At 46.3% G+C, this 72,089-nt stretch overlaps 2 protein-coding genes across 2 annotated transcripts; both read left to right on the forward strand.

Moving 5' to 3' along the window:
- The first annotated feature begins 34,593 nt into the window (after nucleotides 1–34,593).
- On the forward strand, nucleotides 34,594–38,931 carry LOC119329714 (zinc finger protein-like 1 homolog). The gene is made up of 9 exons (XM_037602791.1): nucleotides 34,594–34,745; nucleotides 35,030–35,110; nucleotides 36,139–36,256; nucleotides 36,357–36,451; nucleotides 36,541–36,612; nucleotides 36,809–37,138; nucleotides 37,234–37,342; nucleotides 37,752–37,926; nucleotides 38,596–38,931. Exons 1-9 carry the CDS (start codon nucleotides 34,722–34,724, stop codon nucleotides 38,681–38,683), a joined length of 1,092 nt encoding a protein of 363 aa, XP_037458688.1. The 5' UTR covers nucleotides 34,594–34,721; the 3' UTR covers nucleotides 38,684–38,931.
- An 8,597-nt stretch (nucleotides 38,932–47,528) lies between these two features.
- Nucleotides 47,529–49,464, forward strand: LOC119329723 (40S ribosomal protein S7). The gene is made up of 5 exons (XM_037602800.1): nucleotides 47,529–47,651; nucleotides 47,741–47,814; nucleotides 47,920–48,043; nucleotides 48,712–48,894; nucleotides 49,071–49,464. Exons 1-5 carry the CDS (start codon nucleotides 47,577–47,579, stop codon nucleotides 49,191–49,193), a joined length of 579 nt encoding a protein of 192 aa, XP_037458697.1. The 5' UTR covers nucleotides 47,529–47,576; the 3' UTR covers nucleotides 49,194–49,464.
- The last annotated feature ends 22,625 nt before the right edge of the window (nucleotides 49,465–72,089 follow it).

Genomic DNA, 72,089 nt, shown 5'->3' on the forward strand with positions numbered 1-72,089 from the left:
TGCTGAGGGCGGCCTCGGGCGGCGGCGGTGAGGATGAGGTTGCGGGCGTCCACGCCGGCAGGAGACGGCGGTGAAGTGGGGCGACGGCGAATCAGGGAGACGGCAGCAAAGTGGGGCGAGGGATTTGGGGGAGAAGTGGTGGCCGGGTGGGGGGAGGGAAACCGCTAGTTGTTTAAGTGAAACATAACGGTAGCACATTTCTGAAAACACGCTATAGCTAAGTTCGCTATAGCGCGTTTCACAAAATGCGCTACTGCTAAGTCTGTCTCTTTTTTCCCTTTCTCATCTATTTTTCTTTACATTTTATTTTTTTTTTCCTTTCTCTTTTTTTTATTTGTTTCATTTTCATTTACTTTTTCTATTTGTTGTTCGATTTATTTTCTTTTTGTTAGCAGTAGCGCCTTTCTACGTAAACGCGCTGCTACAATAGACATAGCGGTAGGGCGGTTTAAGCAAGAACGCTACTACTATGTGTAGCTTATCGGCTTAGTCGTGAGAATTTTAGTTGTAGCGCGTTTATAGTTAGGCGCGCTACTGCTCGTTTGTATCTGTAGGGCCCTTATCCTGCACGCGCTACTGCTATTTAACACTAGCGCCATTTTTTGACAAGCGCTACTGCTAAAGTTCTGTGTATAAGGTTTTTCCTAGTAGTGTATCTACCCATGGATTAAGTAAGATCCATCAAGTAAGTTGTCATTGTTGCAAGCAATAAAAATTCCTCTTTAAATATGTATGATTTATTAGTGTGGGAGAAAATAAGCTTTATACGATCTTATGATGTGGAAGAAATAAAAGCGACAGACTGCATAATAAAGGTCCATATCACAAGTGGCAATATAAAGTGACGTTCTTTTGCATTAAGATTTTGTGCATCCAACCCTAAAAGCATATGACAACATCTCCTTCCCTCTGTGAATGGTTTATCTTTTATTTTTGTCTTATACCTTCATACAAGGGTCATGGTGATCTTCACCTTTCCTTTTTACATTTTATCCTTTGGCAAGTGCTAATCTAAGCCTGAGCATAAAAACGCTAATCATGCGCTCCGCTTGCTGGAATTAAAGTTGTTACCGGCTGGCACGGACCACTACTCCGCCTCGCCCATGCGTGCTCGTAAAATATTTAATCTTTCTAGTAATCCTGTTACTAGATGCCACCCACCATTCCAGTGGTCCGCCTCGCTCATGTGTGCTCGTAAAATAATTAACCTTTCTAGTAAATAATCAAGTTACTAGATGGCACACACATTCCTCCGTCCTTTAATGCTTATGGTAATCTAAGTTACCATTTACCAGGCAACCACATACAGAATAATTAGTCCAGGATATGTATATAGTAATCCTTACAGGCTAGCACACATAACCCTCATGATTTGATCATTCTAGTAATCTAATTATCAGATTGCCACACACAAGTTAAAAAAAGATAGTCATATACAAAATGATTAATTATATGAGTGTACATATCAGAAATGTTAATCTTGTTACAGTCTACCATGCATCCATCACACAGCATCATAATCTCGCTGCCACACACAAATTATACGAGCGTGTATATATCAGAAATAGTAATTGGATACACAAGTTCTGGTAACCTATTGACCAACAGGCTGCCACACACAAGTATAATCAGTAAAACTAATTTTACTACTAGTGCATGATGCATGTGCTTAGGATCGTACCACTAGTATTTTTCATTACCATCATTACTATGTAGTCTAAGGTCCTTTACGTTCAGCATATGACGATCGGTTGTCTAGTTACTAGAGCAAAGGCGTGGGTAGTAAAACAAATTCTTCTGTTACGATGCTTTAAAAAATTCTAGTAATTAGGTGGAAGGAACCTGCGCTAATTTTACGGGAGTGTTGCGCGCAGCCTGGCCAGCGCGTAGATAAGATGTTATGCGCTCATGCTCAGTTTAGCGAACCTATATATATAGGTAAATTATATATAAGTAAATTATGTGGGACACCTAGGTGCCTGGGCACCTTATTCGGGTCCAACCCGTTAATGCATTAAATAGGAAACAACGTGCATTAGTGTCGATTTGTTTTCTGTTACATTTGCATGCTTGAAGCATTTATAATTTATTTCCAAATTTATTTCCAAATTTATTTGCCTACTCTATTTGGAGGCAACTCCACGCATGCAAAATCCAAATTCATCATACACACACGTACATATTATTAGACCGCGATACTAGTTATTATAATGCACAATTGTATATGATATTAGACTATGACAGTAGTTGTTGGGTAGTATACGTAATAAAAATATATACGTGTTGATGATATGACTAACAAAAATCTACACACATGACGTAGTATACCTAATAAAGACACACACATACCAAGGATATTATACGTAATGTAAATATACATATACTTAGGGTATTATATCTAATGAATATAGACAAACCCGTGATGTTATACCAAATGAAAAAATGCACATACCATAGGTTTTATACCTACTGAAAATTTAGATATATTGTTTATGTCTATTAAAAATATACAAATATTGTTTATCTATATAAATTTTACACGTGCTAGATGTGTTATATTTATTGAAAATATTAACATACCCGAGCTATTATACCAAATTAAAATATACACATACCCGAGTAACATACCTAGTATAGGCATACTTGAGCTAATAAAAATATATATGTATTGATGATATGCCTAACAAAAATACACACACATGCAGTATTATACCTAATAAAGAGACACACACACATACCAAGGGTATTATACGAAATGAAAATATCCATATACTTATGGTATTATATCTAATGAATATACACAAACCCGTGGTGTTATACCTAATGAAAAAATGCACATACAATAGGTTTTATACCTACTGAAAATTTAGATATATCGTTTCTGTCTATTAAAAATATACAGACATTGTTTATCTATATAATTTTTACACGTGCCAGATGTGTTATATTTATTGAAAATATTAACATACCCGAGCTACTATACCAAATTAAAATATACACATACCCGAGTAACATACCTAGTATAGGCATACTCGAGCTAATAAAAAAAATATGTGTTGATGATATGCCTAACAAAAATACACACACACATGCAGTATTATACCTAATAAAGAGACATACACACGTACCAAGGGTATTATATGTAATGAAAATATCCATGTACGTAGGGTATTATATCTAATGAATATACACAAACCCGTGGTGTTATACCTAATAAAAAAATGCACATACAATAGGTTTTATACCTACTGAAAATTTAGATGTATTATTTCTATCTATTAAAATTATACAGATATTGTTTATCTATATAAATTTTACACATGCCAGATGTGTTATATTTATTTGAAAATATTAACATACCCGAGCTATTATACCAATTGAAAATATACACATACCCGAGTATTATACCTAGTTAAATATATACCTAAAGTAAAATATAGGCTAAATATTATCTTGTAGGTACCCAGTCAATGCGTATATACCTAATTAAAATATGCATATCTCAGGTTATTGTATCTAATTGAAATATACACATACTCAAGATATCCAAGTTTATGTTCTGGTACTTCAGTAAAAATACGGCGTGGATCTGGCCCGGGGCCACGGGATCCGGCCCTCCACCTGACTGGCCCTCCACACGAAATCGCATCGGCGCCCCACCTCTCCATCATCCCAATCTCCCATCCCTCCAACCGATGGAGGAGAGCACCCGGCTCTCTTCCTCCTCTCCGGCGAGGCCTGGGCGCCACCCTGCTCCTGTGCGGCCACCCCGGATCCCGACACTGCATGCAGTGCCGGCGACTGTGGCATGCAGTGCAGCTCACCCCCCCTCCCCCGACCCGCCATGCACCAACACCTCTATTCAATGTGCACTTCTCCAGGGATACAATTTCATTTTGGAGCTATTTTTGTTTTAGATTTTGCTAATGCAGTGCGTGCGATTTGTGTCTGAAGGACCTGATCTACTCATGGCCCTCTCCCCTGCTCCTTCTTCTACCCTGCTTTTTTACTTCTTCAACCCCCATGGCCTTCGACGAGAATTGAAGTCTCCTGGCAACGGGTATGCAGTGCACGTCCTGATTGTTTGGAGTTTCGGGATGCCAGTGGGCTCTAGAATCTACTCGACATCCACGAACAGGCAAAAACACACGAGTGACAACGAGGCTGCTAACTTTTTACATTTGGGAGCGAGACGGTCTAGTGCACAACAATTTTTGTTATTTGCAGGAGAGGGGAGAAACAACAGAAAAAAAAAGAAAATGTAAAACTGTTATGCAGTGCACTTTTGTTTTTCACATATGTGTATCTATGTTGTTGTGTAGCTGGCTGGTCTCTAGGAGTCGTCACCGGCGGCCTGATCGGCCTGGCTATGGAGAGCGGCCTCTTCCATGGCAGTGAAGGTCAAACAGCGGTGATGACGCCCGTGTAGTTCAGAAAATGCAGTGCTCCGGTGCACTTTGCGGGTCGCCCGGCTCATCTATGCAGTTCAGAAAAATGCAGTGCTCCGGTGCACTTTGCAGGTCGCCCGGCTCATGTGTGCAGTTCAAAAAATGTTACTTTTTTAAGATTGTTTTGTTCGTGTGTTTCTGTGTTTCAAAACTTGGTCCTGCAGTGCGTTTTGCCCCCTGATGTGGTTCACTTTCGAGAGTGATATTGTTCACTTGCGCCCAATGTGAAGTGCGAAAAAATGTTAGGAAAAGAACAACAAAAGTAATGTGATTCACTTTGATATATGTCGCTGTTCACTTGCCCTAGTCTCTGCGGTCCACTCTCGTCCATAAAAAAAGTTAAAAAAGACAACAAAAACTTGTATGAGAAAAATAACGTCCGACAAAACAAATTATGCAGCTCGCTTGCCCGTCCGATGCAGTGCGGTTTTCATTCAGAAGCAGTGCGGTCGACCGTATGATGTTGTTCATCCTGTAAGTGCAAAAAAAATATTACAGAAGCAAAAAAAGTAATGCGGTTCACTTCTTGATAGTGTTGTGGTTCATTTACACCCGATGTGAAGTGCACTCTACTTTTTCGTTCTTGAAAAAAATTACGTTCGAATAAAAGAAACCATGCAGTTCTCTTACCCGTATGATGCAGTGCGGTTTTTCGTCTGTTGCAATGCGGTTTTCAGTCGGATGAAGTACCCCCGCCGATTTGGGTGTCGCGAAAAACATAGTTTCCGCATTTCAGGAAATTCAAAATTCCTCTTAAACCATAAATAATTAGAGAGAGTGTTCTACATGAAAGAGTTGCGTCTCGTCGATATCTTTCCAACGGCGTATCGTTTGAATCATTCCGACCAGCGGTTTGCAAAAATTTTGCGAAAAACGACCGCTGCCACTCGTCATCCGCTGCACGGTTTTCAAAATTAACTCAAAACCGTAAGGAATCTCAAAAATATTTCAACATATGAAAGTTGCGCCTAGTTCGTAGCTTTCCAACGGCATATCACACGCCTCGTTTTGACAAACGGTTCAAAAACTGGAGAGAAAATAGTACCAAAAATTTGAAAAAAATTGAAAAACACAATTCCGCGATTTAGTAAATTTAAAACTGCTCTTAAACCGTAACGAATTAGAGAAAAAATTATATATGAAAAAGATGCGTCTCGACGATATCTATCCAACGGCGTATAATTTGCTTCATCCCGCCAAGTGGTTTAGAAAAAAACACAAAAAACGCTCGCTGCCACTCGTCATCCGCCGCACCATTTTCAAAACTGCTCTTAAACCATGTGGAATCTCGAAAAGTGTTCAACATGTCAAAGTTGCGCCTAATCCATAGCTTTTCAACGATATATTACACGCCTCGTTCCGATAAACGGTTAAAAAACTAAAGTGAAAACAGTATCGAAAAAACAACGTGTGTAGTTTTTTCTGACGGGAAGTTCACTCGTGTAAGTACTGCAGCACACTTGGTTCAAAGAATGACGTGCACTTGCGTTGAGCGTGCAGTGCGGAAGTGTTATCAGAATAGTTATTCTGCTAATATTAGCAGAATAGACCGTCTATGTGTGTGTGTGTCTATATATATATATATATATATATATATATATATATATATATATATATATATATATATATATATAGACACACACACATCTGGGCTATTCTGTTACCTTTTTTGAACTGACGATTTCAGGTGGTTGTACTGATGTTTTCGAAGCGGTTGAACTAATGATTTCAGTTGTGTTTAACACATCGTCTTCTTTAGTTCAAAAACTTTTTGTAATTTTTTTGTCAGAACGTGGCATGTAATATATCGTTAGAAAGTTCTTGACAACCATATTTCAAGTATATTGCACGTTTTTTCAAAATCATTATGGTTTAAGAGCAGTTTTGAAAAAAATTGTTTTTTTCAAAACCGAAAACGTGAATCGTATTTTGGACTCAATTTTCAAATGGTTTGTCGGAATTGAGCAAATAAGATGGCATTGGAAAGCTGGTGAAAATACGCATCTTCCATATATGTATTGTTTTTTCTAATTTTATATGATTTAAAAGTAATTTGAAAAACGGTGAAATTGTGGCCGAAATGTATTTTCATGATTTTTTGCAAATGGTTTGTCGGATTGACGCAAATGATACGGCGCTGCAAAGCTATGGAAAATGCGCAACTTTTTCATATAGAAATGTTTTTCTAATTCCTTGCGGTTTAAAAACGAATTCAAATACGGTCAAATTTGATTTTGAACGCGATTTTTTTAAAAAGTTTGTTGAAATATGGCAAATAATATACCGTTGGATAGCTATCGAAAATGCGAAACTTAGTCATGTTGAACATTTTCTCTACTTCGCAACCGTTTAAGAGTAATTTTGAATACGGCATGACGAATCGTGCTGTTTTCTCGTCTAAAAAACAGAGTAGTCGTACTGATATATGCGTATGTTTGTACTGAGCTATTTTTTTAGAGTAATTTCGAATGATTCCAAAAAAGGGTACTTGTACTGATGCTTGCGTGGGTTTGTACTAAGCATGTTTTCACTAACTAGACTTTGCTCTATTTTGCTCGTAAGTTTTCAATGATTTATTGTATCGTCGCCCCTGTACTTGCATGGTTTATATCATCGAACAGAATGATATTTTTTTTTAAAAATATATTTTTTTATTCTTTTTTGAACTAAACTTTTTTTTACAATGATGTTCTGGACTTCTCTTATTTTACGACTTGTACTTTTCTCATTTGAATTGCATGGGGTTTCTTTTTTGCTTGAACTTTTACAAGTTGAATTTCTGTCATTTCTTTTATTCCGAACGGACCACCATTTTTAACTTGTACTGATCAATATTTTTAATTCTACCATTTTTCTTTCTAGAACGGATGAATATATGTTGGAGAAAAAGAGTACTTGAACGGATGTATGTATAGTTTTGTACTGAGCGTTTTTTCACATACTGAGCGTGTTTTGTGACGATATTCTAGACTTCTCTCATTTTGAACTCAGCTCCTTAAGCGACCGGCCACAAAACAAGAAGTTGTACTGTTGAGCACAGCTTCTTGAGCGACCGCCCATAAAACAAGAAGTTAAGTTGTACTATTGAGCAGGAGGTCCTCGACCCCGACCGCGTAAGTACTTAGTATGACGATGTATTTGTACTGCCCAAAAACATACACGGAAGCACAAAGTAAACATTTAAGTACATTGGTGCTCACAGGAATAATCACACACACAAAAACTTTTTCTTTGATTTGTTAACGAACTGATGATATAAATACATAGTGAACTGCTACACTTAATGCTCCCCTGATATAAATACTTAGTGAACTGCTACACAACATGCACACCGCGCACCAGTACAACACATGAGTGCATGCAGGCACGCATGCGTAGCCATCATCATCGTCCACGGACGCACGCCATGGCAGGGCTTGACTGCTCCAACTTCTACTGGCAGACCCACCACAGGAGCAATAGCGTCAAAAACCAATTTAACCTGAAACTGAATAAACACTCATGAATCTTGTATATATGCTATAGGAAGAACATGAAAACACAGAGGAAATTGGACTTGCAATCGGCAAGTCGATGAACTAAAATAGAAAATAAATATGCACTGGAAAACTATTAAAATTTTCTCACTCTCGAGTATGAATTTTTTAGATTTTGCTCCGTGAACTTACGACCCCCCTCCCCCAAAAAAACAGAATACATGCCAACAGGATTTGGTAGTCATGCACATATACTTCATGTACCAAATATAACATTGGCAGAGCTACTAGTCTAGCTACCTGCATACAGAGAGCTCTAATTGCTTTTTTTTAACTAGTTTGAACGTTGCTCTTTTTTCTCCAACCTAGGTTGAACATAATCGTACATATATGTTTCATATGCAGGAGTTCAAAATGAGGAAAAACACAGGTTCAGTAATGGTACAACATCAGTACGGCTACAACCAAACAAGTTTATCTGCAGTTCAGTAACAACACAACCTGAGTTAAGCTACAACACATGCTCAAGAAAATACACTGAATTTCTATCTTTTAAGTAGTTTGAACCACTGTTTTTTGTTAAATAGAACTTATTTGCATGACCATGTTCAACAATTAACAGTTATTAAACAAAATGATTTCTCTCACGCTTTTTACAATGTAAAGCAAGAATGTGGAAACAAAATCTGAATCCCTCTCATGCTTTACTACTTGCTATACTCACATTTATCTCATTTTTCACATTACTTCTTCCTCTTTTACTAGTACCTCTTCCTGTGCTTTCTCACCTTTTTTTATCCCTGATAATGTTTGGGCTTCTTGATTCTGCACCCAGGAAGCCCAAGATGTTCGTAAATGAAAGAAAAACTAACAAACACTACACAAAAAGATTTTGCTAATGGTGTTCAAACTTTTCAGTTTTTTTACATAAATATGAAGGATTAGCAAATAGCAATCCTTTTAAAACACACAGGGAGGAAGAAGAGGCTAGGAAACCAGGGTAGTATTCCTGGAGGGATATGTACTTCTCAAACTAAAACATGTGAACGTACAGGAGTATGGTGTAGTTTGGTTCAATTATGATTTTTTTTCAGAAAACCAAACTACTGCAATTCCTTTGCGACACTCTTTGAACTGATTATCAAATAGATACTGGACTGTTAGACCTACGGTAACGCCCTAATGCAATTACATAATCATCAAACTAATGTACTGAGTTGCAACAATTATCAAATGCCAAGCTACTGTGTGTACACTTCTTTTCTAAAATATATTTAAAAAATTCACACAATCTTCTATGGAACAGAGTGGCATTTTTTTTGTAACATGTTATAAATGCTTGCTTAAACATATGTTGCACATCCTCACGTGATTGGATTAGAGATACATTTTGTTATGGGGGTTTGCATATGGATGAACCGACTGACCCATTTTTCTTGTACTGAACCTTCTTTGTACTGACGCTTGTTTCCAGAAATTTAAGACGATGCAAAGATTATCTACAATATGGACATTTTGTATAGTCTGAACTGAACTTTTTGTTACTTTTGCACTGAGGTAATGGCAATGAACCTGTGACGAAGAATAGAACTCAGAAAGAATTGTTTTGGAGGTGGAATGAAACGTCAGAGATCGGGTGGACCGGCTACACCTCATCCTCTGGACTGATTTCTCCAGCGAAGTTGAGCTGATGGAGGCAGAGATCACGAGCGTCGCCGGTGGTTAGACTGATCTCTTTCTCCCATTGCAACATGATTTTGTTTTGTGGAATCTCTAATGTCCTGAATGCATTACATGAAAAGAGAACAGGTGAGGAGTCACCAAACACACACATCCAAAGTGCATGTCTGTCGTTTCATGAGCAGAAGTACAAAAAAATGTGTAGCGAGGCTAGAGCATCGCAATGAAACTTGACAAAACTTCGAATGGAGTTAGCAGTGGAGCATTTACTGAGCAGATCAATGGAGTCGGCCAGAGTATTGATACAAACCTGGACGTACGGGACCAGGGCCTCTATAGTCTGCATACACCAGCCCGCCCATCTCCCGCTGGAACCACGGCAAGGCAGCGAGCTTTCCCTCCCTTCCAACTAACCCACGTGACATGCCTTTCCCAGTAAATCAAGATATTGATGATGCAAGGGCGGCCGTTCAAGTAACACAAAGTGGCTAGCAGCTCGCGTAGTTCAAGCTCATCAGTTCAAGCAGTATGTGATCAGCCAGAAACAGGCTTCAAACGAAGGGGTCGACAACACATTGTACAAAAGATAATGAGGACGGAGACGACCACACGCTGTGGAGGCCACGATTCCCGCATGGGCTCGTCCGAGGAAGGGTTTCCGTGCTGATGGGGCAGCACACACGTGTACGGATGCACACGTACCGATGCACGAACTGATGCAGCAGCACACACAGGGCTTGAAACAAAGAGTGTCATGCGGCAGCACACACGTACTGATGCACGCGGAAACACGAGATGGACATGGAGCTAGGCGAACATGGCGGAGGCTAATGGCAATTCAGAATGGGGAGGATGGTTGTTTTGCCGAACATTATGGCCGGGATTCGACTAGGACGGCGGGCAGCGCTCGATCTGGACTGAGAAGCAGGGTCGCTGCTGGTGGTAGAAAGAAGAGAAGGGGTTCGCCCGGGAAGGATCTCGGCGGTGGTCAGGGGAAGGAGCTGGAACACGAGCGGCGCGTGGCAGTTCAGGGATCGCGTTTGACGGCCCGGCGGCGCTGCTGGGGTGCGGGGAGGACAATCACCGCGTCCGACGGCACTTGTTGGGGCAGGAGCAGCTGAGGCATGGACCACGACGGCCGTGGGAAGTAGGAGGTGGTGGTGGTGGTGGGGCACGCGCCGTGGACTGGGGCGATGGCGGCTGCGAAAGGTGGTGGTGGCGGGGTGCGCGCTTGTGGCGGGGGCCATGCCAGCTTTGAAAGGTGGGAGGTGGTGGTCGTTGTGGGCGCACCAGCGGTGGAGGCTGCGGCGGCTCTGGGAGATGTTGGTGGCGGGACGCGTGCCGGCGGCGAGGGCCACGGCGGCCGTGGGATTGGGGATCGGGGATGGGAGGTGGGGGTTGACCAGGATGTGGGCGAAGGGAACGAGTTTTTTTCTTTTTCCTCGCGGTCGTGTAATCGGGCCATCGAGCCTATATAGGGCGCCGGGGTAACAGAATATTATTCTGTTACCAGTAACAGAATAGTCCACATCCCACCTATATAGGGAAAATGCCTCCTACTACCGGGTGTAGCTACACTCATTTCTCATATACTACCATGTGGTAGTATATACTCTACTTTATTATTTTTAGTATGTTCATATACTACATCTAAGATACTCCAAAGTGAGTTATATGAAAAAATTGCAAGTAAAAAAGTAGTATATATACTACCTAAACATTATTGTATACTACCTAAACATTATTATATATCCAATTGGATGTAAATTAGCATGAACTGTTATTGTTGACATTACCCTTGAGGTAAAAGGTTGGGAGGCAACACTATAAGCCCCTATCTTTCTCTGTGTCCGATTAAAACTTCATAGCCATAAGTATTGCGTGAGTGTTAGCAATTGTGAAAGACTAAATGATAGTTGAATATGTGGACTTGCTGAAAAGCTCTTATATTGACTATTTCGGATGTTATGATAAATTGCAATTGCTTCAATGACCGAGATTATAGTTTGTTAGTTTTCAATGAAGTTTCTGATTCATACTTGACATTGTGAATAGATTGTTACTTTAGTATAAGAAATCATATGACAATATTTATATATGTTGTTATTATAAGAATGATCATGATGACCTCATGTCCGTATTTTATTTTATCGACACCTATATCTCTAAACATGTGGACATATTTTCCGATATTGGCTTCCGCTTGAGGAAAAGCGAGGTCTAAGCTTGGGGGAGTTGATACGTCCATTTTGCATCATGCTTTGATATTGATATTTATTGCATTATGTGCTGTTCTTACTCATTATGTCACAATACTTATACATTTTCTCTCTTATTTTACAAGGTTTACACGAAGAGGGAGAATGCCGGCAGCTGGAATTCTGGGCTGGAAAAGGAGCAAATATTAGAGACCTATTCGGCACAACTCCAAAAGTCCTGAAACTCCACGGAAGTTATTTTTGGAATTAATAAAAAATACTAAGCGAAGAAAATACCAGAGGGGGGCAACCCACCGTCCACGAGGGTGGGAGGCGCACCCTACCCCCCTGGGCGCGCCCCCGGCCTCGTGGGCCACCTGGTAGGCCTCCGGTGCCCATCTTTGGCTGTATGAAGTCTTTCGCCCTGGAAAAAATAAGGAAGAAGTTTTCGGGACAAAACACCGCCGCCACGAGGCGGAACCTTGGCTGAACCAATCTAGGGCTCCGGCGGAGCTGTTCTATCGGGGAAACATCCCTCCGGGAGGGGGAAATCGTCACCATCGTCATCACTATTGATCCTCTCATCAGGAGGGGGTCAATCTCCATCAACATCTTCACCAGCACCATCTCCTCTCAAACCCTAGCTCATCTCTTGTATCCAATCTTTGTCTCAAAGCCTCAGATTGGTACCTGTGGGTTGCTAGTAGTGTTGATTACTCCTTGTAGTTGATGCTAGTTGGTTTATTCGGTGGAAGATTATATGTTCAGATCCTTAATGCATATTGATACCCCTATGCTTATGAACATGAATATGATTTATGAGTAGTTACGTTTGTTCCTGAGGACATGGGAGAAGTCTTGCTATAAGTAGTCATGTGAATTTGGTATTCGTTCGATATTTTGATGAGATGTATGTTGTCTTTCCTCTAGTGGTGTTATGTGAACGTCGAATACATGACACTTCACCATTGTTTGGGCCTAGAGGAAGGCATTGGGAAGTAATAAGTAGATGATGGGTTGCTAGAGTGACGGAAGCTTAAACCCTAGTTTATGTGTTGCTTCGTAAGGGGCTGATTTGGATCCATATGTTTCATGCTATGGTTAGGTTTACCTTAATTCTTCTTTCGTAGTTGCGGATGCTTGCGAGAGTAGTTAATCATAAGTGGGATGCTTGTCCAAGGAAGGGCAGCACCCAAGCACCGGTCCACCCACATATCAAATTAGCAAAGTAACGAACACGGATCATATGAGCGTGATGAAAACTAGCTTGACGATAATTCCCATGTGTCCTCGGGAGCATTTTCCTTCATATAAGAATTTGTCCAGGCTTGTCCTTTGCTACAAAAAGGATTGGGACACCTTGCTGCACCTTATTTACTTTTGTTACTTGTTACCCGTTACGAATTACCTTATCACAAAACTATCTATTACCGATAATTTCAGTGCTTGCACAGAATACATTACTGAAAACTGCTTGTCATTTCCTTCTGCCCCTCGTTGGTTTCAACACTTTTACTTATCGAAAGGACTATGATAGATCCCCTACACTTGTGGGTCATCAAGACTCTCTTCTGGCGCCATTGTCAGGGAGTGGTGCGCCTTTGGTAAGTGGAACTTGGTAAGGAAAAATTATATAGTGTGCTGAAATTTACTGTCACTTGTTACTATGGAAAGTAATCCTTTGAGGGGTTTGTTCGGGGTATCTTCACCCCGACCAGTAGAGCAAAGAGTTTCTCCTCAACCTACTGAACCTATTGAAAATGTTTACTTTGAAATTCCTTCAGGTATGATAGAGAAACTGCTAGCTAATCCTTTTACAGGAGATGGAATATTGCATCTCGATTTGCACCTAATCTGTGTGGATGAAGTTTGTGGATTATTTAAGCTTGCAGGTATGCCCGAGGATGTTATCAAGAAGAAGGTCTTCCCTTTATCTTTGAAGGGAAAGGCATTGACATGGTTTAGTCTATGTGATGATATGGGATCATGGAACTACAACCAATTGAGATTGGAATTTCATCAGAAGTTTTATCCTATGCATCTTGTTCATCGTGATCGTAATTATATATATAATTTTTGGCCTCGTGAAGGAGAAAGCATCGCTCAAGCTTGGGGGAGGCTTAAGTCAATGTTATATTCATGCCCCAATCATGAGCTCTCAAGAGAAATTATTATTCAAAAATTTTATGCTCGGCTTTCTCTCAACAATCGCTCCATGCTCGATGCTTCTTGTACTGGCTCTTTCATGATGAAGGCTATTGAATTCAAATGAGATTTATTGGAAAGAATTAAACGCAACTCAGAAGATTGGGATCTCGACCAAGGTAAGGAGTCAGATATAACACCTAAGTTTGATTGTGTTAAATCTTTTATGGATACCGATGCTTTTCGTGAATTTAGCACTAAATATGGACTTGACTCTGAGATAGTAGCTTCTTTCTGTGAATCATTTGCTACTCATGTTGACCTCCCTAAGGAGAAGTGGTTTAAATATAATCCTCCCATTGAAATAAAAGTAGTTGCACCTATTAAAGTTGAAGAAAAGACTATCACTTATAATGATCCTATTGTTCCTACTACCTATATTTAGAAACCACCTTTCCCTGTTAGGATAAAGGATCATGCTAAAGCTTCAACTGTGGTTCGTAAGAGTAATACTAGAACACCTACACCACCTGAGCAAATTAAAGGAACCTAGTATTGCTATGGTTAAAGATCTCTTGGCTGATAATATTGATGGGCATGTTATTTGCTTCTGTGATGAAGCTGCTAGAATTGCTAGACCGGATACTAAAAATAAACATAGACCTGTTGTAGGTATGCCTGTTATTTATATTAAAATAGGAGATCATTGTTATCATGGTTTATGTGATATGGGTGCTAGTGCAAGTGCAATACCTCATTCCTTATACAAAGAAATTATGCATGATATTGCACCTGCTGAGATAGAAGAAATCGATGTTACAATTAAGCTTGCCAATAGAGATACTATTTCACCAGTTGGGATTATTAGAGATGTTGAAGTCTTGTGTGGGAAAGTTAAATATCCTACTGATTTTCTTGTTCTTGGCTCCCACAAGATGACTTTTGTCCCATTATATTTGGTAGACCCTTCTTGAATACTGTTAATGCAAGGATAGACTGCAAAAAGGATATTGTTACGATTGGTTTAGGGGATATGTCTCATGACTTTAATTTTGCTAAATTTTGTAGACAACCCCATGATAAAGAATTGCCTAGTAAGGATGAAATTATTGGTCTTGCTTCTATTGCCCTGCCTCCTAATGATCCTTTAGAACAATATTTGCTAGACCATGAAAATGATATGTTTATGAATGAAAGAAGGGAGATAGATGAAGTATTCTTTAAACAGGGACCTATTTTGAAACACAACTTGCCTGTTGAAATTATAGGGGATCCTCCACCACCCAAGGGTGATCCCGTGTTTGAGCTTAAACCACTACCTGATACTCTTAAATATGCTCATCTTGATGAAAATAAGATATGTTTGTGCTTGATTTTGAGTTGATGATATCCGGTCCTCAAATCAATCTTGGAGAATACTTTGGCCCCGGTGAGCTGATCGAACAAATCATCAATTCTTGGCAGTGGATACTTGTTCTTGATGGTCACGTCATTCAATTGTCGGTAATCTACACACATCCGAAGACTGCCGTCCTTTTTATCCATGAATATAGCGGGTGATCCCCAAGGTCAAGAGCTTGGACGGATGTATCCTTTCTGCAGCATTTCATCGAGCTGTTTCTTTAACTCCACCAATTCTGACGAATGCATCCAATAATATTTCTTATATATCGGTGCAGTCCCTGGCACCAAGTCTATAGCAAACTCCAATTCTCTATCTGGCGGCATTCCTGGCAATTCCTCAAGAAATACATCTGGATACTCACTGACCACAGGAATTGATTGCACTTCTTCGGCCACAGCTGAGAATACCATATCCTTCTTGGGTATACTTCTGCGGGCATAAAAACTTGCGATGCAACCTTCCTGATTTACCATGGTGACTTCTCTCGTCGCACAGTTGATGCATACTTGGTATTAGGTCAACCAATTCATTGCCAGAATAATGTCTAATTTATCAAATTCAATGACTATCAAAGCTGTTGGAAACTTGACTCCCTTTATCTCAATTTCCAAATTTCGGCAGACCAAATTGCTTCGGAGCACCGATCCCGGGGACTGTACCATCATACTTTTGCCCATAATCGAGTAGGGAAATTTGTTTTGGGTAGCAAAACTCCACGAAATAAAAAAGTGGGAAGCCCCAGAATCAAATAAAATTACTGCAGGTATGCTATTAACAGGGAACATACCAATGACGACTTCCGAGTCTTCTTGGGCTTCGTCAACGGAGATATGATAGATTTCACCTTGGATGGCCCTCGGGTCAGAACATGACTCCAGGTGGTTGACTTGTAGGAGGCTATTGTTTTGCCGCTCTTGGGACATTGTCTGGCGTAATGTCCGGTTTGTCCACAGCTGAAACAGGCGTTGTTGCGCTGACAATCTTCACGCACCGGATTGCTTACAACATTCTAGACATGAGTAGTGGTCTTGTTGACATTCTACTGCCAATTGGGTTTGTACTCCACCTGAGTCTGTTGCCATGTCTGAGCCTTCTGCACTGGTTGCATATCCTTCTTAGGCTCAAATTTGCGCTTGTGATCATTATTTGCAGGCCTACTGTCGTGCATGAGCTTGTATTCCCTTTCTGCGATGAGGGCCTTGTTCACCAGAGTTTGGAAGTCAGGAAAATTAAACATGCTGAGAGTGCATCTAAGGTGTTGGTTCAGTCTGCCAAGGAATCTGTCGACCTTCCTTTCTTCTGTGGCCACATCATAGAGAGAATACCGGGCCAAATGGTTGAATTTATTCAGGTATTCATTTACTATAATGCTTCCTTGAGTAAGTGTCAGTGTCAAAACCGGCGGATCTCGGGTAGGGGGTCCCGAACTGTGCGTCTAAGGCTAATGGTAACAGGAGGCGGGGGACACAATGTTTACCTAGGTTCGGGCCCTCTCGATGGAGGTAATACCCTACTTCCTGCTTGATTGATCTTGATGATATGAGTATTACAAGAGTTGATCTACCACGAGATCATAGAGGCTAAACCCTAGAAGCTAGCCTACGATTATGATTGTCCTCGTCCTACGGACTAAACCCTCCGGTTTATAGACACCAGAGGGGGCTAGGGTTACACATAGTCGGTTACAGAGAAAGGAATCTTCATATCCGAATCGCCAAGTTTGCCTTCCACGCAAAGGAGAGTCCCATCCGGACACAGGACGAAGTCTTCTATCTTGTATCTTCATAGCCCAACAGTCCGACATATGCATATAGTCCGGCTGTCCGAGGACCCCTTAATCCGGGACTCCCTCAGTAGCCCCTGAACCAGGCTTCAATGACGATGAGTCCGGCGCGCAGATTGTCTTTGGCATTGCAAGGCGGGTTCCTTCCCCAAATACTCCAAAGTAGATCTTGAACATAAGAATCGTGTCCGGCTCTGCAGAACAAATTCCACATACCACAGTAGAGAGTATAATATCCCACGGCTCCAATCTGCTGACAACTCATAGCGTGACATCATGCCGCGGCTCGGTCTTTATTCGAACCATTTTTATCCTGCCCCTCCGTATTTTGAGGTGCAGTTTCATTGACACGTCTTATCAAAGCAGAGATGGTGTCCCCTTATCATGGGATTCTCATCAATGCGGGTACGGGTAACCCAACCGTGCCATCCGCACGACGCTTGGGAAATAAGCGAGCTTTAGGGCAAGTGGGGAGGCGCATGATTTTTACTGCCTTTATAAAGGGATAAGGATTCCCCTCTTTCACCCACGCTTTCTTCTTCCTCTGCCCATTCATTCTTGAGCTCCAACGCCCAAGTTCTCACCTTTTCCACCCGAAAACACACTCCAATCATGTCCGGTTCTAGAGCTGGAGGCAAGTGGATGGCCTCCTTCGTTAAGAAGGAGGACATCAAGAAGCTCTGGGAGGCCGGGTACTTGTCCAAAGACATCGCTCATCGGCTTCCGGCCAAGGGGCAGATCATCCCTACCCCGAACCCCCAAGAGAGGGTGGTGTTTCTCTTCCACTTCGTCCGTGGGCTGGGATTCCCCCTCCACCTGTTCGTCCGCGGACTGATGTTCTACTATGGGCTGGACTTCAACGACTTGGCCCCCAATTCCATCCTCAACATCTTGGCATTTATTGTCATGTGCGAGGCCTTCCTCCGCATCCCACCTCACTTCGGCCTATGGCTGAAGACCTTCAATGTGAAGCTGAAGGTGGTGAGCGGCCAACAAGCGGAGTGCGGAGGTGCCATGGTGGGCAAGATGCCCAATGTCACTTGGCCCGAAGGCTCCTTTGTGGAGACTGTAAAGGGGTGGCAATCGGGGTGGTTCTACATCACCGAGCCGCGCGGCACCAACTGGGTGGCGACCCCTGAATTCCGGTCTAGAGTCCCCATGCGGCTCACCTCCTGGCAAGAGAAGGGTTTAACCTGGGGCTCAGCGGAAGAACTGACCGGGCTCCAGACATATGTCCAGAACATGATAAGCAAGAAAATCAAGCTTGTCAACGTGGTCCAGGTTATGCTCTTCTGCTTGATCCTTCCATGCCAGAGTCGGACTTGTAATTTGTGAGAGTTCGACCCGGCCAAACACCAGACGTTGCTAGAGCTCTTTGGTACAACACACGAAGACATCTGGAAGGTGCTCTTTAAGACCGGTGAGGTACCACCGCCTACGAACGAAGATCGCGGGCTTAGCGCAAAACGTCGGGCTAACTCGGTAAGTTCTTTTATGTTTGCAAGGTATACCTTTTACTGGCATATCTGCGGGAGGAACCTAAGCCTCCATGCCCATCTTTCAGGCCTGGGTAATGACAGCAGAGCAGATTGACTATCCGACTCCGCTACCCAAAGATCCAGAAAAGCCTCTTCTAACTAAGATGCTGTTTTCGGCGCCTTATGAGGTGCCGGAGAAGAAAGCCAAGAAAGCGGCCATGGGAACCAGAGATGGTCTCGCCGCAAGGGTGCTTCGGACATGATGTCCGAATATGCCAAGACGCACTCCTCTGCCGAAGACGACGAGGAGGAGGAGAAGACCCGTCCCCCCCCCCCCTACTGGAGGGAAAAAGGAGAGGATGGCCTTCACACATGGGGAGGCCGAGGCATCCAAGAAGGGAAAAATCTCCCTTCCGGACTACTCCGCCGCAGCCACTAACAGCAGCGGGGAGTGGGAGCCCAGGGCCAAGCCCCTGGCCAAATCGTAAGTATCCGGACACGGTAATATTTTCGGTCATTTCACTTTATCATTTTTTAATGTGCTAGACCATGCATCTGCAGTCCGGCCCAGTCCAACATCGAGCTATCCTCCTCTTCGGAGGGGTCGCTGGACCCGTCGGTGTAGGACCTTGAAGTATGTCTAGAGGGGGGGTGATTAGACTACTTGACCAATAAAAAACTTAACCTTTTCCCAATTTTAGAGTTTGGCAGATTTTAACTATTTTAGGACAAGTCAAGCAATCATCACACTATTCAAGCAAGCATGCAAAGAGTATATAGGCAGCGGAAATTAAAGCATGCAACTTGCAAGAAAGTAAAGGGAAGGGTTTGGAGGATTCAAACGCAATTGGAGAAACGGATGTTTTTGGCGTGGTTCTGATAGGTGGTGCTATCGTACATCCACGTTGATGGAGACTTCAACCCACGAAGGGTAACGGTTGCGCGAGTCCACGGAGGGCTCCACCCACGAAGGGTCCACGAAGAAGCAACCTTGTCTATCCCACCATGGCCGTCGCCCACGAAGGACTTGCCTCACTAGTGGTAGATCTTCACGAAGTAGGCGATCTCCTTGCCCTTACAAACTCCTTGGTTCAACTGCACAATCTTGTCGGAGGCTCCCAAGTGACACCTAGCCAATCTAGGAGACACCACTCTCCAAGAAGTAACAAATGGTGCGTTGATGATGAACTCCTTGCTCTTGTGCTTCAAATGATAGTCTCCCCAACACTCAACTCTCTCTCATAGGTTTTGGATCTGGTGGAAAGAAGATTTGAGTGGAAAGCAACTTGGGGAAGGCTAGAGATCAAGATTCATATGGTAGGAATGGAATATCTTGGTCTCAACACATGAGTAGGTGGTTCTCTCTCAGAAATGGTAAGTTGGAAGTGTAGGTTCGTTCTGATGGCTCTCTCCGGGAATGAAGAGGAGGTGGAGGGGTATATATAGACTCCACATAAAATCTAACCGTTACACACAATTTACTAAACTCGGTGGGACCGAATCGTTAAACTCGGTCGGACCGATTTAGTAAACCTAGTGACCATTAGTGATTTTCGGTGGGACTGACATGCATCTCGGTGAGACCAATTCGGTTAGGGTTAGGGCATAACGTAATCTCGGTAAGACCGATTACACAAACTCGGTGAGACCGATTTGGTAATAAGCTTTCCAGAGAGTTGGTCAGGTAAACTCGGTGGGACCGATTTGCTCTTTTTGGTGAGATCAAAATGTTACAAAAAGGAAACAGAGAGTTTACATTGCAATCTCGGTGGGACTGATCGCTTACTTCAGTTAGACCGAAACGTTACGAAGGGAAACAGAGAGATTACAATCCCATCTCGGTGAGACCGAGATCCCTATCGGTAAGACCGATTTGCTTAGGGTTTGTGGCAGTGGCTATGACTTTTGTAATCGGTGGCGCCGGATAGGAAGAATCGGTGTGACCGATTTTGGCTTTGGGTTTAGGTCATTTGTGGATGTGGGAAAGTAGTTGAAGGTTTTGGAGCATATCACTAAGCACATGAAGCAAGAGGCTCATTAAGCAACACCTCATCCCTCCTTGATAGTATTGGCTTTTCCTATAGACTCAATGTGATCTTGGATCATTAAAATATAAAATGAAGAGTCTTGAGCTTTTGAGCTTGAGCGAATCATTTGTCCTTAGTATTTTGAGGGATCCACTTTCATCATCCATGCCATGCCATTCATTGAGCTTTCCTGAAATAATAGTCTTGGAATAGCATTAGCAATGAGCTATATGTTGTTATGAATTACCAAAACCACCTAGGGATAGTTGCACTTTCAATCTCCCCCTTTTTGGTAATTGATGACAACATATAGATCAAAGCTTTGACAAATGATAATAAGATTGAATAACATCGTCGCTTTGAGAAGTATGTGATAAGCAAGAGCTCCCCCTAAATTTGTGCATGGGTTAAGATTTGCTTTGGACTGCAAATGCACAATGAATTAGGCTCATGGGTTACTCTTCCATGTCACATACATCATGGTGGAGCGCTCAAAATAATAAACATTGAATACATGCACTCATCACCAAGCAAAGTGAATGATCACATAAGATAGATAGGATAATATCAAGGATGCATAAGTGTAGCTTATGATCAAACACATGATCATCAATGTCTCACAGGCATAGTATCTCAACCAAAAGCAAACAAAGTTTAAAACCACCAAATAAAGCAAGAGAGAACAAAAGCAACACTCTCTCTCTCGAAGCCTATGATCTATACATTTTCTCCCCCTTTGGCAACAAGTTACCAAAAAGTTCATAGAAAATGCATAGTGCTAGATCGACTCTCAGGCTTGATCTTCTGGTGGTGGTGTCCTGATGACTCCAAGGACGAAGGCTTCAATTGAAGTAGAGGGTGCTGGAGTGGATGCTGGAGCTGGTTGCACTGGAACTGAAGGGGTAGTAGCTGGTGCTGAAGTTGTTGCTCTAGTGTCTGTCACTGGCACTGCAACTGACCTCTGGGCTCTGGGCACTCTGGCAAATACATTTGTTGTTGTCTTGCCCTGCTTCTCCTGCATGTCCTCCTGCAGCTACTCTACAACTGACTGAATCTCAGTTACTTTGACATCAAGGTCATGGAATTTGAGTTCCATGATTCTCTCCAGGCTCTCCTGATTCTGAGTGAGGGTGGCCAGTCCCTTCTCAATCCTCAGTGTTGATGCTATCAAGTAACCAAGCTGCTCCTGTTTGTTTTTCAAGAAATATTCAGATGCCTCCTCTTGAGTTGGCATCTTGGCAGCCTTCTCCTTCTTTGCCTTCTCCTTCTTCTCCTGAGCTTGAACTGATGTTGGATCATTCTCATTCATGACAACTTCATTGTCCTCAAAGTCTGGATAAAGTGGAAAATGTTCCTTATCCAATTGATATTTCCCTGTGCCCATCTTTGAGTTGATCAATTCCTAAATCTGAGGTGCATATCCATAGCTCCTCTTCTGATCTGCTGCAGTCCTCTTATGGTTTCAATCATTAGGATCATGACTTTAAACTTTTGTGGCACATCAAACACATGCAACATGTTGATGGCATGCCCTCTGATCATGTTATGGTCACCAGACTTGGGCAACAAAGTGTGCCTCAGTATCCAATTTATTGTTGGCAGCCCTGACAGCAGAAAATGAACTGATCAAAACTTGTGAGTTTCAACTGCCTTGTCTGGGATCTCCTTGTACATGTGAGCCATGAAATTGTGATCCATCTTCTTCTTTGCATAAATATCCGGGTCATCCTCATTTTCCTTAGGGGCATTTATCAGACTTGCCCATTCTTCAACAGTGGATTGGTACCTTGTACCTTCAGACATCCAAACAATTATACCATCTGGGTAAAAATGTGTTGTGGAGTAGAACTGCATGATAAGTTCATCATTCCAGTGAGTGAACTTCTGTCCAACAAAATCAGCAACTCCACAAGCAACAAAGATTTCTTGCACTCCAGGATAGTGCTCTTCATTGTCCTTGATGTAGGTCCAGTCGACCCACCTCATGTCACAAACTATGGGCTTCTTGTCCAACAGAATTGTCTCATAGAAGTCCTGTTGTTCCTTTGTATGGAACCTGTACTCAATAGCAGTTCTTCTTCTTGAAGCATATGGATCTTCCATCCTCCACAGTCTCAGCCCAGAATCCTTCCTGATTCTCATGTCCTCAGCCACAGGATGGGCATCATTGTGGTCTGGTATCTTGGGCTTGAGCTTTCTTAGGACCTATCATTCTTCATCTTCTTCTTCAGCAACATTGGTCACTGGGGCCTTGTTCTTCTCAGCAGTTGGAATACTCCTAGTATTCCTCTTTGGAACTTGCTTGGCCTTGGAGGCAGCTTTGGGTGCTTCTTTGGACTTAGATGTTGCAGCCCCTGATCTGATTGCATCACCCGTAAGCTTGGGTGCCTTAGGTGCTGGTGCAGCAATCTCTTCCTCTTCTTCGGAATCTCTTCTCATAGAGGGCTTTCCAAGGACCTTGGCAGTTGTGGTTCTTACTCTCTTCTTCTTCTTGTCCTGACCACCTTCATCCTCTGATTCAATTGTTAACTTCATAGTCTCACCAGTGGGGACTTTCTAAGGTTTGGAAGAAGTGACTTTCTTCTCAGGTGCCTCTTTGGGTTGAGTCTGAGCTGGCACTTGAGTGGACTTTCTGGCTTTAGGCATAGGAGTCCTCTTGGCAGGAACTTTCTTCTTCAGACCTGGCTTAGTGCTATGTGCATAGCCATATTCCTTCTTGAGCACCACTTTCTTGGAAGTAGCCTCATCTTCCTCAGCTTTGTAATCTTCATCCTCTGAGTCTGATGTTCTTTTCCTCCTTTGCCTAGTAGCAGCCTTAGGCAAATTGCAAGGAGTACTTCTGCTCCCTTCATCTGTAGTTGAGGGACTAGTGCCCTCACTCAAGTCCATCTGCTCTTCTGACCTGTTCTGGCTATCACTCTGGTCTGACATGCTGCAAAAAGCTGACTGCTGACCCTGTGAAGAGTTATAGATGAGATAGAGTAGATGAGCATCACAAAATGCAGAGATTTTTGCAAAAGAATGATTCAAAAGTTCAGTTTTAGTTTTCCACAGAAAGCATTTCGGATCAACCGATTTTCCAACTCGGTGATACCGAAGCAGTTTTGGAACCTAAACTGATGATCTCGGTTGGACCGAGTCACAGTTCGGTGGCACCGAGACTGCTAGGGTTTCACAGAATCCTCAAATCGGTCGCACCGATTAGTAATTCTCGGTTAGACCGAGAGTCACTAGTGCAATGGCATAAGCCAAATCGGTGAGACCGAGTTTTTCAACTCGGTGGGTACGAGATGGTTTCGGCGGAAACCTAACCCTAAAAATTTGAATCTCATCTAATCTATGGACTACTTTGGTTGGATAGAAGTGTTTCAATCGTGGCAAGATTCAATAAGAGTACAATGTGCTAGGATTCAGACATGGATAGCACAAAGATTGAGTCCATACCCTAACTTGGCGGTGGACTTGCTACGGCGACAATGGCGGGGACGAATTCCGTTGACGGCGGCGGAGACCAGCGACAGGAGGATGCTGGCGACGAGGAGACGATTCGGAGACCTCCGATGGCAGAGCGAGCTATTGCGCGGGCGAAGGGTTTCGGAGAAATTTCCAAAATTTTGCCCGTGGCTATATATAGCCCGACCCTGTCGGTGTGACTGAGTGGAACAACTCGGTGGCACCGAGATGCATAACTGTGTACAGTTACAGCAAATCTGTGAGACTGAAAAGTTCAAATCGGTTGCACCGAGATTGAAAACTCAGGTCAACTTAGTGATCTCGATAGGACCGAAATGGAGGAATCGGTCAGACCGAGAGTCACAAAGAGGTTTTGGAAGTTTAAGTCTATGACGAATCGGGGACTCCGAGTGCTCCTCACACAGAGTGGTTCGAATCTGACTTGATCAATTTTTGTGATGTAGTATGAATAGAGTTTGAGACGATAAAAGCATAGATAGCTAAAGAAGGTTCTTAGGCATTCTTGTCCATCCACTTGGCAAACAGAAAAGAACCCAAACAATCAAAACAACAAGTGGATGTCCTTGAATGAGTAAAATATGCACCAACATGCTCACACAATAAGATGGCAAATGAAATACGTGGCAAAGCATGCACAACCAATTCTAGCATCTATCAGACAATTGGAGATGACTAGGTCATCTATATATGAGTATATTGACTTAGGAGTCAAATCAGAACATTTGATCATAGGTCATACTCATTGTTTAAGCTCAAGTGGGGTTACCACTTTTACATAATGCATTGATGTGTTCACACCATTAGAGTTGCTTTGACTCAATTCTTAGAGTTAAGCTCCCCCTAGATGTGAGATCCCCCCTTAGAGGGATGAACTAACCTTGGGTTTTTTCGATGATGACTTCATGTAGGTGTTGAAGATGTGGATGCTCAATGTTGATGTAGATCATTTGGAACAATCCTTTGGAGTGAGTTGCACTTTCAACTTACCTACATGGGTTAGTCCCACAAGGAACAAACAAGAATATCCATAGACATAGAGTGATGCACACACACGATGATGTCCATGAACTCATTAGGTTACCTTGTCCCTTGCCTTACCAACATGAGGGTTTGTGACTCCTTGAACTAGTGCAAGATGTGGAAGTTGATTGCACTTGTTCTTGCCATAATGATATGAGTGAAGAATGTTGGCGGAGTCACCCTCAAGAACTCTCTAGTTCTTCTTCTTTGGGATCCACATCATCTTGATGGGAATCCTTGGAGTTGTAGTTGTACTTGATGAAGTAGAACTTGACGTAGTCTTGGGGACCCACTTGAACGAGGCTTTAGGTGCTTCTTCAAATGCATCAATCTCTTCTTGAAGCTTGTCCTTGCCTTTGTTCTTGTGGTCTTGTGGTGGAAGATTATCTTGAGCTCGTGTTCCCTTGAAAGAAGTAGGATCATACTTCTCTTGTTAAGGAACAAACTTCGTCTTGGGGTATTGATCTTCTTCCCACTCAACTCCATTGGCATTGAACTTGCATTCAAAACCAACACCTTGATTCTTCCTGTGCCTTCCTTGCTTGCGTACAATTTCGTCGAATTGCTTACTCCCGGCAAGGCTCTTGTAAACACCTTTCTCTATGATTCCCTTCAATAAGTTGTTTTCTTGCTCAAGTGTAACTTGGCTAAGAGAATCATTAGTGGAATCAAGAGAACTACTAGAAGCAACAATATTAGATTTGACATTATTATTGTTACTACTAGAGGAAGTATCTTTCTTGTACTTGTTACTAGACTTGACTTGAGGCATGTAAGTAGATAAGAGTAAACGCTTGGCAATATAAGAAGAAATTTTCTTGCGGAGATCATCATTGATTGCTTTTAAGAACTCATGCTCTTGCTCAAGATTGAGCTTTTCAAAGCATAACTTCTCATGAGCCCTTAAAAGTTCTCGATGATCTTTGAAGATAGTTTCATGAGCTAACTTAAGAGTGTTTAGTTCTTTAGTTACAAGCTCAATCTTCTCCTTATCATTGTCATTCGTTTTATCTTGATTAGCATGATTAATTGACGTTTCATCATAGTATTCATCACTAGAGTTGTCAACAAGTAAATCATCATCCACAAGCAAGTCATATTCATCACTATTGAAATCAACATACTCAGGATGTGTTACCTTTGGATCTTTGGCCATGAAGCATCTTCCAACACCTTCATTTGGTGAATCAAATATGTCGTAGGAGTTGGTTGACACAAGTGCTAGACCGGCAACACCTTCATCTTGAGTATATTCGGAGTCGGAGTGATAGCTTCTCTCGGAGTGATTGTCGGAGTCGGAGCCGGAAACCCATTCACCAACATGAGCTTGATGTCTTCATTTTGTGTAGCTCCTTGATGACTTGTCATTCCTTTCCGAATCCTTGCTTCTCCGTGAGGGTCTTCGCTCATAACGATCATCTCTACTCCTCCTCTCTCTTGGTGGTGATTCTTCTCTTTTGCTCCTTCTTCTTGGAGAATCTTCTCTTCTTTTGTAGGGTGCCGTACACTCATTGGAATAGTGTCCGGGTCTCCCATAATTGTAGCAATTACGCTCTCGACTAGAAGATCTTTTGTCATTGTAAGACCTTGACTTAGAGCTTCTTTCTTTGGTTCTACTCTTGTAGAATTTGTTGAAGTTCTTCACCATTAAGCTCAATTCTTCATTGAAGGTTTGTTTCTCACTTGATGATGTGGGGGCTTCACTTGAGGCTTTGTAAGCACCACTTGACTTGTTGTGAAGTTCCTCCTTATCCTTGAGTGACATCTCATGAGCAACAATTCTTCCAATGACTTCCGTTGGCTTGAGATCTTTGTAGTTTGGCATCATTTGAATCAATGTGCACACGGTATCATACTTTCCATCCAATGCTCTTAGGATTTTCTTGATGATGAATTTGTCGGTCATCTCTTCACTCCCTAAGCCGGCAATCTCATTTGTGATAAGAGCAAGCCTAGAGTACATTTCAGCGACACCTTCACCATCCTTCATTTTGAACTTGTCAAGCTGACTTTGGAGCACATCCAACTTGGATTCCTTGACGGACTCGGTACCTTCATGCATGTCAATCAAAGTATCCCAAATTTCCTTTGCATTCTCAAGACGGCTGATTTTGTTGAATTCTTCGGGGCACAATCCGTTGAAGATGATATCTCAAGCTTGAGCGTTGTATTGCAGCATCTTCAATTCTTCCGTATTAGCTCCACGGTTTGGTTCTCTCCCATCAAAGAATTCACCTTGCAAGCCAATACAAAAAATTTCCCAAACGGCGGGGTTATGTCCAAGAATATGCATTTTCATCTTATGCTTCCAACTAGCAAAATTAGTACCATTAAAGTAAGGACCTCTACGGTGATAATTTCCCTCGCTAGACGGCATACTCTCCTAGGTTGTGAAACCAAGGCTATGACCACCAAAAGCTGTGGAAATCAAAGCAAATGGAGACCAAAGCTCTGATACCACTTGTAGGACCTTGAAGTATGTCTAGAGGGGGGGTGATTAGACTACTTGACCAATAAAAACTTAACCTTTTCCCAATTTTAGAGTTTGGCAGATTTTAACTATTTTAGGACAAGTCAAGCAATCATCACACTATTCAAGCAAGCATGCAAAGAGTATATAGGCAGCGGAAATTAAAGCATGCAACTTGCAAGAAAGTAAAGGGAAGGGTTTGGAGGTTTCAAACGCAATTGGAGACATGGATGTTTTTGGCGAGGTTCCGATAGGTGGTGCTATCGTACATCCACGTTGATGGAGACTTCAACCCACGAAGGGTAATGGTTGCGCGAGTCCACGGAGGGCTCCACCCATGAAGGGTCCACGAAGAAGCAACCTTGTCTATCCCACCATGGCCGTCGCCCACGAAGGACTTGCCTCACTAGCGGTAGATCTTCACGAAGTAGGCGATCTCCTTGCCCTTACAAACTCCTTGGTTCAACTCCACAATCTTGTCGGAGGATCCCAAGTGACACCTAGCCAATCTAGAAGACACCACTCTCCAAGAAGTAACAAATGGTGCGTTGATGATGAACTCCTTGCTCTTGTGCTTCAAATGATAGTCTCCCCAACACTCAACTCTCTCTCATAGGTTTTGGATCTGGTGGAAAGAAGATTTGAGTGGAAAGCAACTTGGGGAAGGCTAGAGATCAAGATTCATATGGTAGGAATGGAATATCTTGGTCTCAACACATGAGTAGGTGGTTCTCTCTCAGAAATGGTAAGTTGGAAGTGTAGGTTCATTCTGATGGCTCTCTCCACGAATGAAGAGGAGGTGGAGGGGTATATATAGCCTCCACACGAAATCTAACCGTTACACACAATTTACTAAACTCGGTGGGACTGAATCGTTAAACTCGGTCGGACCGATTTAGTAAACCTAGTGACCGTTAGTGATTTTCGGTGGGACTGACATGCATCTCGGTGAGACCAATTCGGTTAGGGTTAGGGCATAACGTAATCTCGGTAAGACCGATTACACAAACTCGGTGAGACCGATTTGGTAATAAGCTTTCTAGAGAGTTGGTCAGGTAAACTCGGTGGGACCGATTTGCTCTTTTCGGTGAGACCGAAATGTTACAAAAAGGAAACAGAGAGTTTACATTGCAATCTCGGTGGGACCGATCACTCACTTCAGTTAGACCGAAACGTTACGAAGGGAAACAGAAGATTACAATCCCATCTCGGTGAGACCGAGATCCCTATCGGTAAGACCGATTTGCTTAGGGTTTGCGGCAGTGGCTATGACTTTTGGAATCGGTGGCGCCGGATAGGAAGAATCGGTGTGACCGATTTTGGCTTTGGGTTTAGGTCATTTGTGGATGTGGGAAAGTAGTTGAAGGTTTTGGAGCATATCACTAAGCACATGAAGCAAGAGGCTCATTAAGCAACACCTCATCCCTCCTTGATAGTATTGGCTTTTCCTATAGACTCAATGTGATCTTGGATCACTAAAATATAAAATGAAGAGTCTTGAGCTTTTGAGCTTGAGCCAATCCTTTGTCCTTAGTATTTTGAGGGATCCACTTTCATCATCCATGCCATGCCATTCATTGAGCTTTCCTGAAATAATAGTCTTGGAATAGCATTAGCTCAATGAGCTATATGTTGTTATGAATTACCAAAACCACCTAGGGATAGTTGCACTTTCAGTCGGCGATGAATAGCGGGTCACTTCCGACGGCCACCTCCCCCAAGGCCGCGGACAACACTGAGGTGTTGTCTCGAAGGATACCGGGCCAAGGGGAGACCATTCCGGTGATGCCGGTGGATAAAACCCCGGTTGCCGAACACATGGGGGGAAGACCCCTATAGACCCCGACGATGGGGGCCGTATCCAGTTCGGCCCTCAGCCGAATACAGCTCCGGGGACCCAAGTGGTTCCAGATTCAGGCAGGCAGCCTCTCCCGAACGAGGGGGGCAAGCCGCCTCCACTGGTGACCTCTATCCATCCAGGGGCACCGGATAGATTGCTGGAAGCGCTACAAGACGCTTCCATTATGGAAGAACACCGTACTCTTATGAGTACGGTGATTGGGAAAGTTCAATCCGCCAAAAATGGACTGACCGAAACCTGCCTTAGCCTTCTAACAGGCTTTGAGGTAAGTAATGTAGTTGTAAAAGAATATCACCTTGTAGATGGTAGCCCCTGATGCTCTGTTCGGTGATCGGAAAGAAAAACCAAACAGAGGATCAAAATAATTTTCGCAGGAGTCTAACATAACATGTCTATGTGAATAAGCAGACGTCGCTGCTGGCTGCTGCCGCTCACACTGCGGAGGTCTCCGGATTAAAGCAGAATCTGGAGCGGGCCGAGGAAGAGCTCGGCCTCGTGAAGAAGCAGCTGGAGGACAACCAAGGTATGCACTAACCTGTGCTTATATTTAGGAAGGATGAAAGGTTCGAGCTGACTAAAGTGTCATGAACTTTATTAGGAGCCACGGCCGAAGTAGCGACCCTCAAGAAGGCGTTGGTTGAGGCTGAGGACAAAGCGGCGAAGTAACGCGCCTCACGCGAGAAGCAGGAGGCCCGGGTCAGCGAGGTCCAACAAGAGCTCCAGGACGCCGTTAAAAAGTATGAGTCCTTGGAGTGTGATTCTAAGACTCAAGAGTCCGAACTTGCCAAGGCCCGTCAGAGCGCGCAAGATGCCCGAACCAAAGCTCAGAGCACCCTCCAGGAAATCCAGGCGGCCAAGAAGATCGCGGCGGGTAAGGCTTTTATTATGCAAAGCAAGTATGTGAAGGAAACATTCCTTTTACTTACCCAAATTTGGAGTTCTCGAGGAGCGTTTGCGGATCTGCCACGCAGCATATCAAATGCTGCAGAGTTCTTTCGAGCCGAAGAAGGGAGCTCAAAGGAGAAGCTGTTCTGGTCTAAATACCTTGGACCAGAACATCCGGTGCCCTTTAGCGACCAGCTAAAACAGTTGGTCGAGTTGTACAAGGCGGCCAAACTAGCCATGAAGGACCTAATAGTCCGGCTATGGCGTGCCGAGCCCATGCCCAGTAGCTACTTCGGACTCGTGAAGCGGCTGGTCAGTGCCTGCCCTCGGCTTGATGTCGTCAAGCAGACGGTCCGCATTGAAGGTGCGCAGATGGCTTTCGCCTGTGCCAAGATGCACTGGGCGAAGATGGATGCCACGAAGTTGATGACCGAAGGTCCGCCCACGGCAAGGAGCATTGCAAGCCCGAGATGTACTGTGATAGTGTCATGAAGGGATCCCGCCTTGTGGCGGAGCAATGTGTCAAGGATATCATTTTCCCATGAAAGCATTATTTTATCCTGTCCTGTAATATGGAACAAGGTTTTCATGTAATATAATGCTTGTTATTTAAAATTTTACCTCCTGTGTAGCCGTTTTATAAAATCTGAGAGTTGGCCAGTCGTCGGCTTCTGCCCCACGTAGCTAGTACAGGGGTGTTCGGGATAAATCTAAATACTCTTTATCCAAATTTTTGGTCCTTTAAGGAGGTGTTTAGCGCAACCAACAAAGGCAATCGGACTATACAGCTTTATCACCCTCACTTAGCCATAGGAGTTCTATAATTTTAAATTTTGGCGTAGCCCCTGGTATTTGGAAGGCCGAAGTTGGGGCACTATACACGCCTAATCGGATAAAGACCGATTCCTCACATAAAGCGGAAAAAAGATCTCTAACGATTTGAAAACCTCTCGAATAGCTGACCAGCTCTCGCCGCATCATGATAGTCAGTTTTTGGCTTTCTCTACTGAGGTGCTCGTCCGGAAGAACCGGGACACAATCGCAGTAGTTCTCCCTTTACTACCCTAGCCGATATAGCGGAACGTAAGGTAGCAAGCATAGGAGCCGGGCAACCCAACTATTGACCAAAGACATGATTCGGAGCCGATGCATATAATGCTATAAGTTCGGGGTGCCGAACTATACTGTAAAAGTGTTCGGACTTTCTTGCCGTGTTATGGGGTGCAATGAAGCTCCTGACGAATTAAGGCGTACCAGAATGTATGGGTGCAATTGAAAATAGATAGACAAGGAAAAAAATAGGTAATGAGCAGACACTGCGAGTTATTTTTCATTGTAATTTGATTAATACGTCAAGGCGTATGTATACAAGTAGTGCAATAAGCAAATAAGGCTATTTAACATGCCATGACCAAGAGCGAGCTGCGTGTGAGTATTTAAAACAGGCCTGACGATCATTAGCAGAGACCACCTGGGTATTCCCTTGTATGTCCGAGCTCCTTGGTGTATCCGTCCCGCTATGGGTCCGATGAGCAGGTTTATCAGAAAAGGCCTCGAGAAGAGAAAACACCTGAAAGAAAGAGAAAAAGTGAAGTATGCGAATCCAGGAGCGGTTGAGCCGCATTATGGACCGCGGTCTAGTTGTGCCTCCGTCCATGCCCATGGCATTTTAAGTGCGTAGTTGTGTACGCGTGGCACGAATTTCACCACTTCATTGGGGCTGGGACGAAGGCCGGATTGCTAGCTGAGCTCTGGACGAGCCGGACGGTCCTGTTGCAGAGTAGCTCGGACTCGCTTGACGGTGTCCGGGGGCTTTATTGCCGAATTGAGGTTTTGCCTAATAAGGCTACTCTGTACTCTGCTGCGAGGGCCGCGGTGTGCTCCTCCGTACGGAGGGAGCGCTCCGTGTTTCCATTGACTGTTATAACACCGCGAGGTCCGGGCATCTTGAGCTTAAGGTAGGCATAGTGCGGCACCGCATTGAAACGAGCAAATGCGGTTCGTCCGAGCTGGGCGTGATAACCACTGCTGAAGGGGACGATATCGAAGATTAATTCTCCGCTTCAGAAATTATCTGGGGATCGGAAGACCACTTCCAGTGATATTGAGCCCGTACAGCAGGCCTCTACCCCTGGTATGACACCTTTAAAGGTGGTTTTGGTGGGCTTGATTCTTGAGGGATCAATACCCATTTATAGTTGGTTGTTATTGTTTGTGTATTTTTGTAGTTTTTGCAATTTGTGTATTTCAGACTTTCTCCTGCACTTAGCAGTCGTATTAGCACAGATTGAGTGAGCAAAGAGTCTTGGAGACTTGCTTTGATTTAACATGTGCTTATACAAACCTTTTATTTATTCCTGCTGTTTATGTAGCATTAGTGCTACACCATATCACAAACTTATATATGTTTGCATCCATAGATACTTGAGGGGTGTTGAGGTCATTATAAGGAATTCACATTTAGATTGATCAAGTTCAAACATGCTCTTACTTCATGTGAAGATTTCACTAAAATTATCATTGCTAATATGCTTTTTAGCATGGCCTTTGATAGCTCATGTGCACATATTTTAGTCTATGACCAGACCTCATTTGTCTTCAAACTTATAATGAAATGATGTTTCAAGTCATGGATCTGCTCTATGTATAGGCAGTCTAACTACATAGCACGAATGTCGGCATATACTCGCGTTCTGTGATTTATCATTCCTTTAATATTTGTATTCAGAAGAAGTATTTATATTTTTAGTGTAGTTTTATTATTGCAGTTAAGAAATAAATATTAGCCTTCCATTAAAGATGTTTGTTGCCTTGTTTTTTATAATTCAAAATTGCATTATTCTTATATTCAACAAAAAGGTTTGCAGAGAACAATGTTTGGTGACTTAGATAGCTTTAGTCAGTTGTTAGTTTGTTTGCTAGATACGCCCGTGAGGAGGGTGCTGTAATCTAGGCCCACGACATCGAGAGACTCGCCTCTACCTCCGCCTTAGAGGAGTGCTTCTCAGGCCACCGATGTGCCCTCTCTTGCCTAGGCAATACCCAACCGACTCCGAGAACAATGAATGAGGGACTAATTGTTGATGGTATTTTTCTGAATCATGTTTGTTGCCTATGAGTTGACTTATGATACATTTTTGTTAGAGATAATTTTAGTTGAGGCTTCTCTTCACAATTTTTTCATGCTTTGAACGAACATTTCTATTCATAGTTTTCTTTTTCCATGGCAACACATGAGCGCATTGCCGTCATGGTAGAGCCTGAGATGGAGTGTGGGTCCAGTATAGAAGAGGTAATAACACTAAGATATTAGAGCGGTTACTGCCCTTGTCCCTTGTTGCTAGCCTACCACGACGAGACTATCACTAGCTCACTTAGATCATCAGTTAATGGATTTGTGAGAAGAGTGAGAGATGAGAGTGAGCGAGATGAGGGATGTGGTTGGTCTGTTTAGTTATGGCTGTCTGAGTGAAATATTTTCCTTATTTTTAAAAATATGGCAAATTGCATTTCATTAGAGATGGCTTTGCAACAAATTGAATGAGCGAGCGGTTCATATTTTTTTGATAAAGTAGTACATTTTTTTGGTTAGGATAGAAGTGTAAATGCATTGGTTGGTTGCTTCAATAGTTAATAACAACACGATGGCGTATCAATTGCATGACCAACAACAAACATCATTTTTTTGCTTCGTGGTAATGCACGGCATTCAGATCTATCTTCATAGCCCAGGTGGTTTCACGAGGCATTCCATGGGGAAGTACTGTGTGAAGGAGAGAGGGCGTCATGGCGAAAATGAGGTGGGCGTCATCAGGAGAGGGCTCCAGCGATAAATGTCCTCCTATAGCGGAAAACTGAGCGGGATTGGAAGGATCCGACTGGAAAAAGAAAGAGTGTGTCATGAGGTAGGTTTTTTTGGGCCACGTGTTGGAGATAGCATGGCGATAGTCCGGACATACGCATTTCCCCCCTTACATATGGGCTGAATTTTAGGAAATCCGGACTGTTCAGACAGTTGGATTTTTTGGGAGCACACCGGGCGCCCGACTGATACCGAAACACGTCGGGATGTATGAGAAAAAATATAACTCGTAGGAACGCACGGGCATTCCACTAGTTTTAATAAAGTGCGCTCAAGCATAAAAAAACTCCTACCGGTAAAAAAAAAACTCTTACCCGGAGAATCTCACGACTCAGCCCAAAAATTGTGTCTCCTTTTTTAAAGACCCAAAAGCTTTGGTTACGCGATTACTACCGGTTAACATTTCTAAGGCAACCCCACGAAACTCCGTTCCATCTCTGCGAGATCTGCCGTGCTTCTCCCCTTGCTCCCCGTACCGACTCCCGGTTCTTTTCTCCGGTTCCTCGGCGATGGTCGTCTGCAAATGCCGCAAGGTTACTTCTTGATCATTTCTCCACCTATTCGACGATGCCCCTGCGGTGTCCTGCGTGTTCTTTCTGTTGCGCGTCGACATGTGAGGGGGGATTTTGGATCTGGGCAGGGGAAGTACGCGGTGGCGGATTTGGCGTTCGCGTGGTCTGGATCTGAGAGGGCACTGCGAGCGCGGATTCGAAATTTTAGTCTGGGGTTCTTGGATTTACTGCTGGCGTGTTGAGATTTGTCAGTGCTGCCTGAATTTTGTGTTGACAGGGCGTGTGTGCTTGCTTTGGATTTTCAGGCGACGAGGGTTTATTGCTTCGTCCACCAGGTTCCGGTCTGCGGCGAGTGCATCTGCTTCCCAGAACATCAATTATGCGTGGTGAGCTTTCCGACTTGATCCCCTCTTCCCAATTAGCTCAGAAAAAGGCATAGCGGTTAATATGTGCTTGCTCAATGTGCTCCATCCTGTTTAGTGTCTATAGTGTATCACAAGTTTGTCTCTCATGTTAGCTGTTGTATATTGGCATTAAGCTTGCTGGACATGAGTGCCCTTTCAAATATATGGTCTCGCATATGCTTTGAAATGTGCTAGTAATATAGGTTTGTAATGTGAAATATACTTGTTTACAGTGTGATAGAAGATTGGATCACATGTGAGTACTGTTTAACAAATAGCTGCTGAGACAACATTTTTATGCCTGGTGTTGCTGCTAGAGTATCATATTTTTTACAATGCATTGGCTCTTAGTGCGCTCTCTTAGGAGATGGTAGATTTTTAGAGACAACTACCCCAATGTATTGTATCTTACATATGCTTAATATTGGAGTAGCCCCCACTTTTATTAAGATACTTGACTTTTATTGGATGATACTATAAGAATGATATATGTGTTGGATTCCGTGTAGAGATGGTTTCTTAGATAAGTGATGGTTCCATCATCTCGTCATTAATTATGAATTACATAGACAAAAATCTGATGTGTCATGCTAAGAGAGCCTACGTAGGGCATTGGGAGAGACCTGACTATAAGTTAGATCCATCTTTTTTTTCCTCTCTAGTTTGGCCCTATATAACAGATTTACAGCCCTACAGTTTCCACCTCCACTTTCTTACTGAAACATTTGGAATTCAGTATTGTTGCTTAGTCCTATTGCTGCATCTATGCTGTAAAATTTTGTGACACCATATATGTGCATGCTATGATCATATCATTTTCCTGTTCTGTTTATTTTGCGTGAAGAGAAATTTAATAATCACATGTAAGTATATAATGTTGCTATGGGCTTCATATCAGCTACTTTCATAACCAAACGTAAAAAAATGCTTTATATTCTTACAATTCTGTTAAAAGTAATCGTGTAACATTAATTTTACAAAACTAATATCCTCTTTTTTACTTTCTGTAGGTGAAAAACTATGCTGAATGGGTTGTTAATTCTGATTATGACTGGCCACAACACTGCTCTTTGTGTAATTTAGTTCTAGAAGCTGCAAGCGAAGAAACTACACGATTGGGTTGCCTCCGTATGTATTGCTTCAAGTAGAATATATGAATCCATTCGTCTCTTGGAGCCACCTTCACTAAATATAACACGATATATTTTGTCTTCTTGACATCTTTTAGATGTGATGCACACAAAATGCTTGATATCACATGTCCAAAGTTTTCCGGCACAAACAGCACCAGCAGGATTTGTCTGCCCCTCATGTTCAATTCCTGTAAGCTAATCTCTGGCTTGATATGCTATTACTTTGAGGCTCCAACAGTTCTTTTAACCTTAACATGTGACATAGTTATTTCCTGACAGATATGGCCTCCTTCGAGTATTAAAGATACAGGCTCCCGCCTCCATGCTAAACTGAAGGAAGCAGTAGTCCAGGTTAGTCCTTCAAATCAGTTCCTTCTTGCAAGATCAAAACCACTAATTTTCCTTGAAATTTTCCCTTTGTTTTTATTTGTGCGAATAAATTCTTCTTTGGTGCACTATTACACATTTACCTATTAACTACGACTCTTACAGCTAAGTATATTTACTGCACTGTTTGACAAAGCTTGCACTTTGTAACATGTCGCAGACTGGTCTGGAGAAGAATGTATTTGGGAATCATTTTGTGACAATGCCTAAAGCTGATGCCCGCACACCCCCTGCATTTGCTTCAGACCCCCTTAAGCGTCTATCATATTCTGGTGAATCTACTGATGCAAACATGCTTAACTCTTCGAAAGATGCAACTTTATCATCAGCGGTACTCTCCCAGGGGGATACATATCCTGCTGGGATGTACTCTTCTGGGACTCTTAGTCACGTGGAACCAGAAATAGTTGAAATAGATGGTCCTAGTACCATAGCAACAAAGTTCCCAGAGCAGGAGCCCAATTTCATCAGAAGTCCAAGCCCGCACGGGGTAAGTCATGACATATCCTCGTGTATATAGTTAGTGTCTGTTTGTTTTCTGTTCACCTTAAGCAGAGTTAGTGATCCTATTCCTTCATTATGTAGCCTAGTGCCACGACAAGAAAAGGTGCTAACTATGTTGAGAGACAAAATTCAGAGATGTCTTATTATGCTGATGATGAAGATGCAAACCGCAAAAAGTACACTAAAAGGGGTAAGAATGCCATTATCAAAAATCTATTTTCTACTTCCGTCTTTATGTCAGGTCCTTCTTTTCTTGAGTTACCGAGCTTTTGTCATATGATTTTTTTTCAATATTCGAGGTGACATTTCTGTCTCAAATTAGTTGCCAAACACTAGTCATGTTTCCAATCACTCACAAGATAATTACTATCTTATTGTATCTCAGTTTGATGTGTTAACCTCGTCTTCTACCACCCTTCTCTTGCAATACACCTATATTCCCAGGGCTGTGATACATCTAACATGAAATGTACATGTATATATATGCTGGAAATGCGCAAGACTATTTAGATTGGTTCATATATAACTAGTCAATTCTAGGTGGAACATTTATTTCAAAAGATGGTTGTGCTTGTTTCTTATGAAGCTTCAGTTTACAGGTACATATCGTCACAAATTTTTAAGGATGCTGCTACCTTTTTGGTCTAGTGCACTGCCAACATTACCAGTTACAGCACCCCCTAAAAAGGAAAATGATGCTCCAGAAGGCCGGTCACGACATCAGAGGACATCACGAATCGATCCCACAAAGATCTTACTTGCAATGGCAATCATGTAAGGTTTCTGCCATGCAATTGTTCTAGCCTGTGACTAATATTCTCCTGGAATGTATCTTAATTTCGTTAAGTAATGTTCAAAACGGATATTACATGGCTGAAGTTTTATTACTGTATTATCGAATATGTAATATATTCAGAAGTAAATGATTATTTTGTGGTTTGAATATATAAGATGGCCAGCACTGTTAGTTTTCCCCTTTGATTCATCTGGGTGTCTGTTTGAGTGGCCTCCTACCCATATTTCTAGCAAATTTGAGGGAAACAACCAGAAATTGGTACTCGCAGTGTTATGTTTTTAATTTGAGTTCTGTACAATCAGCAAGGTTGCTAGCTGTGCAAATTATTTTTTCTTTTTCTTTAGAGATGTCGCACCATTTATTATCAGAGTGTTCGTCTAGTATGATATCCATTTCTATATTATTGATTTTATGTGTATAAATAAATAGATATGTCTGTTCCTTCATTCTGTTAGCTTGATTAGTGACATAGCAAGCAGTTCTGTATGTCTTAGATGTGAGTCCTGTAAAGCTAATAGTCTGTCTAACGAAAAACTTTAAGATGTGTTTCATTTCCTTATTTTAATTTTGCCTTTTAGTTTGTGTTGGATGCAAAGATTTTATTATTCTTGATTTAATTAACCTGCATTAATGTGCTGTTAATGTAGGGCATGTATAGCAACGATGGGAATTCTCTACTACCGGTTGTCACAGCGCGGTCTTTCTGAAAACTTTGCCGATGATGAGGCTCAGTAGTACAGTTGAAACTTCCAACTTGCAGTTTGTTTCTGGTACTGCCTTGCTGCCGATTCAAGGGTTTTACCCTGCCTGTATTATTTTCCATTTCCCCCTTTTTGGGCCTTTCAGGGTGGTTGTGGATGGGAAGGTGGAGGTAGTGATTATAGTTACATAAGAGTTATAGCAGACTGCTTTTATATGCTGATTCATCTGTTATCTTATACCAGACGGGAAATTGTTGAAGCTGTCTACTATTTTCTTATTCCTGTTGCCGCGCCTTCTGAACTGCTGCAGGTGTTGCTTTGATCGAGCCATTTTAAAACATCGCTGTGTTATTTCTCCAGTATTTTTCACTTTTCACGACGACGCTGGGAAACTATAGGAGTCTTATGCACAACATGGCAGGAGATCATGATATTCTTTTAGTTTGCAAACGCAGATGCCGATTAATTTCAGCAGGAATAAAAGTGCAACAATGTCAAAAATGCAATGTTGCCCGTAGCTACTTCCATAATAGCAATACATGTTGCATAGTACTCCCTCCGTTCCTAAATATAAGTCTTTGTAGAGATTTCACTATAGACTACATACGGAGCAAAATGAGTGAATCTACACTCTAAAATGCATCTACGTACATCCGTATGTGGTTCATAGTGGAATCTCTACAAAGACTTATATTTAGGAACGGAGGGAGTAATTCATATATAGTTCACGGGTGTTATTTCTCCTCGCCATGTTCTAATTGCACTCATCATTTGCATTTTTCTGTCGGTAGCTTACCAACCTGACCACTTAGTCTAATTTCACTCACTGAAACTATTTTTTTTTTTTAGAAATGGCAGTTCATCGAACTAAATTGATATATGCCCTCTTGCTACTTTTGCACATTCATCCCTTATAGTCACATGTATCTGTTGGTGCTTGGCAAGAAGTCATCTTTGTTAGCGACCTACGTCCTCATAGTGGGCCGGGCTGGATGGAAGGACCCAACAGATGGGCTTGGGATGCTAACATGAAGAAGGGAGCAACACACTACTAATAGGATTTTCTAAACTGTGCCACTAGAAATATTGTGACCCCTAGGAGGAGACAATTATTATCAAAAGTGGGTGACCTGATTGACCCTGCCTCCAATAATTGGGATGAGGACCTGATTAGACAAACTATGTGTCCGATTGATGCACAACGAATTCTTTGAATCCCACTTTCGCAACATGATATGAAAAGTGGTATATTCTTGGTTTGGTCTGCTTACTCTGTGGAGTGAAACTATCAGTATGGTAGCAAACTAAAATATTCTAATGGGATGGGGCGAATCACACCTAACCCTATATGGTGTCAAATATGGAAGTTATCTTGTCCGGCAAAAGTAAAAAATTCATATGACGTACATTACATGGCACTCTCCCATGTTGGTTAATACTCGCTAACAGACACATGAAGGTCTCGCCCTATTGCCCTAATTGCTCTCAAGGTTTAGAAGATACAAAACACATGTTTTTCCTCTGTAGTAAAGCAAAGGAGGTTTGGAAGAAACTAGGGATAGATGAGATTATTGATAAAGCTTGTAAGGTTGATCATGCTGGAGAGGTGATATTGAAATATCTTTTACTTCTTCCGGACCAAGATTTGAGTATTATGAGGTATCAAAATGTACGAGAAATGATAGCTATTTCAGCTTGGTACCTATGGTGGGAAAGACGAAAATTAGTGCACAAAGAATTAACTCATAATGCAAATCAGGTATCAATGGCGATCATAGCACTCACATCCAACTTTGTAAATGCGTCATCTCCAAATGCGTCCATGAAAAAGGGGGGCTGGTACTATCCTCCTAGGGGTTTTGTGAAACTTAATGTTGATGCCTCCTTTCATCCTTTGATCATGACATGCTGAAGGGTACGGTGGGGGCAGTCTTGAGAGACGAAGGTAGGTTTATTGCAGGAGGAAATGGAAAAATTGACTATTGTGCGGATGTTCTGATGGCTGAAGCTCTAGCACTCAAATTTGGCCTAACACTGCCGCAAAGGGCGGGTTGTAATCGCATAATCATCAATTCAGACAATCTGGAGGTGATTGAGACCATGCAGGACGGAGGACAATGAGCGGGTGCGGCGACGGCAATTTTTGAGGACTGCTTTCACTATGCCTGTGGTTTTGTCATGACTAGTTTCGAACACTGTAATAGAGAGGAAAATAAAGTAGCTCATGAACTTGCTAGATTAGCTAGGTTTTCTTTGACTTCAGACTGGTTTAAGAAGCCCCTAAATGAAATTGTACTGATCCTCACAAATGATGTAATGGTTATCTCTAATGAATAAAGTTTCGTTTTAATTCAAAAACATAGGATTTTCTAAAAAAACTACTAATAGGATTGCCTCCCCTCAAAAAGAAAAAAAACTAATAGGATTGTCTACGAAAATCTACTAATAGGAGGAATTGGAATGGAACGACGACTATAGCCGAGGCTTGTGTGCGTGTGCTTGTACTCTTCTTCCACTGGTCTTGTCAAATCTTCATTGACGAGCTTCCACTCTATCTCTAGCTCAGTTGTAACTGAATCTATTAATAGCTGGATTCTAACATTTGGTGCCAGAGCAATAGATTCTTCGCAAATGTCACCAGGCACCCTCAAACCCACACTCAAATTATCCTCCCAACATCTTATATCATCGCCATGGAGGATGAGACTCAGTCGATGAAAGCGATGCAGGAGTTTGCATTGACGAATCCAGTAATTAACACCGAGAGTGGGCTGTGTACATGGCGCTGGTAACCATAAAGGAGACCACATCAATTTCTTTTTCAAGAACTCTACCTCATACGGTCATACCGGCACTCTCGTGCGCACACCCCCTCGCTAGCAGCATTGCCCTCATCTCTGGCGAGCACGTCTATGTGCAACATCGCCTCCACCAACTGTTGGATCGCAACCTCTGTGTTTGTGGCGACGACAACGAACATCTCTACGCCGACCACGACCTTTACCCCTCCTGCATCAGGCGACGTCGACTCTGTGCTTGCTCAAAACACGACCACTCTCTTGGTCCGCAAGTGTAGGATTGAATAATTGGGAATATGCAGCGCATTGTATTGATCCATAGGGCAATTACATATATACACAAGAATACTTGACCTCCAAGACTCTATCTCTATGTACAAGGAAAGATATCAAGAGGAGGCAAGTATGGAAGTAAACATCCTACGTGATCGCATGTGATACAATGCCTATACTCCTACACCCCCTCGCAGTCGAAGCATCGTCAGAGTGAATTCCAAGACTCTTGCGAAAGGCTTCGAATGAAGTAGTGGGACCTTGGTCATGATGTCGGCCAGTTGATGATCAGTTGGGACATGAACAACACGAAACTGTCCCAAGGCCACCTTCTCATGGACAAAATGAATGTGCAACTCGATGTGCTTGGTGTGACGATGATGAACAGGGTTAGCTGAGAGATAAACAACGGAGATGTTATCACAAAAGACCATCGTGGCCTTCTCAATGACGCAATGGAGTTCTCCAAGGAGTTGACGTAGCCAACAACATTCAGCAACAGCATTGGCGACAACTCGATATTCGGCCTCGGCACTTGAACGAGAAACAGTGGGTTGTTGCTTGGACGACCATGACACAAGGGAGTCACCAAGATAGACGCAAAACCCGGAGGTGGAGCGGCGTGTATCAGGACAACCAGCCCAGTCAGCGTCAGAGTAAGCAGCAATGTCGATGGAGGAATTGCTAGTAAGATGAAGCCTGTGAGAAGTGGTGCCACGGATGTAGCGAAGTAGTCGCTTAACCATCCCCCAATGAGTATCTTGTGGAGCATGCATGTGTAAGAAAACCTGCTGAACCACATAGGCAATGTCCGGGCGAGTCAATGTAAGATACTAAAGGGCACCAACAATGCTGCGGTAGAAGGTGGCATCAAACACGGGAGCACCGGAGGTGGCTGAGACCTTGGATTTCGTGTCAACAGGTGTCGAAGCAGGTTTGCAATTAGACATGGAAGCTCGATCAACAAGCTCCTCGGCATACCGTTCTTGCGAGAGAAAGAATCCCGAAGCTGTGCGCTGGACGGTTACACCGAGAAAAAAATGGAGCGGTCCAAGATCCTTCATCTTGAACTCGGCACTGAGAGGGGTGATGATCAACTAAAGGAACACCGGTGAGGATGCCGTGAGCACAATGTCATCAACATATAGGAGCAAGTAAGCCATGTCCAAACCGCGATGAAGGACAAATAGGGAAGTGTCAGAGAGTGTCGTGGAGAAACCAAGCCGGCAAAGAAAATCTCCAATGCGGGTATACCAGGCACTGGGAGCCTGTTTAAGTCCATAGAGAGACTTAGACAATAAGCACACATGCTCCGGGTGATCCGTGTCGACAAAACCTGTAGGTTGAGCACAATAAACTCGTTATGTAGCTCACCATGAAGAAAAGCATTGGAGACATCTAACTGATGGACTGGCCAATGATGAGAGGTGGCAAGATGGAGTACAGTGCGGACGGTAGCAGGCTTCACCATAGGGCTGAATGTCTCTCCAAAGTCAACACCGGCGCGCTGAGTGAATCCCCGGACAACCCAACGGGCCTTGTAGCGATCAAGAGAACCATCGGATTTGAGCTTCTGACGGAAAACCCACTTGCCGGTGACGATGTTGGTACCACGAGGGCGAGGTACAAGGGTCCAAGTGCGGTTGGCATGTAGAGCATCGAATTCCTCCTTCATCGCGACACCCCAGGAAGGATCTCGAAGAGCTGCGCAAGCCGACACAGGCAGCGGTGACTATGCAATAGAGGCCACATGGGCCTGCTCATAGTCGTCGTAGCGTCGCGAAGGCTGAACGATGCCCTGCCGTGCACGAGTGGCCATGGTGTGCACAGGCACGATAGAGGGTCGCAACCACAGAGCACCATGAGTAACACATGATGCGGGCGCCAGTGAAGATGTCGAGGCACTGAGATCGTCGTCAGAGGTGGCCACATCAACATCCGGCGCTGCCGTGGCAGCTGAAGTGGGCGAAGAAACACCAGCCGTGGCAACCAAATGGGCCGCAGGGGCTACCGAACCTGCGGCCGTGGTAGCCAAACGTGGCGATGCTGACGAGGGAGCCACATACATGGCAGCGAACGGTGACGACGTTGGGGGCGCCCGAGGAGGTGAAGTAGAGGGCGCCCGAGGATCGTCGAAGACGGCGCTCGAGGAGGTGAAGTAGAGGACGCCCGAGGTGTCGTCGAAGACGGGGCCCGAGGCGGCGATGGCGCCCGAGGTGGTGACGGCGCGACCATAGCGTGGCGGCCGGCCAATGAGACCTGGCCTGGAGTGGCTGAGGCTGGCCGAGGTCCAAGGGGGCCAGCGGCCATGTACGGGAGCACCATGCTCTCAATCGGAAGGAGCGCCTGGTCGGACGGTGATGTAGACGATTCCTCCTGTTCCTTGAAAGGAACAACACGCTCGTCGAAGATGACATGGCGTGATGTTAGTATGCGACGGGAGGCGGGAGGGTAGCCAAAGAAAACACAAGCAACAGATCAAGGTGCAAGCCTATGTTGAGCGGTGGCAGATGTGTTAGGATAACACAGACAACCGAGAACACGAAGGTGTTGATACTCAGGAGGAAAACCAAAAAGAAGCTCATGTGGTGTTTGATGGTGGCGAGGACGATAAGGACAAAGATTGAGTAGGTACGTGGCAGTGTTAAGAGCTTAAGCCCAAAATCGAGGAGGAAGATGAGCATGAAATAACATAGTACAAACACTATCATTCAAAGTCCGAAGAATGCGTTCGGTGCGGCCATTTTGTTGAGGGTGTATGGACAAGAAAGCCGAAAGTGAATGTCGTGAGAAGCAAAGAAATCACGAGACGCATTATTATCAAATTCCTTGCCATTATCCGTTTGAAAACTCAGAATATTGCATTGAAATTGCGTAGCAACAAACGCATGAAAATGAGAGAGAGGCGGAAAAACTTCAGATTTGCGACGTAATGGAAAAGTCCAAGTATAGTGGGAAAAATCATCAAGAATGACAAGATAATAGAGAAAACCGGAGACACTTTTTATTGGAGATGTCCATACATCGCAATGTATAAGAGCAAAAGAGAAACTAGCCTGGGAATCTGATTGTTTGAAAGGTAACCTAACGTGCTTGCCCAACCTACAAGCATGACATGTTGTAGACATAGCTTTATTACAGGAAAACTCAAAAGACGATAATGTTTTGGAAAGAGCAGTGTGTCCCGGGTGTCCAAGCCGTTGGTGCCAAAGATCGGAGGTCTCGGCAAGGAGAGCTTGAGGCCCGGATGCAAGTGGATAAAGTTCATCGGGGCTGTCACATCGCATAATCACTCGTCGTGTGTGAAGGTCCTTGACAGAAAAACCAAACATGTCAAACTCAACAGTAATGGGATTTTCACGAGTAAGGCGACGAACAAAAATCAAAATTTTGATGATATTAGGAGTAATGACAACATTACGAAGATAAATAGGAAAAGAAGATGTGGGAAAAGAAACGTCACCGGTGTGGGTGATCGGGAGAGAATCCCCATTACCGATGATGACACGGGTGTAAGTAGAATATGGTTGAGAGTGAGAAAGGATACCGGGATGGTTCGCCATATGCAAGGTAGCACCGGTGTCAAGGAACCAGTCAGCCCCCGCTGCCGCCACCATTGATGCAGAGATTGTTGAGGGCGGCATGTAGTTGCGTTTGGTCCCAAGCCGAAGGTTGATGAAGAGGCGAGACCGACGCATAGCCAGGGTAGACGGGACAAGAGGGGTAGTAGTGCGGGCCCACCTCCCCTAGCTGGGCCGCATACGCATGCGGCAAAGAGGCGCCGGGTCAAGGCCCGAGCCGGCCGGCACCAGGCGCACGCCAGTTCGGGGGGCAGGCTGCGAACATGCCCGACAGGGGGTAGCCCCCGAGAGGCCATGCTGGGGTGTTGCGTGCGTCCGGAAGAGGATTCGTCGTGCCACTAGGGACGGTAGGAGGAGTGGCCTGCTTCTTCTTCTTGCCGCGGTTGCAGCCGCCATTGGGAGAGGGCGTAGCAGGGGCACCGTGGGGCGACTGGTCGTGGTGGAGTCGGAGCAGCAGTGGCCGGGCAGGGCTGACCGGCGATGAGAGCCGCCAGCCGGGCATGGTGATCGCCAAGGGAGAGGCGGCGCTCCTCCTGAAGAAGAACACCACGGGCCCGCGCGAAGGTGACGCCGGTGGGGTTGACGGTGAGCGCCGCAATGCAATGGCTGAAGTCGTCGTTCAGCTCGTTGATAAGAGCCAACAACATGTCTTGGTTAGAGACCGACGAGCCGACGTCCTGAAGAGTGTCGGAGAGACACTTGAGACGACGGCAGAAGGCGGTGACAGAGAGGTCACCCTGAACGATGTTGTGAGACTCCCGCTTGGCGAAGATGGCGCGCTATAGATGGTTGTCGAGGAAGAGCTCGGAGCTGACCGTCCATGCGTTGGCAGCGGTGTCGGAGGGCTTGATGATGATGTGCAGGATGTCAGGAGAGACGGTGGTGTAGAGCCACGAGATGATGCACTGATCGATCTGGGTCCACTCAACATCAGCGAACATCATTAGAGCATTGGTCGACCCACCAACATGATCGACGAGACCGAGCTTGCTGAAGGTGAGGTGGAAAAAAGTTTGCCAGATCGAGAAGTTGGACTCATCAAAGCTAAGGGTGACGGGAACATGGTGCAGATGTTGATGAGTTGCACGGCGGTGGCGCTAGGGGCGGCTAGCTGAGTGGACTCAGCGAAAGGGTTGGAGCTGGGGGTGGAGCCAGATTGGGTGGAGTGGTTGAGGAGGGGTTGGAGGCGAAGGGATTGGAGCCGGGGTTGGAGAAGAAGTCACTGAAGGGATCCATGGCTATGGCGGCTGATGAGGACAACAGCAGCTAGGGCGTCAGGTGGGGGTGTGGTTCAGGCGTGAGCAGCGGAAAGAGGTCACGGGAAAGAGAAAACTGATACCATTTAGGTTTGAATAATTGGGAATATGCAGCGCATTGTATTGATCCATAGGGCAATTACATATACACACAAAAATACTTGACCTCCAAGACTCTATCTCTATGTACAAGGAAAGATATCAAGAGGAGGCAAGTATGAAAGTAAACATCCTACGTGACCGCATGCGATACAATGCCTATATTCCTACAAGGATGATCTCCACTTCATGCCACCCACTGGTGTCAGCATGCCTTCTTCCAAGCTCGTTGTGTCCACTGTGCTCCCTCCATCCTCGACCACGCGTGACGTCGTTGCCACAACATCAACAACCACCATATGCTTGACCACCGTCCGTAAAGGGTGTGTACTCGATGAAGCGTTAGCTACATCCTCCCAAGTGGTCATACTGGCTTCCTTTACCACTCGCTCAATGGCAGCAGCTTCCATGATGACATCTAAGGTCATTCACGTGCCTGCCGCTACTCTTGGTCCGTCCTCATCTGGCGACATTGACATCGTTATTAGCCTGCCCGTGACCCGTCACCCATGAAAAATAAATAATTAGCAATTAATCTCTTATCTTTGTTATAATCCAATAAAGCAAATCAATCATGGGCACGTACCTATTTTGCTTGTTTAATTATATCTGTTTTGTATCATAATTTATCCCGTATGGTCCTCCTATATATTGTGTTAAAAGTAATAATATTTGGATCATGCGGCAACGCATGGGCACACACACAGTCCATTCTTTTTTATAAAATCGAAATTGGGCCAGTGCGACAGGCATTCTGTACCGAGCATGGCCCAGCCCACAAACATTTTGGGATCCCCTTATAGACCTATAAAATCGTATCCCACTACTCGCGGCCGCCTCCAAACCCTACCTCCGTGGCCGCCTCCAAACCCTACCGCCACCCCTCGACCTCCCTCAGGCGAAGAAAGGGCGAAAGCACCATGTACACGGCGAGGAAGAAGATCCAGAAGGACAAGGGCCTCGAGCCCTCCGAGTTCGAGGACTCCGTCGCGCAGGTAGCCTGGAAGCCCTCTCGTCTCACGTCAGTGCTGTTGCGCGTGGTCTCTGCGCTCCGTGTTTCACCACCGTTGTTTCGTGTTTGCAGGCATTCTTCGACCTGGAGAATGGCAGCCAGGAGCTCAAGAGCGACGTTAAAGACCTCTACATCAACGCCGCCTTGTAAGTCATCAGCCAGTCTTAACCTTGGTTTTCGTTTCTGTTGAGTAGCAGTCCAAGTGGTAGCGAGGTGTGATGGTTTCTGGCTTGTGCTGCCTCGTATTGCAGCCAGATGGATGTTGCAGGGAACAGGAAGGCCGTGGTCATCCACGTGCCGTACAGGCTCCGCAAGAACTTCAGGAAGATCCACGTCAGGCTTGTCAGGGAGCTCGAGAAGAAGTTCAGCGGCAAGGTTAGTGAATTGCCATTAACCTTGTTAGAGTCCTTTCCTTTGAGAATAGTGTGATCTAGTAATCAGTATTTCACATAGGAGTAAGTGGAGTAAGTTTGCTAGTCAGAATGATTGCTTATTTGTAGATTTCGTAGACAAAGATGGTATTCCCCTACAGCTATAGCAGTATACTGCTTTACCAGAGAGCATGCCTGTATGCTCCTCCTGAATCCTGTTATGTTTTGCACTACACTCTGCTGCTACAAATACAATGCGATACCTCTGTGTGTGGAATGTTCACCAGTATGCTTCCTAGTCTACAACTAGGATGCTGTACTCTTATGGGCATGTGTTTTCCGTTTGGAAGAGTTGTATTTACTCAAATGCTGTGGCAGTTATTTCTTATTTCCTTCTTTGTCAGGTGCCATTTACAATGTTTGTCATCTTTTATTCAGTGTTACTGGTTTAAAGTCGAATTTGGTTGTTTGTCTAACGTTATTGCAGAGTAATTATTGTATTCATGTCACTTCCCTCTAATTGCCAAATATACTCTGTTCGAGAAATTTCTTCATAGTTGTGTCCTTTGCCTAGCAAAATGCCAAAACCCCCCAATTACGCTGCAAATGTTAGCCATTGTCCCGTTTGTTCCGTGCTTGTTGAAATGTGTGGTTGACTATGACTCGATGTAGGATGTTGTTATTGTTGCAACAAGGCGGATTGTGAGGCCACCCAAGAAGGGTTCTGCTGTTGTTCGCCCTCGTACCAGGACTTTGACCGCTGTTCATGATGGTCTTTTGGAGGATGTTGTGTACCCAGCTGAGATTGTGGGGAAACGTGTCAGATATCGCCTAGATGGCTCGAAGATCATCAAGGTAAGATTTGACGACTGCATTGATATAGCTGATTCTTGTCTAGACAATTTTTGATTAGCCTGAACTTTACATCTCTATTTCACCCTTGTAATTTCTTCCGAATTGATCAACATTGACACTTTTGATCCAAACAATTTTTTGTTGGTGCCCTGTTTATTTTACTGGTGTTGTTGCAGATCTTCTTGGACCCAAAGGAACGCAACAACACAGAGTACAAATTGGATACCTTCACTGCAGTGTACCGCAGGCTTTGTGGCAAGGATGTTGTGTACGAGTACCCGGTTGCCGAAACTGCTTGAAGATCCATCTTAATTTGCATATTGGCCCTCTTGTTCATGTATTGAATTTGCGACGGCTTGCTTGAGCTCGTTGTTGCTCGGATCATGTCTTCGAAAAATCAAAATTATAGCTGTGATGCCAAACCTAAATATTTGCTAGTTCGAGATGGTAATGAGTGAAAAGCGTTGAATTTTGAGCTTTAAAATAAGTTTCACTTGTTCTATTATGTAACGAGTAAACACTGAGTTATTCTCCTTGAAAATTCAGGCCCCTGAAATTGTAGGGGCTGAACCCTTGAAATGTCCCAGCCTCAAATCTGGAAAGCTTGTAGGGGAACGGATACGTCTTGCTGTGGTGGTTGCCTCTGACCTCCATTGTGTCCACCGCTTTCTACCCCGTGCTGCCGCCCCAGCAACCAGTGGTGTTGGGGATGCACGAAAGCAGTAGCAGCTGCTCCCTGGGCTGTGTCTCCGCCATTGATCCCGGTCGTGACAGAAACAGCAACCGGAGCCAGCCAGCAACACTGAGCGAGGTGGGCAGCTGCACTGCGGTGGTGTTGGGCAAGGTTTGGACGACGGTGGTAGGCAGCTGCGCTGTGTGGTGCTGGGCGTCTGGACGACGAGGTAGGCGTTGGGTAGAACACGTGCAGCGCTGGCCGAGATCAGGCGACGACGCTAGGTTAGGACCCCAGCGTTGTGCCGGGTGTGGTCTCATCAAACGGGTGGTGGATTAAGAGATGGAAGGGGGAAGGAGAGGAAGAGAGGCTTTTGTGGCCTGGACTGTGTCTCTAGGGATTTGAGCATCGACAACCGTGTAAGTCAAATCTGACTTTGCGAACGTGTCTGGTCAAATAACCTATACTATCCCAATCTTGATCGGAGTTTTTCACTATCTCCGTGCCCGGCTACATGGATGGAAGCCGCAACTCCGGTTCCTGCGACTCCTCCATGCCGGCCTCCGCATGCATCTCCGCTTCGACCTCGTGAAAGAGCGCGTCAGTCGCCACTCGTTCCTGCCAGTTGGCCTCCATACATGCCTCATTCCGGATAGACTCTAGGATGGCCTGCTGCTTCGCCATCTCGGTCGCTTGGGCGACCACGAACTCCGCCTTGTCCTTCATGCTGAAGCCCGGAGCCGGAGCCGACGCCAACTACTCCTCTGGTTGCTCCGCCTCTGCATTCCCAACCCCGAGGCTCCTCTGTTTTTTTTTGCGAAATACAGTGGCCCGTCCGGTGTCATGTTCCTTGATTTTGCGTTCCTAACACGGTTAGGGTTTATGGGCCCCCCTTGACAGTTCGCTCTGAATAAAACTCTTCTAATAAGGTCCAACATTGGTTTTACCATTTGCTTAATAACAACTAAAACTTGCATAGGGACCGGCTAGCACCCTAGGACTCTTAATCAACAACCCGGGCCAGTGCTCCTCTGAGTGTTGGTCCAAAATGGGCAGACCGCGGGGCCACCACGGGGCAACTTGAGGTTTGGTTTTACTCGTAGGCTGACCTATCCGGTGTACCCTGAGAACGAGATACGTGCGGTTCCTATCGGGATTTGTCGGCACATTCGGGCGGTCTTGTTGGTTTTGTTTTACCATTGTCGAATATCTTGAGAACCGGGATTCCGAGCTTGATCGGGTTGTTTCGGGAGGAGGATTTTCCTCCGTTGATCGTGAGAGGTTGTCGTGGGCTAAGTTAGGGCATCCCTGCAGGGTTTTATCTTTCTGGAAGCCGTGCCCGCGGTTATGTGGCAGATGGGAATTTTTTAAAATCCGGTTGTAGAGAACTTGACACCAGATCCAAATTAAAATACACCAACCACGTGTGTAACCGTTACTGTCTCTTTTCGAGTGAGTCGAGAAGAGAACACGGTTGGGTTATGTTTGAACGTAAGTAGTTCGGGGTCACTTCTTGATCATTACTAGTTGGCGACCGCTTGCGTAGTTTCTCATCTTATTCTTGTACTCGTAAGTTAGCCACCATATAATGCTTAGTCGCTTGCTGCAATCTCACCACTTATCGATTCCATACCCATTAAGCTTTGCTAGTCTTGATATCCATGGTAATGGGATTGCTGAATCCTCGTGGCTCACAGGTTACTACAACAACAGTTGCAGGTACATGTAAAGCGATGATCTGATGTGAGTGCGATGCCTGCTTGTTTGGAGTTCTTCTTCTGCTTCTTCTTCGATCAAGGGATATATGTTCTAGTCGAGAGCCTGGGCTAGCAGGGTGGATGTCGTTCTTCTTTTTCGTTTGATTTCATCCGTAGTCGGATCTTGCTCTTCTTCATGATGAATGCTATGTATTGATGTATTGTTGTATGAATGTTGTAGCTTGTGGTGAGTGCAAGCCTTTATCTGGTACGCTCATCTATTTAGTACATGGTATGTTGCAATGGTACCACCTTGCTATGCGCTCGAAATGCGATTGTGCCCCAATCATGAATTCATCACGTGATTGAGATAGAATCTCATCTTGGGTGCTGTAGTCTTTTTGTTGTTGGAGCTCTCCGGCAAGTCATCAACAGGCGCAGCGCACTCCGAAGAGGTACGCTTCCTGGATTCCTTGCCAGTGTCCTTGTTATCCTTCTTCTTTCCTCTGTTCTCCTTGGCAGGAACTGCTGCTACCGATTCCTCTGCCGCGATCGCGTCCCGGTACATCTTGTGCACGCAAATGATCGCGTCCTTCTCATCTGATGGGATGGAAATGACTCCAACTTGCCCAGGCATCTTCAATGTGTTGTAGGCATAGTGGGATACCGCCATGAATTTAGCCAAGGCTGGTCATCCAAGGATCCCATTGTACGGCAAGGGGAGGTCAACCACATCAAACACAATCTTTTCAGTCCGATAGTTCAACTCCCCTCCAAATGTCACAGGCAACATGATCTTTCCCTTAGGATGGTTCCTGTCGGGATTAACTCCTCAAAACGTGCCAATGACCTTTAACTCCTCTTCTGTTATTTGAAGTCTGCTAATAACCTTTGGGGAAATCAGATTCAACCCAGCCCCGCCGTCCACCAACATCTTAGTGACCTTGAGGTTGCTAATTGTTGGAGAAACCAACAATGGCAAACACCCTACCACAGTGATACGGTCAGTATGATTCTCTTTGTCAAAGATGATGGGTGTGCGTGACCATTTGAGTGGTTTCCGGGCCTCTAGTGCTAGTTCCACGTCATTGACCTCACGCGCCCACCATTTGAGTTGGCGGTGAGAGGCGTGCAGGGATGCGCCTCCGTCAATGCACATGGCATCAGTGGCCTTCTAAAACTCTTGCTCACTGGTTTCATCTTCATCCCCTCCATCACTCTCATCATCATAGGCTTCCTTCTCTTGACCTCTGGCGGATTTTCCTTTGTTACGGAAGGGTTTGCCGGGGTGATTTACTTCACCGCCTCGACCCTTACCGCCAGTGACATTTTGACCATTTTCCTTGTCACGCTTCTCGTACTCAGCTCTTTGCCTCTTGACAAGTGCTCAACCTGATAACACTCTTGAAGGTCGTGACCCTTGGTCCGATGAATCTTGCAATACGACCCATCGCCTTTCCCGGCCTTTTCGGCAGCCACAACTTCCCGGCAGCCAACGCATATGGTAGCTTCCTTGCCAGGGGCTTCGGTATTGGCCGTCTTGCCGGTACTAGGTGTACCCAATACTTCAACAGTCATCACTGCCTTATCCTTGTGCCTCTTATTGCGCTTCTTGCTCTTCTTCTGACTGGTGGATTCGTCATCATCCTCTGAATCGACATTGATGCAGTCCTCCTCCCCAGGCAACTTCCTTCCCTACTCCATTCGAGCACACTTATCCACCAAGGTGTAAAGCTCCTTCACAGTCTTGGGAAACCATACATTCATCTTGGAACGAATCCTGTGGTTGCGCACATTGGACTGGAAGGCGGCTATCACAGCTGCCGGATGGATGTTCGAGATGTTCCTGTGGGCTTTGCTGAATCTCTACAAATACTTTCGGAGAGTTTCTCCTTCTTTCTACTAGAGAAGCTGCAAATCGCTGGGCCGGCCTGGTTCTTGGTGGCGGCCAGTGAAGGCGCCAATGAACTCAAGACACAGGTCAGTCCATGACAAAATGGAGTTCTCCGGCAGGTGCATCAGCCAGGACCTCACATTGGACTTGAGAGCCAAAGGGAAGTAGTTGACGAATACCTTCTCATCTCTTCCCCCAACAGCTTGGACTGCGATGGTGTAGATGCTCAGAAACTCTGCCGGGTTTAGCCTCCCATCATAATTCTCAGGTATCTCTGGCTTGAACGTGGGGACGGACGGCCAGCGGACTTACCGCAGCTCACAGTAAAGGCAGGGCACCCAACCTCGAAAGGTAGGCACCCACTAATATTGAGTGCAGGCTCGTCGACATTAGGGCCATCGCTCCCATCGGTTCGGCGGCGGTCGTCGCGGCGTTGCTTAATGACAATGTGCGCGTCTTCCCTCCACCTGTCCTCCAAAGCTTGCCGCTGATCTGGACGCGCTCGAGGGTCAGAAGAGGCCATCAAGACATTGTCAGGTTCTTGATTTTGTCATGCTCGCGCTGGCTGCTGTGGTGGGGATTGTACTGTGGGGTTGGTCCCTTTCGTACGACCAGCAACACGAGTCGTCGTTGTCGCTTGGGGAGGTCATGGCGGGCCAGCTCACTGTGAACCCCCAGCCTCGGCAAAACCGAGCAGGCTCTGGATGGTGGCATGCCACTCATTCATCTGCTCGACCGTTGGTGGGAACCTTAGCAGTAGCTCGGCCCGCGCCATGGCCTCCGTAGCCGTGCTCGGCATGGGTGATGATGATGCAGATCGTACTGTCGCTCGGCTCCTGACAGTGCCAGCAGTGGCAGTACCACGTTCCCGCTGTTGCGGGGCGGCCACCTAGATGGCATGGTGGCGTGGCGAAGGCGCTTGAGGGCTAGTGGCTCTGTCAGGCACAATGACTTGGTTGACTCGCCCCGGGGGAGGTGCACGCGTTGCGGTCGCCCCCGTGATGGGGGCGACCAGTGGGCGGCAATCCGCCCTGGACCGAGCGCCATTGCTGCGGCTGTGCCCGTCGGCGAGAGGAAGGGGTGTGGACGGAGTAAGCCTTCACCCATACCTCATGGAGCATGGCCGTCGGGGTGTTGCTAATGTCGCTCTCCTCCGGTGTCTCTCGCTGAGGGAGTCCTGGATTAGGGGGTGTCCGGATGGCCGGACTATAGCCTTTGGCCGGACTCCTGGACTATGAAGATACAAGATTGAAGACTTCGTCCCGTGTCCGGATGGGACTTTCCTTGGCGTGGAAGGCAAACTTGGCGATACGGATATGTAGATCTCCTACCATTGTAACCGACTCTGTGTAACCCTAAACCTCTTTGGTGCCTATATAAACCGGAGGGTTTTAGTCCGTAGGACAAACAACAATCATACCATAGGCTAGCTTCTAGGGTTTAGCCTCTCTGATCTCGTGGTAGATCTACTCTTGTACTACCCATATCATCAATATCAATCAAGCAAGGGTAGGGTTTTACCTCCATCAAGAGGGCCCGAATCTGGGTAAAAACATCGTGTCCCTTGTCTCCTATTACCATCCACCTAGACACACAATTCGGGACTCCCTACCAGAGATCCGCCGGTTTTGACACCGACATTGGTGCTTTCATTGAGAGTTCCTCTGCGTCGTCATCTTTAGGCCCGATGGCTCCTCCGATCATCAACAACGATGCGGTCCAGGGTGAGACTTTTCTCCCCGGACAGATCTTCGTATTCGGTGGCTTTGCAGTGCGGGCCAATTCGCTTGGCCATCTGGAGCAGACTGAAAGCTACGCCCCTGGCCATCAGGTCAGATTTGGAAGTTTAAACTACACGGCTGACGTCCGCGGAGACTTGATCTTCGACGGGTTTGAGCCACAGCCAAGCGCGCCGCACTGTCACGATGGGCATGATCTAGATCTGCCACCGAACAGTGCCCTGGAGGCCGCACCAGTGTCCGCTCCGACCCTTAGCTCGGAGCCGACTACGCCGATCGAGGACGGGTGGCTGGACACCGCCTCGGGGGCTGCAATCTCTATGGCGATTGAGCCGAACACCATCCCTGTCCTTTGCAAGGCTCGTAACTCCAAGGTGCCGGACTCCTCTCCGGACTCCGAACCTTCCGCGCCCCTGTCAATCGAATCCGATTGGGCGCCGGTCATGGAATTTACTGCAGCGGACATCTTTCAACACTCGCCCTTTAGCGACATCCTGAATTTACTAAAGTCTCTCTCTTTATCAGGAGAGCCCTGGCCGGACTATGGTCAGCAAAGTTGGGATGCGGACGACGAAGAAATTCAAAGCCCACCCACCACCCACTTCGTAGCCACTGTCGAAAGTTTAAACGACGTGCTCAATTTCGACTCCGAAGACATCGACGATATGGACGACGATGTAGGAGATAAGCATGAACCAGCACCTATAAGGCACTGGACACCCACCTCATCTCACGATGTATACATGGTGGATACACCTAAAGGAAGCGACAACGAGGAACAACGGGACGCCACGAGGGATCATTCCCTCGAAAAGCAGTCAAAACAGCGACGTAAGCGCCGCTCAAAATCCCGCCTTGACAAAGACAGCAGCCATACAGACCCAGCCATAGAGCAGGGCGAACCGGTGGACGACGAACATGCTATCGAGAAACCGTCCGAACAGGACGATATGGATAAACAATCCGTCCCCGGCGAAGATAATAGTCCGGACGATCTCACGCCGGACAAGTTGCTGGAGCAGAAGAACCTCCACAAAAGGCTCGTCCCCACTGCACGTAGCCTGAAAAAGCAGAAGCGGAAGCTCAAAACAGAGGAAGATGCGCTCAAGATCAGACGGAGCAAAGTACTCAACACCACAGACAAATACGGCGATAGTCGCCGAACAAAGAGCTACCCAAAGCGAAAACTACTGCCCGAATTTGATGAGGAGGCCTTAGAGCCCCCGCAATCAAAGAACAAAGAGACCACCCGGTCGGATAGACGACCCCATGGCAAACATAGAGCGACAAACGGTGCCGCACACAAGCCGGCACGCGATCCGCACATGGATTTGCATCAAAAAGATGGCCTAATTAGATCTATCTACGGGCCAAGAAAGCAAGCTCTAGTAAGCAATGCAACACGTCAAGTATCCGAATATTACGGTACACCTAAATATAGGGGTGCCACACACCTAAATATTACGGTACACCTAAATATCTAGATTATGAATTTCCAGCGGGATTCAAGCCCGTAAACATAGAGGCATGCGACGGAACGACAGACCCTGGAGTCTGGATTGAGGATTACATCCTCCAAATACACATGGCTAGAGGAGATGACCTCCACGCCATAAAATACTTACCCCTCAAGCTCAAAGGGCCAGCCCGGCATTGGCTCAAAAGCCTCCCCGAAAACACCATTGGAAGTTGGGAAGAGCTTGAGGATGCTTTTCGGGCAAATTTTCAAGGGACCTATGCCCGACCTCCGGATGCATACGATTTAAGTCACATAACTCAACAATCCAGAGAGTTAGCCCGAAAATTCTGGAACAGATTCCTTACTAAAAAGAACCAAATAGTCGATTGTCCGGACGCCGAAGCCTTAGCAGCTTTCAAACACAACGTCCAAGACGAATGGCTCGCCAGACACCTCGTCCAAGAAAAGCCAAGAACAATGGCCGCATTAACAAGCCTCATGACCCACTTTTGCGCGGGAGAGGATAGCTGGCTGGCAAGATGCAGTACCAGCGACCCAAGTACATCCGAAGTAAGGGATGGAAACGGGAAACCGCAACGAAGCAAGGACCAGCGCCAGACTAAGGGAAACAACCCGAAGAGCACGGCAGTCAACGCCAGATTCAAAAGCTCACGGCAGGATCATAAAAAACTGCCCCTTAAGGATAATAGGGACGAGCTATCTAACTTAAACAAAATCTTGGACAATATATGCCAAATCCACAGTACTCCCGGGAAGCCCGCAAACCATACCCATAGAGATTGTTGAGTCTTCAAGCAGTCCGGCAAACTCAACGCCGAACACAAGGGCTCGACACACCAAGCGAGGACGATGACGAACCCCACAAGCAGAGCACCGGAAAACAAAAGAATTTCCCACAAGAAGTCAAAACAGTAAACTCACTTTACGTGACAAAAGGGAAAAACAGAATGGCGCCCATAGATATACGCGCCATACGGCCTATCCCAGAGGAGTCCCGCCACTGGTTGTTAAAACCAATCACCTTCGACCATCAGGATTACTCTAGAAGTATCCGGAATGCAGGATGGACTGCCTTGATATTAGATCCGATAATCGACGGACTCCAATTTACACAAGTCCTAATGGACGGCGGCAGTGATCTAAACCTGCTATATCAGGACACAATCCGCAAGATGGGGATAGACCCAACCAAAATTCGCCATAGCAACACTTCCTTTCAATGGGTAATGCCAGGCCAATATGCCTATTGTACAGGCTCTCTACTGCTAGAAGTTGTGTTCGGCTCACCCGACAACTTCCGCCACGAAAAGCTAACCTTCCACCTCGCCCCATTTACAAGTGGCTACCAAGCACTACTGGGACGCGAAGCTTTTTCCCGCTTTAACACAATACCGCATTATGCATCCCTTACACTTAAAATGCCCGGTCCACGAGGCATCATCTCCTTAAAGGGAAATATCAAGTGTTCCTCGAGCGTAGAAGATTGTGTGACTGCCTTGACAGCCACACACCAAACCGGCTTCACTAATCAAAGCACCTAAACAGGTCGTCCAGACCCCGGACACGGTTAGACGAGTCCGGCATAAACATACAAGGGCTTACTAGCCGCATACCCCCGCACTAGGGGCTCCGCACATGTACAACAAGAGACATTAAAGCTCAATTCTTTTTTGAATTTTACTTTGTTTATTTATTATAACGTACATTTTCGCACGATCTTTTTCAACTAAGTTCCTCTCTTTTACAGACGAACACCGTGCTACACCCGTCCAGGATACGACACAACGGAGACACAGGTGCAGACGTGCAGTAGGGACCCGTTGCAAGGATTCTTTTCAGATTAAGACCCTGCGTAAACCTTTTTTTACTGTCTCTTGTTGATACACATCCCCTGGTTTCTTGCTATAACCGAGGAGGAGGCTGGTGTTTTGGCATGGGCCACGTCAGAATTTTGCGCGTACCTGGACACCAGGGGCTTATTACCAAGGGCGTTATTCGGTCCGTTTTCATAAAGACCGAATACCTTAGGGAGTGTTCGGCATCTCGAGTTAGGCCTTATATGCATCAGCTCCGAATCATGTCTTTGGTCAAATGTTGTGTTTGCCCGGCTCCTGTGTTTTACTGCCTTACGTTCCGCTCTATCGGCTAACGCGGCGCCAGGAGAACTACTGCGATTGTGCCCCGGTTCGTCCAGGCGAGCACCTCAGTAGAGAAAGCCGAAAACTGACTGTCATGATATAGCGTGAGAGTGGTCAACCACTCGATGACCCACCGGAATCTATAGGATTCCTCCGCATTGACGAAGGGCCGTTTCCCGGTCAGGCACATACGCGCCCCGAATTCGGGTGAGCGTGGTGCCCCTAGGGCTATATAGTAGCCCCACTGTCAAACTCCTATGGCTAAGTGAAAGTGATAAAGCATTATAGTCCGGTTGCCTAGTTTGCTGCGCTACCACCTACTTTATAGGACCAAGACGTTGGATCAAGTGTGAAAATGCTCCTTTTGCAAACACCCCCGCATTATATGCGTGGGGGCTGAAGCCGAAGACTGCCATCTTTCAGGTTATATACACATATACATTAACGGCCGCATAGGAGGTATTTTAATTCTTGAAGGCACAAGTATAAAAAGCTTTTATATTACATCGAAACACTGGTTCACAATAATACATGTTATTCGAACATAATATCCTTCGAGCACTACGTCTCTATTAAACGAGCGCCCTGCAGAACTTCTTGAAAATATTGCTCGACAGGTACTCGGCTTCCGTCCGAATCTAGGGATGCAACATCAGTGGCCTTCATCTCTGCCCAGTATGTCTTGACACGGGCAAGAGCCATCCGCACACCCTCTATGCATGCCGACCTCCTCATTGCATTGATATGCGGCACCGCACCAAGGAACTGCTGCACCAAGCCAAAATAACTCTTCGGCTCGGGCCTTTTCGGCCACAAAAGACTCACGACATCCTTCATGGCAAGTCCGGATAACCTATTCAGCTCCGCCCATTCGGCCTAGCGATCGGTTAATGGAAGAGGGCGCTCTGGATTATGGAACTGCAAACAAAAAACCTTTTCCATTTCGTGATCCTTTTGATCTCGGAAGTGTTCGGCCGCGTCCGCGGCACTTGCCGCCAAGTCCAGATAAGCATCCTCCAAACTCCACAGCCGGTCCAACTGAGCATACTTAGGATCCGCGAACTTCCTCCGCAGCAGGAAGGGCTTTCCAGCCGCGATATCTCCGGCCTGACGCAGCTCCTCCTTCATAGCTCTCATCACAGAGCGAGCATCCTTGGCCTCGGTAGTGGCCCTCTTCAGGTCCTCTTGCACCGCTCGATCTTCCTTTTCAAGAAGCTTGCAGCGGTCGGCAGCATTCTTCAACTTCACGGCCATCTCGGCCATTTCCTTCTTGCTTCGGCAGTGAGCAGCCTGTTCAACTTTTAGCTCTTCGGCCGCCTTCAAGGCAGCCGCATCACTTTTTCTGGTCTGCTCCTTGGCTCGGGCGAGCTCCGCCCGAAGGTTCTCCATGGCAGCGGCACCATCTGCATCAAGCATACATGTTGTAAGGCACGGGCATCAAGCTCCCTTACCAGGTGTCTGCAGAGAAATCACATACCTTGTGACTCGTCCAGCCGCTTATTGACAAGCGCGATGTCGGCATCCGCCACGTCAAGTTATCGCTTTAGTTCGGCAAATCCGTCAGTCTGGCTAGCCACTGGACACTTCACCACCTACATAGGAAGGGCGACATATTATACCTGGGATTATGATCCTCCGCGCGCTGTCATTTTTGACAACACACCGTGTCTCAGGGGCTACTATCTACATAGGGCGCATTTTATATGCGGAACTGTCAAAAGGTACATCATTTTCGTACCTCAAAACCTGTCAGTAAACTTCTGACGGCTTCGTGCAATCCGCTCTCAGCGGATGAAATCCTTTCAATCACCATACCCATTAACGCACGTTGATCTTCTGAGATAGACGCTCACCCGAGCAGATCCTCCAGCTCCTCCGACCGAACACCAGGTGGTGCCGGACTCGTCCGATGGCCTTTTTCGAAGGCCGGACGCGGAGGGCTTTGAGGGGAAATACGACCACCTTCCGGCCCCGCCGGACTCGGAGAAACCCTTCGTGGTGACACCTCAGTGTTGCCCGCCTCGCAAGACGGTACGGCAGGGGGAGGTGTTTCACTCTCTATCATCTCCGGACGAAGATCCCCCGAAGATGAGCTCTACAGAGAAGGGCTGAGATCCGAACTACAAGGTAAAACTTCGGTTATCTTCATGAGAAATAGGGCAGGGATATCCTTTATTTTAAAAACTCCCGTTTTTACTTACGGCTCAGTGGAGGGCCGATCCCCTTGGGGGCATAATGCGGCCGAGGCATCTATCGCCGTAGGACCCTCTGACGAAGATTTCTTCCCCCGCTTTGAGACCATGGTCTCTGGGTCTTCAGAGGCGGTCCTCTTCTTCCCTTGGATGGAGGGATTCTCGATCCCTCCTTTCCTGGCAGCCTCCTTCGCGGAGGCGGTAGCTTCCTTGTTCCCCCCTTCACCTTCTTCCGAAGGCGCAACCTCCAGCATCCTGGTTAACACGGGATTCGGCGTGGTCTCAGGGAGGGGGGCCGGACACCTGATTAACTTTGCTTTCACTATCCACTCTTGTTCGAGAGACAACTCTTTTAAAGAGCAAGTTTGTGATAAATATGGGATAGCGTGTCCGGGTACAGGGCTACTTACTTGAGTATCCGGGCGATTGCAGCTCAGACCTGCGTCCTCGGTCAAGTCCGGACACATCTCTTGTGATCCGAAGAAAAGCTTGTACATCTCCACGAGCGTCGCGCCCATAAAATGTTGGAGAGCTTGTGGTCCCTCCGGGTTAAATTCCCACAGGCGGAGGGTGCGACGTTTGCAAGGCAGGGTGCGACGAATCAGCATGACATGCGCTACTACGACCAGAGTGATCTATCTCTCTAGGAGATCTTGAATGCGGCCCTGCAACAAGGGCACGTCCTTGGACGGCCCCCAGTCAAGTCCTTTATTGACCCATGACGCCAGCCATGGTGGAGGACCCGAGCGAAAGGCAGGTGGCGCCACCCATTTGGTGCCCCTGGGAGCTGTGATATAAAACCACTCTTGTTGCCATAGGCTGAGCTCCTCTTGAAAAGAGCCCTTGGGCCACGGAGCATCAACATTCTTGCTTATAACAGCCCCTCCGCACTCTGCCTGCTGCCCCTTGATCATCTTCAGCTCCACCTTGAAGGTCTTGAGCCACAATCCGAAGTGAGGGGTAATGTGGAGGAAGGCTTCGCATAGGACAATGAACGATGAGATGTGGAGGATGGACTCCGGATCCAAGTCATGAAATTCGAACCCATAGTAAAACATGAGCCCCCTCACGAAGGGGTCCATCGGGAAGCCTAACCCCCGAAGGAAGTGAGACGCGAACACCACGCTTTCACCAGGCTTGGGAGTGGGAATAACCTGCCCTTGGGCAGGCAACCTATGCGAAATTTCGCTGGTTAGATACCTGGCATCTCTTAGCTTTAGCACATCTTCTTCCGTAACGGAGGAAGGCATCCACCGGCCTTGCAGGTCGGAGCCGGGCATCATCGAAGGTCCGAAGCGCCTGAATCTGGAGCTTTGGGTGTTGGAACTCAAGGCAAGGTGCGGATTCGATCAAGATTGAAAGTAAGGAGTGGAGCCTTGGTCTCTTTATAAAGAGGTTGAATACCAAGAGCCTTCCCCGTGATCGTTCGGGACTCGCCTTCGATAGAGGAGACGTGCCAATGGGCGCGGTTGGGTTACCCACGCCCGTATTGATGAGGATCCCGGAATAAGGGGACACGATCTCTGTTTTGACAAGACGTGCCAAGGAAACTGCCTCGCTAAACGCATTGAGGTGGAACAGTAAAAAGGATTCGAATAAACGCTTGGCCGTGGTGTGATGTCACGCCATGGAATACGTCAGCATATTGAATTTGTGTAAATATTATTCTCTCTACGGTGGTATGTGGAACTTATTTTGCAGAGCCGGACACTATCCTTGTGTTCAAAATCTTCTATGAAGTATTCGGAGGAGGAACCCGCCTTGCAATGTCGAAGACAATATACGCGCCGGACTCGTCGTCATTGAAGCCTGGTTCAGGGGCTACTGAGGGAGTCCTGGATTAGGGGGTGTCCGGATGGCCGGACTATAGCCTTTGGCCGGACTCTTGGACTATGAAGATACACGATTGAAGATTTCGTCCCGTGTCCGGATGGGACTTTCCTTGGCGTGGAAGGCAAGCTTGGCGATACGGATATGTAGATCTCCTACCATTGTAACCGACTCTGTGTAACCCTAACCCTCTTCGGTGCCTATGTAAACCGGAGGGTTTTAGTCCGTAGGACGAACAACAATCATACCATAGGCTAGCTTCTAGGGTTTAGCCTCTCTGATCTCGTGGTAGATCTACTCTTGTACTACCCATATCATCAATATCAATCAAGCAGGAGTAGGGTTTTACCTCCATCAAGAGGGCCCGAACCTGGGTAAAAACATCGTGTCCCTTGTCTCCTGTTACCATCCGCCTAGACGCACAGTTCAGGACCCCCTACCCGAGATCCGCCGGTTTTGACACCGACACTCGCTCCTGCTTCGGCCATGGGGGAAGTGGTGACGGTGTTGCCTGCTCCGACCACATCCCCAGCGGCATCCACATCCTCGCGCACCTCCGCACCTCCCGTAGCATTGGTGGCTGCGGGAGGCAGAGCCTTTGAGGTGGACGGGTGAGCTGAAGCACTGAATTTCTTCTTGGGCGCCATGGTTGATGGCACCGTCAAAGATCAAGATGGCGATGAAGATGATGCCTTGCACATGCTTTCAGGTTCGTGCAAGTGACCCCCCCTACCTGGCACGCCAAAGATGTCGCGGGAAACCACGACCACCTATGGGACCAAGGGTCCCTTGCTGGTTCGGCAGGGGGGATGTCATGTTGCACAAAGAGTAGAGGAGCGTGGGGCAGCACGACAAAGATCACACGAGCAATTTTACTCGGGTTCGGGCCGCCGCGAGGCATAGAACCCTACTCCTACTTTGGTGGATTGATGGTGGAAGAATGGTGGTGGAGCGCAGTACACTTTCCCAGCAGGGGCGATAGTGGCTACACGTGTATGAGTTAGTGGGTGTCCAACCTTCTAACTGAGGGAGTCCTGGATTAAGGGGTCCTCGGACAGCCGGACTATATACTTTGGTCGGACTATTGGACTATGAAGATACAAGATAGAAGACTTCGTCTCGTGTCCGGATGGGACTCCTTTGCGTGGATGGCAAGCTTGGCGATTCGGATATGTAGATTCCTTTCCCTGTAACCGACTTTATACAACCCTAGCCCCCCCGGTGTCTATATAAACCGGAGGGTTTAGACTTCTAGGATTTAGCCACAACAATCATAACTTCATAGGCTAGACTTCTAGGGTTTAGCCATTACGATCTCGTGGTAGATCAATTCTTGTAATACTCATATTCATCAAGATCAATCAAGTAGGAAGTAGGGTATTACCTCCATAGAGAGGGCCCGAACCTGGGTAAACATCGTGTCCCCCGTCTCCTGTTACCATTAGCCTCAGATGCACAGTTCGGGACCCCTACCCGAGATCCGCCGGTTTTGACACCGACATTGGTGCTTTCATTGAGAGTTCCGCTGCATCGTCACCAGAAGGCTTGATGGCTCCATCAATCATCTACAACAACATAGTCAAGGGGGAGATTTTCCTTCCCGGACAGATCTTCGTATTCGGCGGCTTCGCACTGCGGGCCAACTTGCTTGTCCATCTAGAGCAGATCGATAGCTACGCCCCTGGCCATCAGGTCAGATTTGGAAGCCTGAATTTTGTGGCCGATATCCACGGAGACTTGATCTTCGACGGATTCGAGCCCATGACGGCTGTCCCCGGCCACCATGATGAACATGACCTAGATCTGTCATCTGGCCACGCACAGGAGATGGCGCATGTGACCGCCCTGGCCATAGAGCCGGAGCGAACCGCGTCGTCCGAAGACGGGAAGCTTAACCCCGCCACGGAGGCCGCAGACTCAGTGGCACTCGAGCCGCACACAGACCCAACATCAGGCTGGACTTGTGTTACCAGAACCTCGGAGTCGTCTCCGGCCATGGATTCTGGACTACGTGCATCCACGTCCATCGAACCTGATTGGGCGCCGGTCTTAGAGTTCAGCTCCGCGGACATCTTCCAACACTCGCCTTTTGGCGATGTGTTAAACTCATTAAAATCCCTCTCCTTGTCAGGGGACTCTCGACCGAACTATGTCTGGTTCGAATGGGAAGCAGACGACGAAGAACTTCATTTGCCACCCACCACCCACTTTGTAGCCACTGTCGATGACTTAACCGACATGCTTGATTACGACTCCCAAGACTTCGACAGTATGGACGATGATGCCGGAGAGGAGGCGGAACCACCACCCACAGGGCATTGGACAACCACCTCCTTGTACGACATATACATGGTGGATACACCCAAAGAAAACAATGGCGACGATGAAAATCCAGTCGAGGATAAACCTCCAGGGATACAACCAAAGTGCCAACATCAGCGGCGCCGCTGTAAGCCACGCCGTAGTAAAAATAGAAACACCTTCATAGAAGAAGACAACACTCCGGATGGTGCTGAAAACAATGAAGACCCCGCTGAGCCAACCTCCAAATAGGAGGAACGGGAGGATGGGCGAGTCAGCCCTAGCGAACAGGCCATGAATGAAGACTTGGAGGATAAAAACTACCTTTCGCTCTCCGAGGACGAGGTGAGCCTCGGTGACAAAGATTTTATCGTGCCCGAGGAGCCCGCTGAGCAGGAACGCTTTAAGTGTCGGCTAATTGCCACTGCAAGGAGCCTGAAAAAGAAGCAACAGCAGCTTCAAGCTGATCATGATCTGCTCAATGAAAGATGGACTGATGTCCTAGCAGCCGAGGAATATGGCCTCGAGCGCCCAACCAAAAGCTACCCGAAGCGCAAACTGTTACCACTGTTCGATGACGAGGCGCTGGAGCCCGTCCTACCAAGGTACAATGCGGCTGACCGACCACCACGTGGCCGGGACAAAGCGGCACCTCAAGCCGAACACCAGCCTGCACTACCTCGCTGAACAAACAGAAATACAATAGCTCCAGGATACACACATGACCTGCGGTGCAACTTGGAAAACGGAGCAGGTCAGACAAGATCAATATATGGATCACGGGGGCATGCCTCGACGCGCAACGATGGCCATCCGGCTGAACGTGACAAACATAACCACGTCCGGGCTGAAAACTGCAGACGAACTCCATCCGAGCTACGTCACGACTTGGCCCGATATAGAGGCGCCGCACACCCCCTTTGCTTCACTGACGAAGTAATGGGACACGATTTCCCAGAAGGGTTTAAACCCGTGAACATCGAATCATATGGTGGCACAATAGACCCCGCGGTATGGATTGAGGATTTTCTTCTCCATATTCATATGGCCCGCAGTGACGATCTTCATGCCATCAAATACCTCCCGCTCAAACTCAAGGGACTAGCTAGATACTGGTTGAACAGTCTGCCCGAAAACTCCATTGGCAGCTGGGAGGACTTGGAGGACGCCTTCCTCGACAACTTCCAAGGCACATATGTCCGACCTCCCGATGCCGATGACCTAAGTCACATAATCCAATAAGCCCGAGAGTCAGCCAGGAAATTCTAGACTCGGTTCCTAACTAAAAAGAACCAGATCGTCGACTGTCCGGACGCCGAAGCCCTAGCATCCTTTAAGCATAGCATCCGCGGCGAATGGCTGTCCAGACACCTCGGCCAAAAAAACCCAAAGTCCATGTCAGCCCTTACGACACTCATGACCCGCTTCTGTGCGGGCGAAGATAGCTGGCTAGCCTGTAGCAATAACAATACAAGCTAACCTAGCACTTCCGAAGCTAGAAACAACAAGGGCATGCCCCGACGCAATAGACATAAGCGTCGAAATAACGGTGACAACACCGAAGAAACGGCGGTCAACACCGGATTCAGTGGCTCTAAGTCCAGTCAGCAGAAGAAGCCATTTAAGAGAAACAATCTGGGCCCGTCCAGTTTGGACCGCATACTCGATTGTCCATGTCAAATCCATGACACTCCTGATAAACCGGCCAATCATACCAACAGAGAGTGTTGGGTCTTCAAACAGGCCGACAAGTTAAATATCGAGAGCAAGGAAAAGGAGTCGCAAAGTGATAACGATGACTAGGAGCCCCGGCCACCGAACACAGGGGGACAGAAGAAGCCCCCCCCCCCCAAGTTAAAATGGTGAATATGATATACGCCACCCATATCTCCAAGAGGGAGCGCAAGCGTGCACTTAGGGACGTCTACGCGATGGAGCCAGTCACCCTAAAGTTCAACCCATGGTCGTCCTGTCCAATCACCTTCGACCGCAGAGACCATCCGACCAGTTTCCGTCATGGCGGTTCAGCCGCATTGACCCAATTATTGATGGATTCCACCTTACGCGAGTCCTCATGGATGGTGGCAGCAGCCTGCACCTACTCTATCAGGATACAGTGCGCAAAATGGGTATCGCTCCCTCAAGGATCAAGCCCACAAAAACCACCTTTAAAGGTGTCATACCAGGTGTAGAGGCCTGCTGTACGGGCTCAATCACACTGGAAGTGGTCTTCAGATCCCCGGATAATTTCTGAAGCGAAGAGTTGATCTTCGATATCGTCCCCTTCCGCAGTGGCTATCATGCACTGCTCGTATGAACCACATTCGTTCGATTCAATGCGGTGCCGCACTACGCCTACCTCAAGCTCAAGATGCGTGGACCACGCGGTGTCATAACGGTCAACAGAAATACGGAATGCTCCCTCCATACCGAGGAGCACACCGCGACCCTTGCAGCAGAAGTATAGAGCAGCCTTTTTAGGCAGAACCTCAATTCGACAGTAAAACTCTTGGACACAGTCAAGCGAGTCCGAACTACTCTGCAGCAGGACAATCCAGCTCGTCCAGAGCTTGACTAGCAATTCGGCCTCTGTCCCAGTCCCAATCAAGCGGTGACATTTGTGCCACGCGTACATAAATACACACTTAAAATACCACGGGCATGGACGGAGGCACAACTAGACCATGGTCCATAATGCGGATCAACCGGCCTTGGATCCTTATACCTTCACTCTTTCTTTTTCTTTCAGGTTTTTCTCTTCTCGAGGATTTTCTGATAAGCTGATCATCGGACCCATCACGGGACAGATACACCAAGAAGGCAATAAGCTTTGACGTGCAAGGGAACCCCCAGGTGGTCTCTGCTAACGATCGTTGTACCTGTTTTAAATACCCGCACGCAGCTCGCCCTTGGTCAGGGCATGTTAAATAGCCTTATGTGCTTATCACATTACTTGTACAAGTACGCCTTGGTGTATTAATCAAATTACAATGGAAAATAATTTGCGGCTCAATATTTGCAGCGTCAGCTTATTACTTGATTTTTTTCCTTGTCTTTGTTTTTCTTATCTATTGCACCCGTACATTCTGGTACGCCTTAATTCGCCAGGGGCTTCATTGCACCCCACAACATGGCAAGAAAGTCCGAACACTTTTACAGTATAGTTCGGCACCCCGAACTTATAACATTATATGCATCGACTCCAAATCATGTCTTTGGTCAATAGTTGGGTTGCCCGACTCCTGGGCTTGCTACCTTACATTCCGCTCTATTGGCTAGGGTAGTAAAGGGAGAACTACTGCGATTGTGTCCCAGTTCTTCCAGACGAGCACCTCAGTAGAGAAAGCCGAAAACTAACTGTCATGATGCGGCGAGAGCTGGTCAGCTGTTCGAGAGGTTTCAAATCCTTAGAGATTTTTTCCCGCATTATGTGATGAGTCGGTTTTTATCCGATTAGACGCGTATAGCGCCCCAAGTTCAGACTTCCGAACACCAGGGGCTACACCAAAATTTTCATTGTCAAACTCCTATGGCTAAGTGAGGGTGATAAAGCCGTATAGTCCGATTGCCTTGTTCGTTGCGCTAAACACCTCCTTTAAGGACCAAAATGTGGAGTAAAGAGTGTTTAGATTTATCTCGAACACCCCAGTACTATCTACGTGGGGGCAGAAGCCGACGACTGGCCAACTCTCAGATTTCATAAACAGCCGCACAGGAGGTAAAATTTTAAAATAACAGACATTATATTACATAACAAATTTGTTTCATATTACAGGACATGATAACATGAGTGCGTTCATGGGAATATGACATCCTTAGCACATTGCTCCACCACAAGGCGGGATCCCTCCAGGACACCGTCAAAATACAGTTCAGGTCGGTGGTGCTCCTTGCCCTCAGGCGGACCTTCGGTCATCAGCTTCATGGCGTCCATCTTTGCCCAGTGCATCTTGGCGGGGGCAAAGGCCATTCGCGCACCTTCAATACAGACCGACTGCTTGATGGCTTCAAGCCAAGGGCAGGTGCTGACAAGCTGCTTCACGAGTCCGAAGTAGCTGCTAGGCATGGCTTCGGCAGGCCATAGCCGGGTTATCAAATCCTTCATAGCTAGTTCGGCTGCCTTATGCAGCTCGACCAGCTATTTCAGCTGATCGCTAAAGGGCACTGGATGTTCTGGTCCAAGGTATTGCGACCAGAACAACTTCTCTCTTGAGCTCCCTTCTTTGGCTCGATAAAATTCTGCAGCGTCTGACATGTTGCGCGGCAAATCCGCAAATACCCCCAGAGAACTCCAAATCCGGGTCAGTAAAAGGAATTTTTCCTTCACATGTCTGCTATGCATAATGAAAGCCTTACCCGCCACGATCTTCTTGGCCGCCTGAATTTCCTGGAGGGCGCCCTGGGCTTCGGCTCGGGCATCATTTGCGCTCTGGCGGGCCTTGGCAAGTTCAGACTCTTTATTCTTAAAGTCGCGCTCCAAGGACTCATACTTCTTGACGGTGTCCTGGAGCTCTTGCTGAACCTCACTAACCCGATCCTCATGCTTTTCACGTGCGGCCTTTTCCTTAGCCGCCCTGTCCTCGGCCTCGGCCAATGACTTCTTGAGAGCCTCTGCCTCGGTCATTGCCCCTAACAAATATTGTGGCACTTCAGTCAGAACAAATCATTCATTATACCTGCATTTAGACAAGGTTAAACACATACCTTTGCTTTCCTCCAACTGCTTCTTCATGAGGCCGAGCTCTTCCAAACCCCGCTCCAGATTCTACTTCAGTCCGGAGACCTCCGCAGTATGAGCGGCAGCAGCCAGCAACGACGCCTGCTTGTTCACATAGACATTTCAGATTAGACTCCTGCGAAAATTATTTGATCCTCAGTCCGGTTTTTCTTTCCGAACACCGGACAAAGTATCAGGGGCTACTGTCTATACTATCACAATATTTTTACAATTACATTTCTTACCTCAAAGCCTATTAGAAGGCTAGTGTAGGCTTCGGTCAGTCCGCTTTTTGCTGACTGGACCCTCTCAATCACCGTACCCATAAGGGTACGGTGTTCTTCCACAATGGAAGCGCCTTGTAGCGCTTCCAGCAAACTATCTGGTGGCTCTGGATGGACAGAGGCCACCGGTGGATAGGCGCACTCCTTCCTTGTGAAAGGGGCGGCTGGCCTGGTTCCGGAGCCGTATGTGTCTCCCGAACTATATTCGGTTGAGGGCCTGTTTGGATATGGCCCCCACCGTCAGCGTCCATGGGGGCTGGCTCCCCCATGTGTCCGGCCGCCGAGGCTTCACCCTCCGGCGCCCCTCTGACGGCCTCCGGATTCTCTCCCAGGCTGGGGATCCTTCGGGATGACGCCTCGGCGCCATCCAGGTCCCAGGGAGAGGTGGCCGATGGAAGGGTCCCACTGTCCACCACAGCCGGATCCAGCGAATCCTCTAAGGATAAGGACCACTCGAGACTGGACTGAGCCGGACTGCAAATGCATAAATCAGTATATTAAAACAATAAAATAAAAAGGCCGGATACATGAACGTGTCCGGATACTTACGATTTGGCCAGGGGCTTCTCCCTGGGTTTCCACTCCCAGCTGCTGTCGGTGGCCACTTCGGAGCTGTCCGGAAGGGAAGCTTTCCCCATCTTGGACGCCTCGGCCTCCAGGGACGTGGAGGCTGTCCTCTTCTTTCTCCCTCCTATAGGGGGGGATGGATTTCTTTTTCTTCCTCCTCATCCTCGTCATCCTCGATGATGGTGGAGTGAGCCTCGGCCTCTTCGGACGTCGCATCCGAAGTACCCTTGCGGTGGAGACCACCTCTGGTCCCCTTGGCCTTCTTCTTGGCCTTCTTCTCCGGCACCTCATAAGGCACCGGAAACAGCATCTTTGCCAGGAGCGGGGTTTCTGGGTCTTCGAGCAGCGGAGCCGAACAGTTAATCTGCTCCGCTATCTTGTTCTAGTCCTGAAATAATTGATAGGGAGACATAGATGCCTTCCTCGAATATGCAAGTAAAGGGTACACCTTGAAAACATGAAAGAACTTACCGGATTTGCAGGGTGAGTTAGGTCGTGCCCACGGTTCTTGTCCGTGGCCGGCGGCACCTCGTTGGCCTTGAAGAGCACCTTCCAGATATCTTCGTGCGTCGTGTCGAAGAGCTCTAGTAGGGTTTGGGCTTGGCCGGATCAAATTCCCACAAATAGCAAGTCCGACGTTGGCATGGAAAAATCCCGCGGACGAGCATAACCTAGATCACATTGATGAGCTTGACTTTCTTGTTTATCATACTCTGGACGCATGTCTGGAGCGCTGTCAGCTCGTCTGGAGAGCCCCAAGACAGGCCCTTCTCTTGCGAGGAGGTGATCTGCATCAGGACTCCGGATCGAAATGCGGGGGCCGCCGCCCAGTTGGTGCCGCGCGGATCGGTGATGTAGAACCACCCCGACAGCCACCCTTTTACAGTTTCCACAAAGGAGCCTTCAGGCCAGGTGACATTGGGCATCTTGGCCACCATGGTGCCTCCGCACTCTGCCTGTTGGCCGCTTACCACCTTCGGCTTCACATGTAAGGTCTTCAGCCATAGGCCAAAGTGAGGTGGGATGCGGAGGAAGGCCTCACACACGACAATAAATGTTGAGATGTTGAGGATAGAGTTGGGGGCCAGATCATGGAAGTCCAGCCCGTAGTAGTACATCAGTCTGCAGACGAATGGGTGGAGGGGGAATCCCAGCCCGCGGACGAAGTGTGTGAGGAACACCACCCTCTCTTGGGGCTCCAGGGTGGGGACGATTTGTCCCTTGGCCGGAAGTCGGTGAGCGGTTTCCTTGGCTAGATATCCGGCCTTCCGGAGCTTCTTGATGTCCATCTTCTCGATGGAGGAGGCCATCCACTTGCCTCCTGCTCCAGATCCGGACATGATTGGAGTGCTTTTTTGGGCGGAGAAGGCGAGAGCTTGGGCGCTGGAGCTCGAGGATGGATGTGTAGAGGAATGAGAAGGCGTGGGTGAAAGAGGATGAATCCTTATCCCTTTATAAAGGCCATAAAAGTCATGCACCTCCCCTCTCGCCTTAAAATTTGCGTATTTACCAAACGCCATGCAGATGACATGGTTGGATTACCCATGCCTGTATTGATGAGAATCCCGTGATAAGGGGACACGATCTCTGCTTTGAGAAGATGTGCCAATGACACTGCACCTCAAAATACGGAGCGACGGACTAAAAAATGGTTCGAATAATGACCCGGCAGTGGCGTGATGT

Source organism: Triticum dicoccoides, chromosome 1B (assembly GCF_002162155.2).
Source record: "Triticum dicoccoides isolate Atlit2015 ecotype Zavitan chromosome 1B, WEW_v2.0, whole genome shotgun sequence".
NCBI lineage: Eukaryota > Viridiplantae > Streptophyta > Magnoliopsida > Poales > Poaceae > Triticum > Triticum dicoccoides.

Excerpts from the sequence above, each read along its gene's own strand:
- LOC119329723 (XM_037602800.1), top strand. The coding sequence starts at position 47,577 with ATGTACACGGCGAGGAAGAAGATCCAGAAGGACAAGGGCCTCGAGCCC. Across the intron at positions 47,652-47,740 it reads TCGAGGACTCCGTCGCGCAG|GCATTCTTCGACCTGGAGAA; the intron begins GTAGCCTGGAAG and ends TCGTGTTTGCAG. Across the intron at positions 48,044-48,711 it reads AGAAGAAGTTCAGCGGCAAG|GATGTTGTTATTGTTGCAAC; the intron begins GTTAGTGAATTG and ends GACTCGATGTAG.
- LOC119329714 (XM_037602791.1), top strand. The coding sequence starts at position 34,722 with ATGGTCGTCTGCAAATGCCGCAAG. Across the intron at positions 34,746-35,029 it reads TCGTCTGCAAATGCCGCAAG|GCGACGAGGGTTTATTGCTT; the intron begins GTTACTTCTTGA and ends TTGGATTTTCAG. Across the intron at positions 37,139-37,233 it reads GAAGTCCAAGCCCGCACGGG|CCTAGTGCCACGACAAGAAA; the intron begins GTAAGTCATGAC and ends TTCATTATGTAG.